General features: G+C 38.1%; 3 protein-coding genes across 9 annotated transcripts in view; all 3 read left to right on the plus strand.

The window, feature by feature from the left end:
- The first annotated feature begins 26,828 nt into the window (after positions 1–26,828).
- On the plus strand, positions 26,829–42,658 carry ttc29 (tetratricopeptide repeat domain 29). 6 transcript variants are annotated; one of them, XM_051131205.1, is made up of 11 exons: positions 26,829–26,921; positions 27,063–27,155; positions 27,240–27,323; positions 27,458–27,633; positions 30,612–30,797; positions 31,014–31,226; positions 31,921–32,006; positions 32,086–32,177; positions 40,140–40,263; positions 40,685–40,902; positions 41,015–42,658. In XM_051131205.1, exons 2-11 carry the CDS (start codon positions 27,067–27,069, stop codon positions 41,034–41,036), a joined length of 1,290 nt encoding a protein of 429 aa, XP_050987162.1. In that variant the 5' UTR covers positions 26,829–26,921; positions 27,063–27,066; the 3' UTR covers positions 41,037–42,658. The 6 variants fall into 6 exon arrangements, with proteins under 6 accessions (XP_050987162.1, XP_050987163.1, XP_050987165.1 ...); XM_051131206.1 differs by having other exon boundaries at positions 26,860–26,921; positions 27,066–27,155; XM_051131208.1 differs by having other exon boundaries at positions 26,885–26,921; positions 27,240–27,352; positions 27,464–27,633.
- Positions 42,659–43,087: 429 nt separating this feature from the next.
- On the plus strand, positions 43,088–58,350 carry LOC127178364 (cytochrome P450 4B1). The gene is made up of 12 exons (XM_051131203.1): positions 43,088–43,349; positions 43,904–44,048; positions 44,164–44,208; positions 45,616–45,743; positions 45,984–46,108; positions 46,187–46,341; positions 46,934–47,040; positions 47,168–47,358; positions 51,198–51,331; positions 51,918–51,982; positions 54,298–54,380; positions 57,483–58,350. The coding sequence occupies exons 1-12, from the start codon at positions 43,164–43,166 to the stop codon at positions 57,658–57,660; spliced, it is 1,542 nt and encodes a 513-aa protein (XP_050987160.1). The 5' UTR covers positions 43,088–43,163; the 3' UTR covers positions 57,661–58,350.
- A 3,002-nt stretch (positions 58,351–61,352) lies between these two features.
- LOC127177922 (serine/threonine-protein kinase pim-3) overlaps positions 61,353–72,089 on the plus strand; it is a 34,632-nt gene continuing 23,895 nt past the window's right edge. The window contains exons 1-7 of one of the 2 annotated variants that reach the window (XM_051130475.1): positions 61,353–61,454; positions 61,592–61,674; positions 61,794–61,844; positions 61,939–62,311; positions 62,410–62,580; positions 62,682–62,777; positions 62,885–62,981. In XM_051130475.1, the coding sequence (XP_050986432.1) occupies positions 61,612–61,674; positions 61,794–61,844; positions 61,939–62,311; positions 62,410–62,580; positions 62,682–62,777; positions 62,885–62,892 (762 nt within the window). In that variant the 5' untranslated portion in view covers positions 61,353–61,454; positions 61,592–61,611 and the 3' untranslated portion in view covers positions 62,893–62,981. Of the gene's footprint in view, positions 61,455–61,591; positions 61,675–61,793; positions 61,845–61,938; positions 62,312–62,409; positions 62,581–62,681; positions 62,778–62,884; positions 62,982–72,089 lie in introns of those variants that run through there. The other variant, XM_051130474.1, reaches the window with a different exon arrangement.

The raw sequence follows: 72,089 nt of genomic DNA on the forward strand, positions 1-72,089 counted from the left end.
AAGTTATGTAATCAGATTACTTTTTTAAGTAACTAGTAAAGTAACTCATTACTTTTCAATTTACAAGAAGATATCTGAGTTACTTTTTCAAATAAGTAACACCAGTTACTTTGTTTTCCCATTTATTGACTGACAAGTCTCCTGTCTCCATGTTGATAGAAATTGGAAATACAGAGGCATTGTGTGCATTGTGTAAACATGATGTTACTGTAGTTCTAAACTAAATGTGAAAATGCATTAGTTCAGCTCACTCAGAAAAAAACTGATTCAGTACTCAACAAAATGAATTAAAACAGTGAAATGCAAACTCAAATATGATGCAAACCTTCAACAATATGTTAAATAACACAAATTTGCTTTATGTATTTCATGCCATTTTATTAACCAATGTCTTAGCTACTGACCTTTGATGATCCAGTTAATAAGCAAAAATGACTAAATAAACCAACATTTGTGCTTTACTGTTTTTTTCAATTGATGAAGAGTGTCGAACCTTCTTCTCCTATATTCTACTGTACAGACGTGAATTTATTTTTCCTTCAGCCTGAGGCTTATTCATTTCACTTTTTGGTGTGAAAGCCAGGGCTTTTACATTTGCTAAAAATAGAATTTCTATATAAAGTAACTAAGTAATGTAATTAGTTATTTTTTTAGGGAGTAACACAATATTCTAAAGCATTACTTTTAAAAGTAACTTTCCCCAACTGTAACGCCAAGCCAGCAGAGGGAGCCCTCACCCTAGTACTGCCTGTACGCTCCCTCTGCTGCTTCTGCTGTCACTTCCTGTTTGGGACTATTTAAAGACTGACCATGTGCTCAATACTTTGCGAAGTATTGCCAGTTATCCTGCCTTACCAAGTGTTCTTGTATTCTCTGCCTGACTCCCTGTTGTCATTTTTGCTTTGTTCATTGGACTCTCGAGTTTATGGATTACCCTTTTGGATTGTTTGCTTGTTTGGACTGTCTTTACGGTATTTGACCCTCTGCCTGTTTTATTACTCTGCTGCTTGGATTACCTTTATGCTGTGTTTGCCCGTGGATTGCCAATCTGGTTATGACCCATTGCCTGCTATAGTGCTTCTGTCAATTTCTGCAAACCTTAATAAACAACCGCACATGGATTATACCTTTGCCTCAGCGTCCTCGTTACAGAATACTTCGCCTCCCAAAAATCCAGCGGCTGTTGGAACGACAATCGCAAGTATGAACCAGGCAACTTCTCGTCTCCTCCGCCTTCGTCAAGGTAACCGAACCATAGAGGAGTATGTAGAAGATTTTTGTGAACTTTGTCACCTTGTTAACTTTAATGATGTGGCTCTGAAGTATCTTTTCCGCCATGGACTAAATGAACCAGTTCACTCAGGGTTACCTGGAGGTAAGATCTACTGGACACTAGAGACTTACATTGATTTTGCACTCCGTTTGAGCGGCTCTCCTCTTACCGTTGGGATCGCGGAAGAGGGACCCTGCAGTCCCACAATAAACACCTTATCACAACCTACTCACGTCACGTCCACCATACCAAAGCCTGTTCAAGCCACATCCACCAAGCCAAGGTCTGCTAACATCATGTCTGCCAAGCTACAGCCTGCTCACTCCACATCTGCCAAACCACAACCTGCGCCCATCATGCCTGCCGCTCCAGGGCCTGCTCACGCCATGCCTGCCGCTCCAGGGCCTGCTCACACCATGCCTGCCTGTCCAGAGTCTGCACCTGTCATGGCCGCCATCCCCGAGCCAGTCCACAAGATGGCCGCCATCCCCGAGCCAGTCCACAAGATGGCCGCCATCCCCGAGCCAGTCCACAAGATGGCCGCCTTCCCAAAGCCAGCTCACAAGATGGCCGCCATCCCAGAGCCAGTTCATACGATGGCCGCCATCTCCAAGCCACTCCACAAGATGGCCACCATCCCAGAACCCGCGGCCAACTCTCAGAAGCCGCTGCCCGCAGTCAGCTCTCGGACGCCGCCTATGGTCATGATGGCCCACGTGCTGGACTCACCCCTAATAGCTGTATGGGCAGCTAAAATGGCGCTCCATCACGTCACGGCTGCTACCCCAGGGTCAAGTCAAGCCAAAGCTGCTGTTCTCCATGAGTCAAGCCAAGACACAGCTGTTCCCCATGAATTCAAGCCAAGTCACAGCTGTTTTCCACGAGCCAAGCCAAGATACAGCTGTTGTTCTCCATGGGTCAAGCCAAGATACAGCTGTTGTTCTCCATGAGTCAAGCCAAGTAACAGCTGTGCCCCACGAGTCAAGCCAAGTCACAGCTGTGCCCCACGAGTCAAGCCAAGTCACAGCTGCTCCCCACGAGGCAAGTCACGTTACAGCTGTTGTTCCTGAGTCAAGTCAAGTTACAGCCGGGTTGTCTATGTTATGTCAAACCACAGCTGATTTCCATGAACCAAGCCAAGTTACAGCAGATCTTCACGAGTCAAGTCAAATTGCTGCTGTCTTCCCTGAGCCAAGCCAAGCCACAGTTGATCCTCATGAGCCAAGTCAAGTTGCTGCTGTCTTCCCTGAGCCAAGCCAAGCCACAGCTGACCTTCATGAGCCAAGTCAAGCCACAGCTGACCTTCATGAGCCATGTCAAGCCACAGCTGACCTTCATGAGCCAAGTCAAGCCACAGCTGATCTCCCTGAGCCAAGTCAAATCACAGCTGACCTTCACGAGCCAAGTCAAATCACAGCTGGACTGCACAAGCCAGGTCAAGTCACCACTGTTCTTCATGAGTCAAGTCACGGCAGGCCTCCCTGAATCAAGTTATGGCAGATCTCCCCGAGTCAAGGCAAGCCACGGCTGTCCTACCAGAACCTCACCAGGTCCCCACTGACCTTCCTAAGTCTCATCACACATCAACTGAGCCCACGCTCCCAAGCCACATCAACTGAGCCCACGCTCCCAAGCCACAAATCCACAGCATCCACACCCTCCAGGCCAACAAACATTCCACTATCTACAGTGCTGCCTGTAATGGCCGTTGCCATTTTCAGTGTGTGGTCTGCACTCTGTGCTCCAGAGGCCTCGTCTGTCCACGAGTCTGCTCCAGAGGCCTCGCCTAACTGCGAGTCTGCCCCAGAGGCCTCATCTGACCACAAGTCTGCTCCTGAGGCTTCGTCTGTCCACGAATTCATGCCAGTACCTCCTGAGGTGTCAGCTCACACTGTAGATCCTCCAAAGGAGGTGGCACCCATTTATGAACTCACTGCCACGTCTGCCCAAGAATCTGCGCCCATGCCTCCAGAGGTGTCAGCACATGCTGTAGATCCTTCCATGGGGGCGGCGTCCTCCCATAAACTCTCTGCCCATCATACCACAGCCCAGAAGGCCAATCATAAACTCTCTGCCTGTCATGCCATGGCCAAGGAGATTGTTTGTGAACACACCGCTCTGCTGTGGATGTCACTAGTTCCACTGTGGATATCTCTGCTCCTGTCTACTCTGCCTGCCTCGCCATGGCTCCTTGCTCTGCCTGCTCTGCCTGCCTCGCCATGGCTCCTTGCTCTGCCTGCTCTGCCTACCTCGCCATGGCTTCCTGTTCTGCCCGCTCTGCCTGCCTCGCCACGGCTTCCTGTTCTGCCTGCCTCGCCATGGCTCCCTGCTCTGCCTGCCCCACCATGGCTTCCTACTCTGCTACAGCTCCATGGCCCAGGTCCTCCAAGGCTACACTGTCTGCCATTGCTCCACGTCCCAGGCCCTCCAGTGTCCCACTGTCTGCCATTGCTCCACGGCCCAGGTCCTCCAAGGTTCCACTGTCTACCACTGTACCATGGCCCAGGTCCTCCAGGGTTCCACTGTCTGCCACAGCTCCACGGCCCAGGTCCTCCAAGGTTCCACTGTCTGCCACAGATCCACGGTCCATGTCCTCCAGTGCTTCACTGTCTGCCACTGCTTCATGGTCCAGGTCCCCCAGTGCTTCACTGTCTGTCCCTGCTCCACGATCCAGGGGGATTCTGTAACGCCAAGCCAGCAGAGGGAGCCCTCACCCTAGTACTGCCTGTACGCTCCCTCTGCTGCTTCTGCTGTCACTTCCTGTTTGGGACTATTTAAAGACTGACCATGTGCTCAATACTTTGCAAAGTATTGCCAGTTATCCTGCCTTACCAAGTGTTCTTGTATTCTCTGCCTGACTCCCTGTTGCCATTTTTGCTTTGTTCATTGGACTCTCGAGTTTATGGATTACCCTTTTGGATTGTTTGCTTGTTTGGACTGTCTTTACGGTATTTGACCCTCTGCCTGTTTTATTACTCTGCTGCTTGGATTACCTTTATGCTGTGTTTGCCCGTGGATTGCCAATCTGGTTATGACCCATTGCCTGCTATAGTGTTTGTCAATTTCTGCAAACCTTAATAAACAACCGCACGTGGATTATACCTTTGCCTCAGCGTCCTTGTTACACCAACACTGCGGGCTGTGGGTTAATTTTTTTTTTTTTTTTTTTTTTTTTTTTTTTTTTTTTTTTAAATCCAGTGCAGGGTTGCCAGAATGACCCAAGAATTTGAGTGTATTAGAATTATTCACTATGTTTCTGGCAAGCCATAGACATAGTTGCACATAGATTTGAAATCATATCATAATTATTTACTAGGCACCAGAGGTGTCAAATTCAATAATGGCAGCAATCAAGCATCCGATCTCCCCGTTCTGTTCAAACCATTCATTAGTTTGACAATGACAATTATTGATTGTGAAAACCTCCTCAATGTGACTGCTGTGCTGTTCTGTCCCAGCTGGGTCACATCAGCTGTGTGTCTGCCATCAGACCAAATCAAATCTCACCTCACAGGCCATGTCATTATGGCTGTCTCTTAACTGCGCTTGCCTACAGTGCCCTGGATAAAGTCATTACGGTGGAGAGGAGAATGCTTTTTTTGTTCTTTTGTCTGGTCGTAATGCTTCTGTGACATGATGGTAGAGAACATCTAATTTCATCATGTCTGTTGTGTATCATAAGCATCTGAGGATTCCGTTTGTGTCTGTGGTGGGGGGAGAGGATGCATATGAGGACATCTGGAGAACAGGTGAAAATCATTTTGAAGACAAACCCTTACCAGAGTAATTGAAGGAACAGCATCAAAGAACTTGACCTTTTTTAAAATGCTTGGAATGACTAATAAAGAAACATGAAGAGATTTTGCCAGATGGTATCTGTGTTTATATCAGGTCAGTTGTTACTCGGCTCAGAGCTAAGGGCATTCTAGGCCATGTAGGCTTTATGCATAAATCATACAAGAAACTGTGTCTGCCCCTAGCGTAGCTGTCTTGCTGTCTATAAGCACCATCACAACACTATTACACATTACAACACACTGCAGTGAAACACATTATAGATGGCCTAGCACTCTTCATATAAGCAGCATCTCTGCAAAGACAAGGCCCACAACTGATTTCAATGGAATTCGCATATTATGCATTAACCAACCATATTTAGGAAAGGGAAAAAAAAAGGAAAGGACATGACATGTGGCCAAGTATGGTGACCCATACTTGGAATTTGTGCTCTGCATTTAACCCATCCAAGTGCACGCACACAGTAATGAGTAGTGAACAAACACGCACACACACACCCAGAGCAGTGGGCAGCCATATTGCTGGCTAGGGGGAATTGGTGCCTTGCTCAAGGGACTCATGTCAGTTGTAGTATTGATGATGGAGAGAGTGCTGGTTATTCACTCCCCCCCACCTTCAATCCCTGCCCGACCTGGGACTCGAACCCGCAACCTTTCAATTACAAGCCCAACTCCCTAACCATTAGGCCATGATATTATGATATTAGTGCTACTTAAGCGGGTTGAAATGCAGCATTATATATTGACAGTTTTCACAAATTGTTTGACATTCTGACATTGAGTATACTGTATATGAGGTACAGTACATGTTAATTTTATAAATAAAATCTCTCAACTAATGCTGTAAACTACACAGTGAACCCTGCAGTAGGTACTTTACTATAATATTAAAGTTTAAAATCAACAGAGTGTTAATTAATCCTTTTTTAAAAGATATAATAATCAATGCTTAAATAAAACTGAAATATAAACATTTAAATAAGGTTTAAATCTCAGTTTATATTTCAACCATGGTTTAGCTCCAATTCGTTGTTGAAATAAAAACGTGGATGTCTTTTCACAACAAATTACTTTAATTTAATAAGACACCACTAACAGGATAAATATATAATGAATATGTAATAGTGCACATATTTAGCAAAATGCTCCACTTTAAAGTTTTTTTCTACTGTAGCTACTTATTGATCTATAGACATGATCTATGGCTTTCCTAAGGTAAATATAAAGCTATGTGATGTTTATGGTCACTGCAGTCCCCCGGATCCAGTCCGTACCCAGTCCAGAGGGTGTATCAGCACCTAGAGACGACCTCTACAGCCCTGAATGTCAGCAGAGACCACGTCAACTAGATGAGCCCCAGAGACGGATCCCCAGTGAAGACCCTGTCACCTAGACGGCCATCGGCACAAGACTACAGGAACCTGATGAATCCTCTGCACAATCTGACTTTTTCTGCAACATGGAACAAACTGCTGGTTCATCTGGCCAGAAGAGAACTGGCCTCCCTGACTGAGCCTGGTTTCTCCCAAGGTTTTTTCTCCATTTTAGTCACCAATGGAGTTTTGGTTCCTTGCCGCTGTCGCCTCTGGCTTGCATAGTTGGGGACACTTAATTTCCAAGCAATATTGTATACTATTTGAACTGAACTGCTGGATGATGACATCACTAAATTCAATGATGAACTGAAAATTGAGTGTTACTCTTGTCCTTTTGCATTATTGACACTTTTTCCTATTTCCCTGCTTTGTCACAATCTGTATTGTTAAAAGCGCTATATAAATAAAGGTGACTTGACTTATTACAAGCGGCTTATTGACGCCTTTCCGTGACTGAAACATTGATTTACCGATTGCATGAGACATTCCAGTAAGTTGTACTGTTTCTTTCAACATACTTTCAGATGTACATTCATGTTTATTTCATGCTGCAACTAGAAGTAAAGAGGAAAAGATTATTGGTTCACAAGCTGCTTGAACTGAGGCGCTACAGCAATGTGTCACGGCACATTAAAGAGTGTCAAAACAACATTTATTGTTTGAATTTCATGATAAAATTGACAGAATTTGACCTCTGTTTCATATTAAAAGTAACAAAGCCCAAAGCGCATTGTGCTTAATGAATGGGAAGTGCACCAGAAATAATGCTCAGTGAAGTTTTGTTCATGCATCAAAAAATCGATTTTGGAATTTAAAAACTGGTATTAGTTCATCAAACTAAAGATGGATTCTATAAAGCTCAGCTGGTTCCATTTAATATAATTTAATATAGACTTAACCATATTCTTTTATTATTTCCATAATAAATGCTCTGTTTAAAAGCTTGGTAAAGTGTACTTCTTTTCTTACGGGTAGGCAGATGAATTTAAGAAGAACATATGCACTGTTCTATTCCAAAAACTAGCATATTAGCTAAAGGATGATCTAAAAAACAGCATCACATGTATCCTTCACAGAATACAAAACATGATGAGCTCAGCAAAAAACTAAATATGGCTGATGAAATTAAAAATGCTGATTATGTTCCACTCAATACTGTATTAATATTTAATGTATTGATAATACATTGTTGTCTTTAATTAGAATGGATTATTTGTCCAATATTTTTGTGTTATGCATTTTAATGCTTGTACTGTATGGGTCTCTTCATGACGTGTTGGATCTGTTCTTAATAACATTTACTCAGTAATTGGTTTAAAGTCCTAATGCAGAGGTGAAATAACAGTTACCTCTAATCATGTTTTTGTCTTCTTCCTCCCTGCAGATATGAGTTTTCCCAATGCAAATTGATATCAGTGCAGTTTCGCTACAGTTGTTAACTCGTGGCAAAATGTTCTGGATTGTATTACCACGCTACACTGCCTCTAGTTTACAGTTCATACTCAACAGAGCATAGACAGCAGTTCAAATGCCCTGGGGTTGTGTGTTTTACTCTTTTGAGTGCTTATTACAGCAAGCGTACTTGGGGAGCATTTCGAGAATAAGCAGTTTTACAGCACTGGCTCTTTCCAAATAACAGAAATAGAATGATTTAACAAACTAACGAAGATTTAATACGATTTAACCCGGATGACTGAATGCCATGAGTAATGTTGAAGTCTTTATGATGCACGTGTTATGATCATTGTTGTAATTGAGTGGCTATGATGCGAGAGACCGGTGGGCTTTGGGGCTTATTTGCATTAGAAGATTTATATGCTCCCTGACAGTACTCACCCACGACGCAAGTTGTTTTGTCTCTGCAGCCGTTTCAACTAACAGAGGGAGTCCTCTTATGGATGACACTAAAATATAAAAACAAAACAAACCAAAACATGACATTAAGATCCATTTCACTCTAGGGGTTAAACATGGAAACTGTATCTTAGACAATATGGCAAGTCTGGTGTTATTTATTAGCCTAATTTGTGTTTTAATGAAACATTTAACATTTACACTCAGCTTCAGGATCAGTGGCCCATCAATCACACTGCATCAACCTGAAATAGTGTTTTTCACATTCACATGGTGTTAACGTTATCCCTTCAGTTCATAGGCTCAAAATTTGCAAACCTACCAGTCCAGAGCCTTAACCGCTGAGTTAGTATCACCAAAGATTTTAGATATATACTTATTCTAATGGACACAATTGGTGATACAATATGGAGAGCCAATCGCTAACTGGTAATTCATTGCATCATTGCAGCTGCTGTTAGAAGCTCTAATTGCTATAGTGCTCTCAGATGCGCGCTAAGGACTGCACATGGGTCATTCAACGAAATTTGGTGCCCTAAGAAATAATCAAACACAGATGTAATATAACAAATAAATGTGCAATTTAAAAACATAACAATATTATGTATGCTTTCATCAATATTACATCAAAAGAGCCAATTAAATATTATTGTAAATCATTTAAATAGCATTTATGCTGGTAAGGGTAAGGTTTTTGGCCTGTCCCTTTCAGTGTTGGGGAAAGTTACTTTTAAAAGTAATGCATTACAATTTTGCGTTACTCCCTGAAAAAAGTAACTAATTATGTTACTTAGTTACTTTTTATGGAAAGTAATGCGTTACTTTACTTTTGCGTTAATTTTTATATCTGGGCAGGGCTTGCTTCTTTGTTTTTAATATAAAACAATTATAATGTGAAAGCCCTTTAAAAATTAAATGAATTCACCTCAGGCTGAAAGAAAAGCACATTTGTGCAGGAGATCACTCTTCAGCTATAAAAAAAAAATTAAGCACAAATATTAGTTTATCTAAAGTAATTTTTGCTTATTAGTATGGCTGAACTGCATCATCGAAGGTCAGCAGCAAAGACACTGGTTAATAAAATGGGATTAAATACATAAAGGATATTTGTTTTATTTAACATATTTAATTATTGCAGGGTTGCATCATATTCTGAGTTTGCATTTCACTGTTTTTATTAATTTTGAGGAATACTGAATCTGTTTTTTGTGAGTGAGATGAATTAATGCATGTTCACATTTAGTCTAGAATAAAGTAACATCATGTTTACTCCCAATTTCCCGACAGGAGACTTGTCAATCAATAAATGGGGAAAAAGGTAACTGCGATTACTTATTTGAAAAAGTAACTCAAATATTTTCTTAGAAATTCAAAAGTAATGCATTATTTTACTAGTTACTTGAAAAAAAGTAATATTATTACGTAACTTGCATAACACGTTACCCCCAACACTGACCCCTTTCTATGCTTTTTCTTTTTCAGCAGAACTTTTAATTTGCAAAATGAAGGCAAAATTGTATTGAAATCACATTTGCATATTGTTCTAAATATAGTCTCATTAGCTGTATTTGCATTACCCTGCAAATTGCGCAAATTGAAATTGCGAATTGAAAATATGCCTTATGGAAACACATTTAATTTCACAAAAACTCCTTTATATCGCATGAAAGTTGTTATGTTTTTTTAGGCAATTCGAAGGAATATTTTTGCAAAACTACAATGCTTTTTCACATTTACACGTCACCTTGCACACATAAAAGTCACATGATCATTCTTTACTATGTACTATAACAAAAAAAAAAAAAACAACTTAAAAAAAAAAACATATTATGACTACAAAATGCTTGAATAAGGGGCTTTCCTTGCCATTAAAGCTTGGATAACCCCTTATTTACACTGTACAATCTGCAGACCTGATCGTGGCCACTCTAGTCAATGCTTATGTTTAAACCAGGCGTGCTGCAGCTCATTTCAATTTCAGAAGCGTCCCAGAAGCAGCTCTCCACACTGCATCTGAAAAGACAGATGCTTACGTCACCTGCGATTAAAAATTAATGGCTAGTGCTGTGGCTTCGATATGTGTAAACCTACCGACATCCATCACCATGACGTTTATCACGTTTTAGTCGCATAATAAACAGCACCATTTCGCTTTTTTTATCGACATAGTCGTAATAGCAGTCCACTATATGGAGAAAAATCCTGAAATGTTTTCCTCAAAAAACATAATTTCTTTACGACTGAAGAAAGAAAGACATGAACATCTTGGATGACAAGGGGGTGAGTACATCATCTGTAAATTTTTGTTCTGGAAGTGGACTTTTCCTTTAATTTGCACACATTGTTTTGAACTATACTGTATAGCTGTCTTGCTATCAGGGCCGTCCCAAGCATGGTTGCAATGTGTTCACTGTCAAACTCCAATATTAGATTGTTTAGTTCTTAAAAAATGCCATTATTTTATTTTAAAAAGTTAATAATTTTATTTTATTGACAAAATATTTTAGTTTGCCTTGTATATTTTCATTAGATCAGGTAACATTTTAAGCTGCCATATGGTCATGTTACAACGTGCCCCTCGTATGTATAATGTATAAGGCCAATAACAAAACACGTATGCACTGTAATTAGGAAACAACATGACATATTTGTAATAGACGTGTGAAAGTAATGTGGATTTAGGACCACTAAAAAGATCACCCACTGCCCTGTAATGATTAAAGACGAGGTTGTGGAGAGAGTACACAGCTACAAGTTCTTGGGAGTTACCATCACAGAAGATCTTTCCTGGGGTGATAATACAGCATGTATAGTGGGGAAAGCACAACAACGTCTCTACATTCTGAGGAAGTTAAAAAGAGCAAATCTTCCTCAGAAGCTGATGGTCAACTTTTATAGATGTACTACAGAGAGCATATTGACTTATTGTATGACTGCTTGGTATAGTAGCTGCACCAAAGCTGCCAGGAAAGCCCTGCAGCAGATTTTCCATCACTTGAACACCTTTATAAAACTCGCTGTTTGAGAAGGGCGAATAACATTGTTAAGGACATCACTCACCTAGCCATAGCTTGTTTCAGCTCCTTCCATCTGGAAGGCGCTTCCAATCCACCCGAGTACGCACAAATAGAATCAAAAACAGTTTTGTTCCAACAGCAATAACCTTGATGAACTCTGATACTTCCCTGTTTGATCATGTAAAACGAGCTATGTCGGCAATGTGTGATTACTGCTCGATAATTATGTTGCTACAATAACAGTGTTGGCTACTTGTGTATTAACACTGTATTTTTGCAATATTTTGCATAATTTTAATATTTTGTTGATAATTTTGTTTCTTTTACATTTTATAATTAGAGTATGCTATGATAATTATTTAACTATTTATTTTATTTTACTTATTTATTTATTTATTTTTTTGTATTTGTTATCTATTGTATTTTTGTACGTGTATTGCTAACTGCACTTTGGGGTTGTCACAAGAGAAATTTCGTTGTGTTACACAATGACAATAAAGTACTTGACTACTTGATGAAAAACTGAGAAATGTGGATTTACAAACTGAGAATGTCAAAAAGTGTTGTTCCCTGTGCTCCCCTAGTCCACATGTCCACTAGTCCAATCACAGGACTAGAGCTGTAGTTCTAACCACGCACACTTGTGATGCTGTTTGCGAAACTTTGTTGGAACTATAATTTTAGGAATAGGCAAATTTCTTTAACTAGGTTTGTAATGCTGGAACTTGCGACCATGGTTGGCTAAACATGCTTTTAGGAATCATCAGTCCAATTCTTTCCATTGATAGAGCATTACTATGCTTTAAAAAGTGCAACTTTTTAAGGAAGTTGAAATAGAATCAGTTCCAGCTGTGGTTCAAAGGAAATGAGAGGCAAGCAATCAACTTGTTACTGCTCTTTACTTAATAAGCCAAACAATTTGACAAATACATTTAAACAATGTGAAATGTGCTCAACGCCATCACTGAGATTGATATACTTAGTGCAGGATTTAAGCACAATCAACTTAGCCAAAATATTTAACCAGCAAACACGCAAAGGAAAAAGGTCAAGGAACTGTGAGTACTGTGGGCGCAGATTCTGTGTGGGCCGGCTTGATTAGCTGATAAACACTAACACTGGTTAACAGCATGCGTAATCCAGATTTTTTTAAATTATGCAATTTTTTCACCTTCACAAAAAAAAAAAAAAAAAAGAACATGAAACAATCTAAAGTAGCCTTTGGAAAATCACCTGAGCAGATAGCTCCACTATAAGGCTTCAGTGTCTCCTGCACTGGTAAGATGTGTCAAGCTGATTTCCAAAGTGCCTGCATGCTTTCCAAGGTTTGTTTGATCCTTTCTAATGTCAGCATCTTTCCTCTAAATAGAGCTTAATTTTGTTTTCATTTTCTTTGTTCACATTGCTTAAACAATTCATTAGTGCAGCCCCAGGAGGGAAACGTCTTTTCATGCAAACCCACCCAATGGCTCACGGTTCACATAGCGTCTTCTTGATGTGTATTGATTCTACACGCGAGTAGCAACAAACACCAGCACGTCCCACAGTGTCTTCTAATACATCATCGAACGTAGAGCGGGCGGGATGACAGCACATATCTGTCTGATGATAGAAATGTGTCACCTGGTGAATTCTGCTACATTGTTCAACCCAAGGTATATCAGTGATGCTGAACAGAAAAAAGGCAACGCTGCATATTGTGTTGCATATGAATAAATGTAATAGTTTTGCATTACAACATGCCACTTCAGTCTGGTGTTTGCAGATCACAAGCAACTTTCACATAGAGGTGAACAAATGTATAGGCTTTGAAACTTTAGACAAGGTATATGATGCATAATTAGACCTTTGGCTTTTAACTCGAGCATTACGAAATGTAACATTGCTGTTTTTGCACAAATGTCAAATTTTGCATTTGATACAACTCATTTTATCTCTTAGTTTACATCTGTCAACAATCAAAGAGAGAAAACAATGAAATGAGACGATATCTTTCAATTCATGAGTGTGAATTTTAGGGCCCTATGAAATCCGTTTTATTTTTTCCCAAATCCTTTTTAATGGCTAAATTAAACTTTATTAATCAAAGAGCATGTCTAATTAATTAAAATCATAAAACTTATACAATTTCACATCAATGTAATAAAGGTTTAACAAAAATGACATGTTTAGGGCCCTATGAAATGTTTTATTTTTTCTTACCATATGTTTTATTTTTATCAAATTCTGTGTTTAAGCATGTCTAATTATTTGAATGCATACTTAATTTATTCTTAAAATAGCCTCATGAAAGTTTTTTTTTACCCTCAGAAATTCTGTGTTGTGTATTTAAAATGTTCTGGTTATCAAATGAAGGCATAAAACATTAAGTTCATTTATCTTTTAATTATTGAAAATTAAGCAAACTTTTTTTTTGGCAAACAAAGGGGAATTTACCATTAAAACATCGAAGAAATGTTGTGTACTTATACCCTATCTCAGCAGATATTGTTCATGTATTTATGTCCTTGTTTAGTGAGACGACAGTGTGTGTAGTAAACAAAACCGCTTGTCTGCTCCATTCATTAAAACAGCGACACGCAAAACATGCAGGATTCACATTTAAATGGTATTTTGCGGTGTAATATTTACAGACACTAGTCCATACTGCGGTTTAATTTTGATTAAGTCATTCAAACTTTGACAAATTTCATGACATTCTACGTTACTCAGTAAATTCAGTTTTTAAGACTGGATTCCGCAATTCCGTCGACGTTTTCCGCATCGCGGAAATTATAGGGCCCTAGAATTTGATTGTAGTTGAATTTGAATTTAAACTGTAATGACGGGAAAAAAATTCAACACATGCAATTTTTGTGTGGGACATTAAGTTTGTTTGTTTTGTTTTTTTTTTCATTAAGGTACACAAGGGGTAATTAAATATGATATTTAAAATACACATTTTTAAAGTTGGCGTTTTAAACATCTATCCGTCCAAAAGGTCATAAACATTCAAATGTCAAGGCTTTTTTTTAAACATTTTTCAAAATTTTCACACAACATTTGGCCTGCAAACGTACAATCTTTTCTAGTTAAAATTTTACAGTACTTATTTTTAATTCCAATTCTACTTTGTGCATTCATATTTAAATTGCAGCTTTGCAATTTAATTTTTGAATTTGAATTAGACTTTAAAAGTAATTTTCAATTCAAGTCTGTATGGTGCGGAACACTGGTAAGCAGGATTTTCTCTCAGCATCCTTATGGACGTGTATCTGCTCTGTCTACAGAAGCAGTATGTCTGTTGCTGTCTCCTCTGGAGAGGGTAGGGAGAGGTTGCGGGCTGTTTTTCCTCTCAGCAGTCTGATAGCAGGGCTTTGAACCTTATCTTCCCCGCATGAGTGATGCGGGCCGACAGTATCCTTCACCAGACAGTATCCTTCTTGCTTCACACTCAGCTTGCATAACTGTTTCTTCGCCCATCTCGGTAGCCTCTTCACCGAGATCAGCCTTTTCAGATTCTGCAACATTCTCTGCACTTCTAGCTGTCACAACTTGTTGAGCAAAGTCCCTTGAGAGCTGTTGGTTTACTGAGGTCTTGGCATCTTGAGACTGCTTTTCAATGTCGGGTTCTGCAGCAGCTGCCAAATTCGCAGTAGGGATGCATAAAAAACCCATACAAAAGTACAACTTTTGTGAAGCATCTTAGGGCTGCCTTATAAGCTTTGCTTCAATGACTTAATGTCTGATTTTTGTCTTAAATCCTGGCTGTTCACTGAAATGCACTGTACGTGGGCATGAGCAAAATTAAATGTTTTTTATGTTTTCAAAATCTAAAAGCTTACTGTTAATGCTTGAAATTAGACTTGTAGAGAAATCTATAATACACAATATGTTTATTTTTGTTAAAAATATTATTTAACAAGAGCTAATAGTGAAGGGAAAGCACCCAATCATCCAGGATTGACCTCCATCAAAACTCATCAAAAATCATCCCAGAATGCAACTCATTAAGTTAAAGGAGAACTCCACTTCCAGAACAACAATTTACAAATAATTTACTTTATTTTTCTTCATATAATTGACTTTGTGCCCCCGATTTTGAACTTCCAAAATGTACTTTAAATGCACCTTCAAAGGGCTCTAAATGATCCCAACCGAGGAAGAAGAGTCTTATCTCAGTCATTTTTTTCGAAGAATAAAAATTTGTATACTTTTTAAGCCCAAAAAACTTGTGTAGCACAGGCTCTGGAATGCGTGTTCTTGAATGATTTGTTCATTTTGAACAGATCTTTAATGTGACTCGGGAAGAACGAGTCGTCTCAGGGAGTGATTTGTTTGGTCGCGCATGCGCAACATCCTATTAGGTTCTGTACTGGAATTAGTTCACCTGTTTTGAGTTTTCGGGTTTTTCGAGTCGTTCCCGAAAACTTGTCAGATAAGAGGTGAGGTGAGCTAATCATAGACTAAAGACCCAGGTAAACAATGAATTAATCTTTTCTGTTTCTTATTGCATTACAGTTTTGTCTTGTTTGTAGTGTGATCAACGTTTGTGTAAGCAGTAGATGTGTTAGGGAAGTAACACATAACATTTTAATTATATTTTGCTAAAATGAACAAAATGACTCTCAAAAAGATTCGCTCATTTTGCTGAATGAGACTCAAAGGTCCGAGTCGGTAGAATGATCCAAACTTCCTATCACTACCTATCACTAATACTGAATTACGTCTAAGTTCATCGTCTGTGTACGTAGTGTCGTGAATGTGCATCTCAGAGCCTGTGCTACACGAGCTTTTGTGCTTAAAAAGTATACAAATTTTTATTTTTCGAAAAAAATGACAGACCGTTTCGCTAGACAAGACCCTTCTTCCTTGGTTGGGATCGTTTAGAGCCTTTGAAGCTGCATTTAAACTGCATTTTGGAAGTTCAAAATCGGGGGCACAATTGTAGTCCATTATATGAAGAAAAAACCTGAAATGTTTTCCTCAAAAACCATAATTTCTTTACGACTGAAGACAGAAAGACATGAACATCTTGGATGACAAGGGGGTGAGTACATTATATGTGAATTGTTGTTCTGGAAGTGGACTTCTCCTTTAAGGTAACACTTTATTTTAAGCATCACTTCTCACTATTAACTAGTTACTAGTTGCATATTACTAGCATATTGGCTGTTTATTAGTATTTATAAAGCACACATTAATGCCTTATTCTGCAAGACCACAATTTAGAGCCCTTAATTCAACCGTGTACTTAAGTTACCACAAACCGAAGTTAAATGTCTAAAATCATCTGGAAATCTAGCTGTAATTCTGACAAAAGTTGCTATATGCTGTAAAAAAAATGTAAATAAAACCAAAAAATATTGGACTACATTTTACAAGAAAACGCTGTTTCATTCTTTCTACTTAAAAATGTAATGTTTAATTCAAGGTCTTGCTTCCCATTTCTTTGTAATTATTTGTGAAATTCACTTGCAATTTCTGGGTGAAAATGGTTTCAAAGTAACTCCTTCACCATTTTTTTAAAATATACTTCAAGGAAGCTAAAAATACGTTTATTGTATATTTGCAATTAATTATAAAAATGTTCCTACTTGAGAATTCTGAGATATTAAAGCTTGAAGTACCACCTATATTTACAACTTATCCTTCTTCTTATATTTTGGAAAAGTAATAACCAAATGCCCTGTAAATAAATAAATAAATAAATAAATAAATAAATAAATTTAACTCAGAAATTGGTAATACATTTTATAATTAATTACAAAGAAATGGCAAGTAATACACTGAACTGAAAAATGATTCATAGATTTAGGTTGAATTTAGTGTAATGGTAAATATGTCTAGCAGCTGAGCATTCATGGTTGAAGTACCAGGACATGTTTTCAATTTCAAAAGCAGCTGGACAGACAGAAACAGAACGGAACAGAACACACAAGTCTAAGAGATGTTTTTACAAAGCTCACACATCAACAAATGGCATCTGTACAGTGCAAAATTTTGTGGTATATCCGCTGCTTCAGATGTGACTTTTGCACTGCCTTTATAGTGTAAAGGTGAAAACATAAACTTGACACTTTCAGAGCGCAGCCAAGGATTGGTTGCACAGACACGGGACAAGAAAACCGTGAGGTGTTCCTGGAGCGCTGCCCGAGCTCGAGCTGTCTCCTCCCCAGGACAGAACATCACATCTGCTTCCAAGAAGAACAAGCTGACCCCATCTTCGTGTGAGCTCCGTGCGGAGAGCGGATAGGTGCGGACACGCACCGCAGGGACTAATCATTTACACACAGTCATTCTTATCGGCTCTGTTGATGAAGGTGGGGGGAGCGGTATATCGCTGATGTCATTGATTTGTAGTGCACCGAGGTATACTTCACCATGTAAATGAAGATATGTACACCAGGGCAATAAGCACTGGTTTTGTAAACCACTTGTCTTTGTACAATACAGCTGTGCGAATAACAAATGCAGATGTTCTTCTGTGTGCACATGGTCAAATCATATACAGTCAAGTTGCATTTGCTTCCTTTTGCCTTACCTGCCAATGACCATTAATATTTTTAACCAAGTGTACAATAGTGTGCATGCACATTTAGAATCTATTACAATGCAGTTAAAATGCCCCAAAAGTCAAGATACGGAAATACAATAAATGCCCATTGTCTTTTATAGTTGTATCATATAATATAGTTAAAGGGTGCCTATTTTCCACGTTGATATGATTTTTTAGGTTCTATAACACACTTTCTCAATGGTGGTGTAAAACAACAAAAGTGTAATGTGTAAAAACATAGCTCTGTTCACACTGAGCCATTTCGGTGCATGTCTCTTTAAATGCTAATGAACCCTGCTCACCCCGCCCGCTCTCTGACGTGGGGTGATGAGCTGTTCTCTCTGATACTGTAAACTTTAGCCACATTTAGCTGCGGAACTTGCTATATAGGCGATTTGCAAATATTCATTAAAAAATCCCTTATACTCACTTCTTCTGTAGGTGAAGCTGTGGAGAGTGTAGGTGAAGAGTAGGTAGATCGAAAAAAACATAAGCAATCCTCAGCGGCTCAGATATCAGGAGTAAATGACGACTGCTATGTTCATTACATCCAACAACAAAACACCTTCAGTCGCTTTGGAGACATTCTTGTCTACTCCTGCTCCGGCGTCAAAACAACGGTGGACAGTTTACAGCTCACTCAGGGTGGGTCAAAAGTAAGACGGCCGTGTCAATGAATAATCGTGGGAGCAGCCTTGGTCTGTGTGATGTCACACAGCCAACAATCTGAGAATGGCTCAGATTTATATTACTTATAGGGATTTTTAAAAAAAGAAAACACTGCGTGTATTTTTATCATTATAGGGTGGATGTGTACACACACTGCCAACACACATTTACGTTCAAACAACATGTAAAAGTGAATTTTGCATCTGATGACCCCTTTAAGCAAAATCACATTTTCCTGAATATCAGCATGACTGCAAATGTGAAAACAGTTCAAGGAATAAGACGTTAATATTAAATGGGTCATGACATGAGAAATCAAATTTGTACTATTAAAACATCCTGCAAGTTTTATAGCTTAAAACGTCCTCCTCATTATAAACAAAGCATTTATTTAATCAAGTTTCAAAAAAGGCTCATTTGGATCTGAGGTGCACGATGACGTCACCCGGGCACAAACATTTGCATAAACACCGCCTCCAGAGCAAGACATCGACGACGCGTTACACCATAGGCTCCGCCCACTGGCGGATTCAGTTGCTTAACGGCTGACACTTGAGGTGCAGAATGTGAGTGTCGCATCGCGTCAAAAGCAAATAGCAATTTCAATCACTGCCTCTATCTTGTCTACACAGGATACAGTATACAGATGCATAGGGCCTAAAATGCGAGTCTTGAAAAAATCGGCCTTGGCGAATATATGTAACCATGTCTAAAACTTTTATGAATTACAACAATGCAATGTAGTGAGAACAACAGCCAGTTTTTAAAGAGATTCGCTGTTTCTGACGTAAGCAAATAAAATAATATTTTCCAAAGACAAAAACATTGTGACTGGTTAGCTGTTTTGTCATAAGCCACAAGAGTGAATCAAATAGGATACAAACAGGCTGATAAGATCAGAGCAGTGTGGTGGCTAACTTGTCCCTAGCCAAGGGTCTAATAACTTTTACCTCAGAAGATATTGCTGCTTTATTTTGGAAGAGTAACTTTTCCCTTCTTTATTCTTCATAACCTGAAATTGTGGCATCACATACCTGGGGTTACGCCAGAACGGAAACAGAAACATGATGAGCAAACATCAGAAAGTGGGAAAAAAAGAGAGACTGGCTTGTATTTGATACTGTACGCCTGTGCATATGTTTTCTGCACTCATGTAAACAAATTTGAGCATTTACACTGCACGCGGCTGCAGTGTGTTCTAGGAGCGGTATGTGCATTTGACAGCTCATTGTTTGTGCTAAATATGGATCGACACGAAAATGTGGTAATTACACCATAAATGCATATAATTAAAGTAACTAGCTGTTTTTGCAAAAATAGTGTTATGGCTGGTAAAAAAAAATTTTGGCTGGTAAATTTTCTCACGTCACCGTCCATTGGCAGATGTGGCAAAAAGTTAGTTTTAGGCCCTGCAGATACACGTTCACTTTCTGAAACAGTCCACGCGCTTGAGTCTGTTGTCGTCAGTAGGACAAATGAAGTGAAAGAACGTTCACTTTGACGCATTTGGTTTAAACAGCTTGTTTATGTCTTTGTACAGATATCAGAAGGATCCCAGTGTAAGGAACAAGTGGATGGTTCAGAGCATGTTGTTTTGCAATCGATGCACAGTGTCATGGAGAGTTCACAAAGAAAAATTTGTTGAAAGATGAAGCGGTACTAGATCTGACTGCAGCTGCACATGCAGTAGCGAGGGGGTGTTGATACTGTTTCCTATGCAATGACGTTAGCCAATCATAACAGTGGCTGATTACTGAGAAGCCTTAAAGGACCCGCCCCTTAAAACAGGTTGTTTCAGACAAAGGGTCAGAATGAGGGTTGAAAATAGTAAATTTTATATATTTTTTTTATTAACATTATAAGTAATCTAGCCACAGAATTGTCTGTTTTTGCTCTATTTCAATAACTAAAAGAGCCACAACAGAACTGTTATACGTCTTTAAGTTAAACAGCAGTGTTTTGTTACTGAATGAACCTTAATTTCTGAATGAATAGATTGAGTGAATAATTCAGTGACCCATTTACAGAGTCACTTGCATTGTTCCTGAAAGAATAAGCTGTTTGAATGAATTTGCTGAATTAATGATTCACTCACTGAGAGAGTGACTGGCTGCCACTTAAGCTTTTCTAGTTTCATATTTGAAGTATTGTTTCATTTTTAATTTTAAAATAAGCTTTATTATATGCTTATTTAACTGCATTCATTTCACATCAATAACTGTGTAATACGTCAAAATGCTACTTCAGATGCTGCTTCTGTAGTTCAAAGATGGACTTTGTTGATACTTATTTCACGTGATGGGTAACAGCCCTATAGTTTTTTTCTTATTTGCATTTTATTAATCTCAATAAATTCATGGATTAACTAATTAAGAATTTCACATAAAAGAAGATGCATACATTTAATAAGGTTATTAAATCAACTTTAGAGGGCAAATATTGTAAAATAACCTAATTTCTGTGACTGCTGTAAACTGAGCACTCCACCGAATATAAAGAATATGAAAAGCTTTGTGAGTCACAAACCACAGCAAAATCCTGTCTAATTATCGCTATGTACTAAATCACAGAAAATATCAGGAAATATGGGCCACTCACTGGCAAATAAAAACCAATCCAAATTTTTTTCTGATATTTGACAAAACTGCTATTCTCTGGGTTCAAACAGATATTATCCGACAGTGTACAATATGAGCCTCTGTTAAAAGGCAGCTTTTTAAAGTTCACATGAGAGCCGTGCAACAGAACGTCAAGCTCCTCAGTACATCACAGGAACAAACAATTAATTACCCCACTGCGAGCAATCATCCAGAGATCGGCCTGTTATCTGTATTGCCTTCAAAACATCATAGTGATGACAGAGTCTTGGACTGACCAGAGATGATGAGTCAACTCTGCAGAGGGTGCAGGGGGCATCCCAGAGGAGCTAAAGGCTGTACGATGGACAGAGTTTCATGAGAACACAGCCTACTGCGCAGTTGCTCAACCTTTATTACATGTGTTTATTGTTTCAGGCCAAAGCCCATTGTGCAAGCAAACCCCTGTCTACTCGAATCTGTCTGTCACAAAAGAAAGTCCAATCACCAGTCTTATGCAGCTCACACCCCTGACAAACACTCATAATTTGCTCAATGAGTTATCTGTGCAACTCTGGCAAGTCTTGCTTTCTTTCTAAATGGCCAGTGCTCTGCTTTTATTTTACTTTTCTAACCAGGTCACTGGGCTGCACTGTAAAGCCTTGTTACTATATGCTTTACTTTTTGCCAAATGAAAACAAAGCAAAACACCTAGTACATAGCCATATCTGCATTTTAAGGTGGGTTCTTCTTAATACTTTGTCCTACAACACAGTAACAGGAACTGTCAACTATAGGTAAGCTTTTTGTACACTGCATGACCCAAAATAATGAGTGTTATTCTGCTGACCAACAACACAGAATACATCACAGAAAGAAAAGTTCATATTAGCAATGCACGAAAAGGGATGCAATTGTAAGCAAATTTCTGAAAAAGCAATTCTATCCCTAAAAATCTCTTATTTTTGAATGTAAACATATATTTTGACTTCATTTCATTAAAAATGTTTTTAGGTTTTGAATGTAAAAACGATGGATATACTATTCAAACTGAAAGGAAACTTAACCGAATCTATTGTATATATTTTGAAACCTAATAAACCTAACAAAAATCTTTTTGGGAAATGTTTTGCTTGACAATTGTTGCTTGTGTTACCTCCTTTTAAGAGATATTTCACCTAAAAATGAAAATTCTGTCATCATTTGTTAACAGAATTTTAATTTCAGTTGTTCTGCCTCATGTTGTTTCAAACCAGTGTTAGTTTTTCTTTTCCTGAACACAACAGAAGATATTTTGAGGAATGTTTTTCCCCATAGAAGTAAATGGAGACCAACTACTGTTCGGTTACCGACATTCTTTAAGATATCTTCTTTTGTGTTCAGCAAAAGAAACACATACAGGTTTGCAGCAACCTGACGGTGAGTAAATACAGAATTTTCATTTTTAGGTGAACTATCCCTGTAAGTCGATTGCCATATACTTTGATATTTTGTATCTAATTCAAAGACATTCACAGTTGATTTTCATACACATGTGGATTAAATGGTCAGATCCTTTTTGGGGAACTGAATAAATAAAGATTATGTGACATTATCGGATCTGTTACTAGAAGCCCTGGGCATTTTGAGGGCTATGCTGGGAAGGGTCAGAGAAGCAGGATTGAGAAACACTAAATCATATTATTCCTTTGTCACGGTCCAGAACAGAGAAAATTTCATTTATGTCAAAGAGATACAAATAACCAATCTAATTAGCCAAAAAGTCCATACAGTTTGTTTTAAGAGTCAACTGTAAGCTCAAAAATGTTGTTATGTCATGCTGACTCAAATAAAACAGAGGGTAAAAGCATATTATACAAATGGGGCACTTTGTAGTAAAATCTGACACACATGTGGAAGAGGATGATGCCAGCATTTGTGTTGTGCTAGTTAAAATGGTACAGCTGTAATGAATCCAGCTCAGCTGGGTGCGAAGCCCCAGCAAAAGCTAGGGAAAAAGTACAAGCTCTATTCAGTGTTGATATAAGAACATGACGACAAGTTGTATTTCGCGCATGTAATTAAATTTAGACCTCTTTAATGCCTTGTAAACTTTTAGTGGGATCCACTGTAAACTGCAATTTTAAAAATAACATTCAATAATCACTGTACACATTATATCCTTACATTTAAAATATATGCAATTATTGTACAAAGTACAGTAATAAGTTTGGATTAAAAGCATAAACTGACTAGATTTCTAACAAGCTAACGTCTCCCCCTAATGGCCCACAATGTCAATAAAGGCACAGCACCTCCAGAGTTCAACGTCCTGAAAATAAAAGTGGCATTGAAGTTAAACTCTTAATTCTCTATGTGCTTGTTTATTTAAGAATGTACTGGAACTAGTTCACTGTTGCACAAATATGGACTTAACGTTATAGAGGTAAAGTTACCAGCACATACTACTAGGTTGGTACATCAAATAGCTATATGCAATTTACATAACTACAATTACCATGCACTTTAAATTTCACACATAATCCGCCATCCATATTTTAAGTGCATTAGTGGAAATAACAAAAAGTCCAAATTTTGCAGTTCTGCATCCAAACAGACTTGACAATCCAATTTACAAAAAGTAATTTTGCTTTTTTCCAAAAAATACAATTTATAAATTAAACTTAATCAAGCCTGATTTTATTTATTTTGAATAATCTGTAAGTGAACTGTTGGTCTGGAGTTTGCTCTGTCCCTTCTCCTCTCTACGGCCTCATAAATCCTGCTTTGTATTGGGCCCCATGCTCACGGGTCAGCTGCCTATGGAAAACTACCCAGTCTTCTTGGCACACACTGGAACCCCTGAACAAAAGGGGCACCCAGAATCACTCAATGAATGCAACCTGGACTCTGAAACAAAGAGGAGGTCAGCCCAAAACATTTGACTAATATATATGCCTTTGTACATGTTGCTATACATGAGCAATGAAGCTCTGAGATCTAGTGGGAAATGAAGACATTAATAAATACTGTGAATGTGCATGCAGGGCTGAAAAATAAGGATGGCTCAATGGCCCAGGTCTGTCACTCACCCTATCGGTTTACTTCATGTTACATTACATTTTTTTGCAATTGTGAAATTTACTTGCAATTTCTGAGTGCAGATTGTTGCACTTATTTATTAATCAATTTATTCATTTATTACTTTGGTGTATAATGCCCTAAAATATAAAGTGTTTTAATAAACTTGAACTTGACTTGCTTGTTCTGTACTGAACAAAATTTGGTGTAAGTAAAGTTAAATGAGAAATAACACATTGATTAATTAAACGTGAAATTTTTAAGTAGAAAGACAAAAATTTTTTTTTTCTTTACAATAGTTACCCTTTGCCTTAACACGGAGACCTTTAGCTTGCATTGAATGTAGTCAGGGATGCTCATCTCTGCAAGCATGTCTTTACATTTTACAACCAAAACGGTGCGCATTCAGCAACGATAATCCTTTTTTTCACCACATTATTCAGCCGTCAGACCACTGAATGGCTGCTGAGCTCATGCACTGAAAGACCTTCTAGGGTGGCATGATGGGCGGAGCTTCTAAAAGTGGTCACATAGTGGGTTTACCACTGCACAGCCAATCCACGGCTAGTCTTTATTTTCTCACCCTGGGGCTTCTCCACAGGTGATTAAAGGGGTGAAATCGTGGCCCTCTTTCGTGCCTTCGCCTTCAACCCACCCTCACACTCGAACACACACACCAAATGGCATAAATCACACAGTCTGTTACAGTCTTGAGAGGGTTCTTTGAATCTGTAATGGTTCACAGCTCACGGAAGTAGAGCAATGAGACTGAACTCAAGTTACCACTCTTTTAACCAGGACTGATCTGGTAAAGACAATGGAATTAAACCTGAACGACAAAAAAGGGAAGTGATGCTTTCTAGTTGCTGATTTTCTCCCAGAATCACAAGGGTGGAGAGGCAGCTGTTTAAATTATCCACTAATTGACTTCAAAGTGAAAGTTCAGCTTGAACCACCATCCCATAAAAATTAGGCCACTAACAGAAACTGACTTGACTAAATTGGGATTAAATATTCTTTTCATTTGGGGTAGTCATTTTTATGCCGCCTAGTTCTCAATAATAATAATAAGCAGTGAAAGTCTAGAGTTTGAGTGTTGTTGCATAACTCTGTGACATAGGTTAATGACAAGTGAATTGATATTACTCCAGTGTACTCAAAAAATAAATAAATAAATAAATAAATAATAATAATAATACATACATACATACATATATGTATGTATGTATGTATTATTATTATTATTATTATTTATTTTATTTTATTTTTTTTGAGTACACTGGAGTAAAATCAATTCACTTGTCATTAGCATATATATACACTACCGTTCAAAAGTTTGGGGTCAGTAAGACTTGTAATAGTCTTTAAAGAAGTCTCTGCAAAACTTTCTTGAACATTTTCACTGATGATTCATAGAAAAGGATGTTTCGTCTGACTCATATAATGAATCAAAATGACTTAGCTACTGTTTAAATCACGAATGCTAAAACATTTTGCTGTCCTGTCCACTTTCAAGACAAGAAAGGCCTGCAAAACAAGTGTAACGACTTTTGGAAATAAATAAAAATGTGTAAAATCATTGCTACATACTTGTTGCTTAACCTTTCCAAAAAATAAATAAATAAAAGAACATTGCTAATATGTTTAATATGTGCCCAGCCCTTGGTGGTAACAGCATTCCACCGAAAGAGCAAGAATCCTTAGCTTTGTTGACTAAAAGGTAACAATTAAGCCAATTAAATTGGCCTGTCCGCGTCATTATAAAAACGTATATCTAGGCTAATCATTAAATCATATGGTTAGTCATATATATTCATATGTGTGTGTTTGTGTACTTTCCCTACCTGAATAAGCAAAGGTGAACAGAAGAATCGACATCTTTCTGAAGTAAATTTCAGTCAGTTCCCGCGCGCGCCAAAAACTACATCCGGAGAGAGTGAAACAGCAGACAAGCTAACATGTAATAGCTCATATTTAGACGTGTATTTTAGTACAAAACGAAATTTTACTTGTGCCAGTGATCTAAGCAGACAAAAGTGATCACATACTAATCAATGAGTCAGTCGATGATGAACGTGGCCGCAACTAAACAGCACCAAAAAGAAAAATGTAACGTTAACAGCATCAGTTGAATAGATCACACGCATAACGCAGTATACAGCGACCCCGTGTGGTCACCAGGAGAACACCCAATGTGGATTCACTGCTGTAGTATCATGATGGGCACAAAAGAAGTTGATATGATACGCGGTTAATATGATTGTAAATTAATCTGTTTGCTTACATTTCACGGCCATAAATTGTTTTATCATTTGTAGTCATTTATGTTGTGCATTTATGGGTATTTTATAATGTTTAATATTATAAATATGTTTTTAACTTTAGTAATAAGAAGAAACATTTCATTATATGCAGGATTCTCATGGTCATGAAAACCTGGAAATGTGAAGGAATTCTGAAATAAGTTGTGGTTTCTTGACCTAAAAAAGCACGCCAACGTATCTCAGTTCTTTTATGTCAGACTCAACAAAACTGCTCTTGGCGATAACTTGTGCGATAACTTGGCGATAACTTGATATAATATGAAAATAATAGATAGATAGATAGATAGATAGATAGATAGATAGATAGATAGATAGATGAAGGTGTGGAAACCCAGCACGTGTATCTACCAGCTCAAACAGTTGAGCGGAAGTGAGCAGTTTGGTCGCTGTGGCAACGGAACTCCGTTCTGTTAACAAGTTACAAATCTGACAACCAGGTAAATCGCAGCTAGCTTTTCATGTACTGCCTGCTAAACGTCCTCGCGTCTGTTTGAAACAATTCATTTTCTCACATTTGTTTTAACTCACTTTAGCGAAATGTAACTTATTGTAACTTTTTAAAAACGTTTGATAATCAGCAGCATGTCTTCAGCAGCGGTGAGTGGTTCTCGGACTCCTCTCCTGCCAGACATTCACAATCCCGATAAACAGAGGAAAACACCAACGTCTAAGTAAGCTCTGGTTATTATTGCTAAAACTTAAGTGATGCGTTTTGCCTTCCAACAGCATGTAAGACTGTTTTTGATTAAGTTTAGGTCCTTCCCGGAATGGATCAAGGAGAATCCCGTCCATCCTGCTGCAGAGAAAACACAAATCCCCACCGAGCACGAAATAGCGCAGTAAGAAACCATCTGTGGATCTGTAGAGGGTCAGAACACATCACTCTTTTAGTTTGTTACATGATAGTTTAAAATGATGACCAGCTGTATGCTGTCAGTCCCATTCATTCTCCACTTTTTCCGTGTCTCTTGAGATTCAGGAAGCCTCTTCGTCACAGTGTTTGCGTGGAGCTGCTGCGCGAGGGCTTTCATCGCTCGTATGAGCAGATGTTTGCGCTGCTGCAGCGCTGGGACGGAGCGGAGGAGCATCCACACAAACTTCACACGCTCCAGCAACACCTCACCCGCGCCGAGTCCGCCGAGAGAGACGGTAGCGGCACATAACCTCATCTGAGTCAAACATTACATTTGTGACGCTGTACCACAAAAAAAAAAAAAAAATATATATATATATATATATATATATATATGCATCATCTGAAAGCTGAAAAAAATAAGCTTTCCATTGATGTGTGTTAGGATAGGACAATATTTGATCGAGATACAACTAATTGAAAATCTGGAAACTGAGGGTAAAAAAAAAAAATCTAAATATTGAGAAAATCGCCTTTAAAATTGTTTAAATGAAGTTCTTAGCAATGCATATTACTAATCAAAAATTACGTTTTGATATACACTACCGTTCAAAAGTTTGGGGTCAGTAAGACTTGTAATAGTCTTTAAAGAAGTCTCTTATGCTCATCAAGGCTGCATTTATTTGATTAAAAATATTGAAAAAAAAAACAGTAATATTGCAAAATGTTTTTACAATATAAAATAATGTTTTTTTTATTTCAACATACTTTAAAATAGAATTTATTCCTGTGATGAAAAGCTGAATTTTTATCAGCTGTTACTCCAGTCTTAAGTGTCACATGATCCTTCAGAAATCATTCTAATATGCGGATTTATTATTAGAATGATCCATGTTGGATAATATCAACAGTTGTGCTGCCAAATATTTTTCGGAACCTGTATTTTTTTTTTCAGGATTCTTTCATGAATAACAAGTTAAAAAAGTACAGTGTTTATTCAAAATATAAATATTTTATAACAATGTAAATTGTTTATTATTAACTTTTAATAAACTTTTAATTATTAACTTAATACATCCTTGGTGAATAAAAGTATTAATTTCTTAAAAAAAAAGAAAAGAAAAGAAAAGAAACAATAAAAATGTACTGACCCCAAACTTTTGAACGGTAGTGTATTTATGTTAGAAAATTTACAAAATATCTTCATGGAACATGATCTTTACTTAATATCCTAATAATTTGTGGCATAAAAGAAGAATCGATGATTTTGACCCATACAATGGTTTTTTTTTTTTTGGCTATTGCTACTAATATACCAGTGCTACTTATGACTGTTTTTTTGGTCCAGGGTAATACTTGGGATTTGTGGCCACAGAAATTCACTCTAAAAATACACTCTAAAAAGTCTACAATGTACTGTATTAATTTTAAAGAATTTTCATTATTATTGTTATTATTATTATTAATTAATGTGTATAAGATGTAGTGTTGTCACCCTACCAAAATTTTGACTTTGATACAATACCTGACTAAAATATCATGATACTACTACTGATCCGATACTATGACAAAAAATGGTGAGATTTTTGCTGTGTTGGTAAGTTAGCTAAAAGGATAAAGTCAAATCTTATTTTATGATAAAGTAATTTTATTTTACAGTAATATATCACGATATAAATTTTTTCTTTTATCTTTGTTATTAATAACAAGAACCTAGATGCAAGTAAGAAAACTAAATTACAACTACAATAAAACAAAGACAATAAACAAAAAAATATTTATATTCCATCCCATTTATATTCCTGTTTTATAAATTCCATAATAAATTTTATTTTTATAGACACTATTTTAAGGGTTACATTAAAGAATATTTACCAGAAAGCATGTCTAATTAATTGAAATCATGAAACTTGCACAGTTTATTAGTAATTTATTAAAAGTTTAACAAAAATTACACGTTTTTAAGGCCCTATAAAATACGTTTTATTATTTTTGGATTACATTTTAATCATTTCATTACATATTAATAATCAAAAGCATATCTAATGAATTTATAAAGGATAATTAGATTTGATTTATTATAGGCTATTTATTTCTCCTTTTTTTCAGAAATGTGTCGTGTATTTACAATTTTCTGGTAAATAAATTCTGGTACATTAAGTAATATATTTCTGACTGTCAAGTTAAACCGATCTTTTATTTTGACGGGTTGCTGTGAAGACCTTTCTGTTTCTGTTTGTATATGATGTGACGATAGTTTTCCGCAATAGAAAGTGTAAAATGCCAATGAATTGAATCTCAGAGCAGTTCTAAAAATTATTTTCATGTTTATGTGCTCATATATTGAGGCGGCAGAGGCTGAAAACACAGCAAGCATCATGCGCTCTTCACTGTAGTAAACAAAACTGCGCCTCTGCACCATTCACTGAAACAGAGACAGGCAGAACATGCAGGATTCATGTAGCTTAAGTATTTAATGTTCATAAACACCAGTCCATCGTGTTTTGATTTAAGTGCACTAACCTAGACTACTTTTAATCTATTCATCCCAGTGTTTTACTCAGGAAATATGGCATTAAAATGCATTATTAACGTTCCGGTACAAGTAAAAAGCAGGGTTTTTTTAGCAAAAAGCAAAAGTTTTTAAAAGCAGGGTATTGCGATACTTTTTTAGGGTGCTTTACTTTTTAGGGTGCAAGATTTAAAAGATTATTTCATCATATCAGATGTACTTGATCCAACTTTTTTTTTCTTCTTTTTTAATGTATTTTCATTTATCGGGTTTGGCCATTTATAACTTGAATGTGGAAAGCTGTATAAAACCTGTATAAAACCAGTCCACTTCTTTGCAACTGGTATTTATTATCATGTTATGTTAATTTATTTTCAGAACCATAAACACTAGTTTGTTGCGCAATTAGTTTTACCATTTACTGTCCTTTATTGTTCTTCTAGTTATTTAACAGCTAATTAAAGTCCCGCACATTCACAGCAAGCAGCTTACTTCATCGCTGCATTTTAAACATATGCTGTTCTTGCCTCAGATTGGGGGTCATATCTTCCATTTGCCTAATTTCCTTTTACCCCTTTAACAGCTTTTACAACAATTAAACAATATGTAACAGTTGTTACTTTTGCCAGAGTAATATATTCTTCATTTTTCATTCATCTAAATATATTACAGTTAATCAGCAAATGTTCACTAGCTCTCTTCCTCTAAACCTTGAGAGTGTTATTACAATAATCCTCTGCATCCCTGTGTTTCCTGCTGTAGGACAGTATGGAGAGGCGTATGACAGCCACATGTTGTTGGCCAGGTTTTTCACAGAGCCGGAGGACGAATGGTTGAAGCATCATTTCCTTCAGCTGGCCCTCGATTCAGCTCGCAAATTCAAAATGGACTCTGGCAAAAGAGAGGCTGAGGCCAACTTATACATGGGCCAAGTTTATTTGCAGAAGGGTAACATGCACACTCCCTCAATATAAGACAGACATTGAATCTGTTTCTTTACATTAAGATTCAAACTGCAGTGTTGCATCCTGTTTGCTACTGCCATTTAAATTCAAATCATTTAGACTTAACTGAACTGGAATTTAAGAGGCATTTTAAAACAGAGGAAAAAGAGAGAAAAATGACTTGTTAAATGTAGAGATGGTGTGCATGTGTGCGTTGCAGGTCAGCTGGAGCGAGCACGAGAGCATTATGAGGTGTTTTATCATCTGACCTTGGGCCGTACGTGGCAGGACCCCAGCGGCCGCATGCAGCACTCACGCTCATGTGAGGAGCTCCAGAAGGTGTTCACGCTGCTAGGACAGAGATTGCTTCAGGAACAAGACCACGCGTACGCCATTAAGATGTTCACTAAGGCCTACGAGATGGCTAAAGAGTGTATGTATGCGACACCCCTTTCTCTTTGACATTGATTTGATCTGACATAAGCAGAGATACACAATTTGCCACACAACTATGTGACAATGTTTAGAAAAATGTACTTTTAAAGTTTAAGCAAAGTCTAGTCAAGAGTAGGCAAAATGGAGAAAAAATAAGCCTGTTCAGTATAACTCAGGTATACACTGCCATTCAAAAGTTCGGGATTGGCATTTATTTGATCAAAAATACAGAAATAGAAATCTTTTGTAACAATATGCACTACTGTTCAAAGGTTTGGGGGTTAGTTTTTTTTTTTTTTTTTTTTTTTTTAAGAAATTAATACTTTCATGCAGCAAGGATGTGATAAACTGAGAAGTGACTTCAACAAGATCACAGAAATAAATTACATTTTACAATATATTCACACAGAAAGCATTTATTTGTATTGATAACAATATTTCACATTATTACTGTTTCACTGTATTTTTGTTCAAATAAATGCAGCCTTGGTGAAAGAAAAGACCCAAATTCAATTTAGCGATACATTGTCAAATTATGATGTCTTATTGTGCTATCCATCAATAATGTTGGACAGCAGAAAGAACTTCCACTTCAGATCTCCAGCAATAAAACCACACATCCCTTAAAGCACATTTAATGGCTCACATCGTTTTTTGCTCTTACTGTTGTTGATTTTTGACCTGTCATCCAGCGGGAGATGGAGGGTCAGAAAGAGAAGCAGCATATAGGCTGGGCCTGGCGTATCAGAGCACTGGAAACCAGAAGACCGCTAAACAGGTCCGATCAGAGCACTCACAACCTCTGCTTGTTAAATCTTTAATTGTTTGTTGTTTGAGGTTTTTGTTGCTTGTGTCAGTTTTTCAGTGTGTGTATGGAGATCTCCACAACACTTGAAAATGCAGACAGCCTGGGAAGAGCTTATGAAGCCATTGCCAAATCTCTGGAGAGGTACAGTAGAAGCACACACACATTCACACACAGAGAGACAAACATGTACATCATAACACATTTAAAGCTGAGATTTAAAGCTGTCATTAGTACATTTACAGTAGTAAACATGGTTCTAGATATCCAAAATGGATCTAAAGTTAATTGATGCATTAATGGATGTATAAACAACAAGTGGAACAAGTATCTAGATTTACTGGTTTATGCCCTAGATATCTATCATATCCACATTCATTTCCATTGTATTAGATTTAAAGAGAAAAACTGTAAATAGTAGTAAATAATCATCAACATAATAATCATCAACCTAATGTTGAATTTCAAGAGAAATACGCCTACTCCTGGCCATTTAATTATTCTGGTACCTTTTTATTTATTTTAATCTAGTATATACACTACTACTATCAGTTTTTGTTGTTGTTGTTGTTGTTTTCTAGTTTACATTACTTTCTCAGCAGTGATGTAATGAAACATTCCTTTAATGTCTAGAATAAGCAAGGTTGGAATATAGGCAAAGCATAAGTTTTTACTTGTGTTTTTTGGTCTCCCCATGATTCACATACTTTCATTCCATTACATTAAACAATTTTTTTGTTTTTAAATTGAGAAAATGAGAATATACTTTTGACTGCTGTATGTAATGCTTGGACTTGAGCCAGAAGGTGGCAGTACAACATGAGAAACAGGAATAAGAGTCTAACTACACTGTGAATTTAAATAAGTTGGTTTTAATAGAATGACCAGTGTTGCCAACTTAGCAATTTTGTTGCTAGATTTAGCAACTTTTCAGACTACCTAGTAACCTCTTTTTTTTTTTCAAAAAGCAACAAATGTAGCTATTTTTAAAATGTATCTGGCAACTTTTAGCAACTTTTGAAAATTGACTCAAATGATAAAAAAGGCATGCAATTTTTCCTCTTAACCAAGCAGTTACTAAGCCGTACACACATCACATGTAAATCAAGTTGCTAGTTGTTAAATAATAATTGTTCATTTATGAAACACCTTAGTTGTTAGTTGTATCTATTTATCTGTCTGTCTGTCTGTCTGTCTAAATGCATTGTCATTTAAAATATGCTGGTGAAAAATTAATACAGAAAATTCCTTCATATTAACATACAGTATGAAGTACACTGTGCCCTATTTTATGGACTTTTCTTAGAGTGTAGCATTTAACTTTCTACCAATTGCTTAAAACTATAATTGTTAATCATGTAGTTTTACTAGTTATTTGGAAAACATAAAATGTAATTGTTCAAAATTTGTGTAACTTTTCAATAATCCAATGTTGTTTAAAAATAAAAATATAATAAAAAATGCTTTTACAAATAATATACATTAAAGGGGTCCTATTATTCTCTTTTTCATAGAGTTGTTTTTTTGTTTTGGGGGTGTACTAGAACATGCTCTCATGCTTGGTGGTTCGAAAACCCCCTTTTTCACATAATTTACATTATTACCTTTCTCCCCAGCCTGGCACAAATAGCTCGATTAGATCCGGGTTTAATGAAGGCCAGCCTTTGAAAAAAGGAAATGTGTTATGATTGGTTAGCTGTCCCAGTGCATTGTGATTGGCGAACATTTTAGATGGTGTTTCAGTACTGCCACAACCCTTGTCAAAGCAGTTAGTGCAAGCTAGACTAAAAAAAGTGAATCTTACGTTTTAAGTATAGATTTTTTTCTTACAAACACGCATCGATTCGCTACAGGAGACCCCTGGAAGCCGTGTGAGGCACTTTTTATTATGGATGCACTATATCAGACTTTATTAGACTCTGATTGCACTCGTCTGAAAGAAGGAAGTCATATACACCTAGGATGTTTGGAGGGTGAGTAAATAATATGCTACAGTAGTGTTGAGTCCCATCCTTAGCCTGCGAGATCGCAGGTACATGATATTATTGTGCTAATTTATTTAATTATTTTACATACTTAGTTTCATTGCCCGAAACCAGCTCCAGCATAAGGCTAAAATCAGCCTAACATTATCAAAGAACATCATCACTGATTAGCCTAGACTATTCTAGTGCAAGTTTATGCATTTTAAAAAACACTCGCGTTATAAGTAAAGCTATCTACACTGTATGATGAATAAATCTCTTAGCACACACTGCACACGTCTGCGGCGCGTTACTGCTCTGAAGCGGCCACTCTAGTCAATGCTTGTGTTTATACCCGCCCACGCTGTGGCTCGTTGAAGCTGTTCTCCACGCTGCATTGCTAAAGTTTGACTAATCCCCCACCTCATCCCTACCCTCCCTCCCAACAATTAGAATTTCCGTAGGTGGAATTTAATTTAATCATATTCTAATGGACAGCATTGTGACATCACTGTATGCGGAAAACAAATGTTGTAGTCCCGTTCGTTGTAGATGAAATCTCCCTTTGGAGTGGACTTTGAGATTTGTAACTTTGTAGATCTTTTTTTATGCCCAAACATACACACCACACACTGACTAAAGTTCAAAAAGTGAAAAAGCATAATAGCAGCCCTTTAAATGTTTATTTTTACAAATACATCTAAATTAATATATTTCAAATAATATTCTTTGCTGAGATTTGAATAATTTTAGTGTCTATTCTACGCAATCATCCAGTTTTGCGGCATGCTTACATAATGGCATCATCAACCAATGATGTCACAACGTTGTTTAGCAACTTTTAGCAACAAATCGACCTTCCTTTACCTACTTTTTTCTGAAAATTAGTTGGCAACAACGAGAATGACTTGTTATTCAGTAAATTACAGTGAGATTATGTTACTTAAATCTTGAAAACTGATAAACTGTGACTTATCAGCAACCATTTCTTTCTTAAAGGGGTCATCGGATGCCCATTTTCCACAAGCTGATATGATTCTTTAGGGTCTTAATGAAAAGTCTATAATATACTTTGATTAAAAATTCTCAATGGTTTTGTAAAACAACACCCTTTTTACCTTGCCAAAATGAGCTCTGCAAAAATCATCTCATTCTAAGGGGTTGTTCCTTTAAATGCAAATGAGCTCTGCTCACCCCGCCCCTCTCTTCTCGCTGTGGAATAACGCGCTTGTTTACTTTAGCCGCGTTTAGCCACTAAACTTCCTAACTGCCACATTATGAGGAAAGGCGATCGCAAAGATTCATTAAAAAAAACGTTTATACTCACTTCTGCTGTAAGTGAAGTTGGATCACGAATGATTCACGCGAACATAGACGGATATATGTAGTTCCCCTTCAGGAACTCGAGCTGCGTCCGAAAAACGCATTGGGAACGCCTTTGGCGGAACCACGCTCTGAATGATGTGTAAACTAGCCAATCAAACGACGATACGTCACGGGCGGATGACGTCATCGACCAGGAAGCATAAAAGCACGTGCGACGCTGCCAGCGTCAGCTTCTGTCTTTCAGCGGAGCTCTCTGTGTGTTTGTGTCTTTGTTATCCTCCGTTTTTGTGCAAGTTAGCACAGCTTTCTTTTTGAGGATAATGTCGCAAAAGCAATCAGTTAAGAGTGGATCATCAAGAGTATATCACAAGCGGGGATTCACACAGCATGTGCGTGGTCTGCTTGGGAGAGGAGCACGCTATGTCAGCCCTTGAGGGGGCTGACTGCCCGCATTGCGAATCACTTCCTTTGCGGGTGCTCCGCTCCCGGAAGGCTCTCTTCGAGGAGGGAGCCTTCACCAGCGTTCCCCAGGGTGCTGGCCCCGCTTCCGCCGAGGCGGAGCAGGCGCTACACTCTTGGGGTTCGCAGATTGACCTGTTGGAGGGAATGGAGACGGGTGATCCCCTATCTCCTTCCTTACCCGACAGGTCCGCAGCCCGCTCCGAGGGTTCGGAAGCCCGCTCTGCGGCTACTTGCTCCCAAGGGGCGGGCTCATCTCTCCATCTGTCGTCCTCCGAGGAGGTCGACCTCGAAAGCACCGCTGAGGAAGTAAGCCCTCGGTCGGTGCAGTATGAGGAGCTTTTGGAGGTGGTGACTCGTGCTGTGGCCAAGTTAAACATCGACTGGCCCGCCGAGGAAAAAGTCGCTCCGCAGAAAAGCAAGCTGGATGAACGCTTTCTACGGAGCAAACCATCATCTCCAAGACCTGCCTCGCCGTTCTCTAACCTCTGTGGCTGCTGGGCGTGAGCAGCCGCAACCGAGTACCAGCTCCTCATACAGAGAGGTACAAAAGCTGAGTGTCGCGACTCGTGCTCCCCCATCCCGGGACCGAGACCCGCGGCACTCTAGGCCGGGGTCCTCCAGGGCGAGGCCCGACCTGCGGGTGGTGCTTCAGTCCCGGAAGCCCCCCGCCACAAAGCGGTCCTGACGCCATGCCAGGACCGCCGAGGGCAGCCCCTACCAAGGAACAGCGGGTAGCACCGCATTACACGGTGTCCGTCTCTCCTCGGTGCCCTCGGGAGGTCAGTCTGCTGTCTCTGCCAGTGATACAGGGCACAACGGCCTCCAGCAAGCTCATGTCCCGGATTTCTCCGCCCGAGAACGTAGCGGAACCGGGGCACTTGCCACCCCCTCGGGGGTCTTTAGAACAGTTAGCTCGGCAGTCTTCTGCCGGTCCGCCGTTACAGGTCTCCGAGCCAGTAGTTCAGTTAACACCAGAGGCCAGCCTCAAGCGGCTGGTTCCCTTAGTAGACTATTTAGCAGCGTGTAAGCTACTGCCAAACGTGTCTGCATGGGTCCTGCGCACTGTAGAAAAAGGCTATGGTATTCAGTTCGGCGCCCCGCCGCCGCCTTTCGACGGGGTTTTTCCCACTCTGGTGGGCCCCGAGCAGGCTCTGGTCATGGAGCAGGAAGTAGAGACCCTTCTGAGGAAGGAGGCCATCGAGGTGGTCCCTCCTCACGCCAGGGAATCCGGGTTCTACAGCCGGTACTTCATTGTTCCAAAGAAGGATGGAGGGCTGCGGCCCATCATAGATCTCCGCCGCCTCAATCGATCAGTTATGAAACTGAAGTTCAAGATGCTTACAGTCAAGCAAGTAGTGTCACAAATCAGGTCCGAGGACTGGTTTGTGACGATAGATCTGAAAGACGCTTACTTTCATCTCTCCATCCTTCCTCAACACAGGAAGTTCCTGAGGTTCGCTTTCAGGGGCGAAGCTTACCAGTATCGAGTTCTTCCCTTCGGCTTAGCACTCTCACCCCGAAAGTTTACGAAATGCGTAGATGCTGCCCTGGTTCCTCTTCGACTCCAGGGCATTCGAATACTGAATTACATCGACGACTGGCTGATCCTAGCAGAATCAGAGAGTTTAGTGGTTCAACATCGAGATGTCGTTCTCGCACACATGAAAACGTTGGGGTTAAGACTAAACGCCAAGAAAAGTGTGCTTTCTCCATCACAGAGGACCACTTATCTGGGCGTGGTGTGGGATTCGACCATGATGCAGGCACGTCTGTCCCCTGCTCGGATCGAGTCGATCCTCGCCGCAGTCAAGAGAGTCAAAGAAGGCCGGTCACTCACTGTCAAGCAGTTTCAACAACTGCTGGGTCTGATGGCAGCTGCGTCCAACGTGATACCTTTTGGCCTGCTGTACATGAGACCCCTACAGTGGTGGCTCAAAACCAAAGGGTTCTCCCCGAGGGGAAACCCGCTCCGCATGATCAAGGTCACGCGCCGAGGGCTGTGTGGAGGAAGCCGTGGTTCCTAAATCAGGGTCCGGTATTGGGAGCTCCTTGCCACCGCGTCACGCTAGCGACAGATGCATCCCTCACCGGATGGGGGGCGGTCATGAGTGGCCGCTCCACCCAAGGTCTGTGGACGGGTCGCCATCTCAGTTGGCACATCAACTGCCTCGAGATGCTGGCCGTATTTCGAGCTCTGAAGTACTTTCTCCCAGACCTCAGAGATCGCCATGTGTTGGTGCGCACCGACAGCACAGCGGTGGTCTATTACATCAACCACCAGGGAGGTCTGCGGTCGCGCCCCTTATACAAGCTGGCGCACCAGATCCTTGTGTGGTCCCAGGACAAACTCCTCTCTCTGCGAGCAGTTCACATTCCTGGGCATCTGAATGTGGGAGCAGACATCCTGTCGAGGCAGGGGCCGAGGCCCGGGGAATGGATGCTTCACCCAGAGGTGGTGAAGCAGATATGGGGAATCTTTGGTCAAGCCCAAGTAGATCTCTTTGCCACGAGGGAGAATACACAATGTCCGCTGTGGTTCTCTCTAGTTCATCCAGCTCCCCTGGGGCTGGATGCTATGGTACAGACGTGGCCGAGGCTTCGTCTGTACGCCTTTCCCCCGATCGCTCTGCTCCCGGGAGTTCTGGAGAGAGTACGCCGGGACGGGGTCAGCCTACTACTAGTAGCCCCGTACTGGCAGGGCCGAGTATGGTTCTCGGACCTGATATCTCTCCTCGACGGCTCTCCATGGGAGATTTCCGTCAGGAGGGATCTCCTCTCACAGGTGGGGGGCACCATCCTTCACCCCCGCCCGGAGCTGTGGAAGCTGTGCTGAAGCTCATAGCTTCCGGTCTCTCAACTGAGGTTGTTGAGACCATCCTCCAATCCAGAGCTCCCTCTACGAGGAAACTGTACGCCCTGAAGTGGAAGCTGTTCACTTCATGGTGTGGAGAACGCCAGCAAGACCCAGCTAACTGCCCAGTCGGTACAATACTGGAGTTTTTGCAGGCCCGTTTCTCCACAGGGTTAGCCCACTCCACCCTGAAGGTCTACGTGGCGGCAATCTTGGCCTACCACGCCCCTCTTGGTGGCATGCCAGTGGGTAAAAACCCCTTTCGGGAGCCCGACCAGCAGAAGCTAAATTGTATGTGTCCCGTACGTGCCTTGGATGCCTATGTCCACAGAGCTGCCCTGTGGCGTAAATCAGAACAGTTGTTCGTCTGCTATGGCCCCGCTAAGAAGGGGTTTCCTGCTTCGAAAGAAACTCTGAGTAGATGGATTGTAGATGCCATATCTACTGCTTATGAGTCCTCTGACCTCCACTCTCCTCCTCTCACTCAACACGCGCTATGGGTGCTTCTAAGGCCTTTACGGCAGGTGTCCCAATTCAGGACATCTGCAATGCTGCGGGATGGTCCACGCCCCTCACCTTTGTAAGGTTTTACAACCTAGATGTCCGGGCCACTCCCGGCTCTTCTGTTCTCTTGCCCTAGCTCTTCCACTGGGCAGGGACTTGGAAGTCTGGTGGCGTGGGCATCTCGTTCCCCATGCGTTTTTCGGACGCAGCTTGAGTTCCTGAAGGGGAACGTCCCAGGTTACGCATGTAACCATGGTTCCCCGAGGGAACGAGACGCTGCGTCTCGATCCATCCTTCTGGCATCCCTGCCGAGCACTCGCTTCATCCCCAGAAGCTGACGCCGGCAGCGTCGCACGTGCTTTTATGCTTCCTGGTCGATGACGTCATCCGCCCGTGACGTATCGTCGTTTGATTGGCTAATTTACACATCATTCAGAGCGTGGTTCCGCCAAAGACGTTCCCAATGCCTTTCTTCGGACGCAGCGTCTCGTTCACCCGGGGAACCATGGTTACATACGTAACCTGGGACGATCGGGAGCCGCATTCCCTTCACAAACAAATGTAATCTACTGCATCTTCAGCGGCTCAGATGTCGGGAGTAAATGACGACCACTATGTTCATTATTACATCCAGCAACACAACACCTCAATCGCTCAATCAGAGATATTCTTGTCTAACTTAATCCCTGCTTCGGCATCAAAACAAGGAAAGTTACTGGACTGTGACAGCTGGTATAAGGTAAGAGCTCATGTCAATCAACTATTGTGGGAGCGGCCTCTGTCATGTGACGGCACACTGACAGGCATCTGAGAACGGCTTGATTTGAAAAAGGGGATATTATTTTTACAGATTAATTAGAAACCACTGCATGGATTTTTATCATTATAGGGTAGATTTGTACATACACTGCCAACAAACATTAATGTTCAAACAACATGAAAAAGTGAACTTAGCATCCGATGACCCCTTTAAGGTTTCTGCATGTTTGTGTGTTACAGTGAAGGCAAACTAACAGAAGCAACTGAATACCTGGAGAAATTTGTGGAGATTTCTCTAAACAGCAGACAGGACAGAAACCTCGAGAAAGCCTACATGTGCCTCGGAAATATCCTCAGCTTGAGAGTAAGAGACAAAGATCTTAGATTTAAATCTGCATGAGAGTTTACAAACTAAAAAAGGAAAACCTGCCAGATGTTTAGGAACTGCATAAAGACAAAAAAGGTTACTGTCTCAGGGCCTGGGCTGCCTGCTCTTAGACTGTCACAATATACATAACTTTTTCAGTTCATGTTGTTATATTGGAACCTATAACAAATATGCATAGGATCAGCATATTTTAAACAGATTCTTAAATTTGTAATCCCACACTATGTTCCAAACCCTAGTGAGCTGCCTATCTAGAGAGCATTTTAATGCATCATTAGCATGTGTTGCATGAGATCTTTGTGCATTTTAGGAGTGTTTGTGTTGTGGTATTCCTGTAATAAGTGTGTGTGTGTGTGTGTGTGTGTGTGTGTGTTTGCATGTTTATTTCTGTCTGTAGAAGCAATATGATGGAGCTCATGAACATTTTGGACGCGCGTATGAGATTGCATGTAATCTGGCGTCGTTGGTCAGGCTGCAGAAGGCTCAGGTGTGTGCAGGTAGCGCTCGTGCACTCAGCATGATGCAGGCCTATCACAGGCTCATAGAAACGCCAGGACGCCAGGAAATAAAGAGGATCATCAGCTGGAAGGAGAGAAGAAATAACAGTGCACCATTGTGAGTTGACAAACAACTGAACAACTGAATTCTTTGTCATATTAGAGGTTTAGTGTGGATTGCTGTAGTGTGTCAAATAACACACATACGTACACTATCCTTTTCTTCACAGAGAGGAAGAAATGAAGAGATGAACAGTGGAAGGCAGATGTTTGCCTGAAGGCTGAATAAAGTATTATTATATCTACTTCAAATCTGTCTTTTAGAGAGTGCTTCTCATGGAAATAATTTACTTGTGTGAACTAAATGTAATGTTTTCAGACAATGAATTGGATGTTATTCATTTAGAAATCAAATTAAAATGTATTTTACATTTTTATTAAATGCAAATAGCTGAACTTTTTTGAGCCACTTAATCAGTACAAGTACATCTTTATATGTTATTTATTATTGTAATTTATAATTCTCTTGTCTATTGATAAATGGTGAAACATACTGATAAGTGATAAGTATTAATGGAAAATGAAAATATACTTTAATGTCACTTCTATTGAAACTCCACATTTAATGTATATTAACTTCAAATGTAATATTGAATAACACTACAGTACAATTCTAATCAAGTAATCAAGGACTGTTAATCAAAATAAGTGCATCTCTTTAAAAGCACTACAATAGATTGTTAAAACATAATGATTTAAAATGTACTTGAATGTAAAACTTTCACAAAGTGCACTTTTTACAATCGTACTTAACAGTCAAGAAAATGTTTCTACATTTAAAAGGGCCTTTTATTTCATTAATATATTATCTGCAAGTACAGTTTTTTATATATATTGTATTTTATAAGGGATAGTTGACATGTCAAACCTGTGTGACTGTATGCCTTTTGGATTTTGAATCAACTGAAACCACACAAAAACCACACACTACTTTTGGCATTAGAAACAGAATTATGTGAACCAAAATGTTTAATAGAATTTTACTCCTTGCACTGTTGTTACGCTCTTGATCTTTATCTTCTGTCTACCGGGTGAATGAACGAGTGTATAAAAAAGCTGTTAGTTCATTCTGATAACACTTTACAATTTAAATGAATAACAAATAACAAACAAAACACTGTACACAATGTGTAATATCAAGATAAAAATATAATGAAATTTGATTATATAATATCTGAATGAGGTACACTGCTCTCAGAGGTGTTATATAATGGCTTAATGATTAATTTTTATTATTATTGCAAAATGTATGGCAGTTTTATTTGCCCTGAGATAAAAGTTTATGTGCAGAATAAACACAACTACATACAGTGCCGGGAGTGCCATGTGAAAAGAAGTGCACTTAATGTGCACTTGTATTGTGCTTCAAATCTTAAGTATATTTTTAAAAAACTGTACTTGCATTTAATATATTAATGAAATGAAAGGTCGTTAAAAAGTGCACTTTGTAGTAATGTCAAATTAAGTTTTAATTAAAGTACATTTTAAATCACTATGGCCCGATTTTATAGACAGAGATTAGACTAAGCCAGGATTAGGCCATTTAAGTAATTTTTATAATCGTGTCTTAGAAAAAAAAAAAAAAACATTACTGGTGTGCATCTAAAAACAAAACAAAGGAACTGATGTATTTTAAGATCAGTCAGTGCATTTCTTTCAGCTCAGACTTACATTTTAGTCTAGGACTAGGTTTAAGCCTTGTTTGTGAAACGAGGTGTTTTAATAATCACTGTTGTGCTTTTAAGAGCTACACCCTTTTTGATGTGCTGACTAACATACTAAAGCACATGTATGGCACTTGTAATTTGTGTTACTATGCGTGCATTATTATTTTAAATATAATAAATTGCATTTTCTTCATTACAAATGAGTAATTACAAATACATTTAAAAATACATGACTACACGTTTCAAAAATTGACACGTTTAGTTTATCCTTAAAAAATACTTTTGTTAGTCTAACCTACTTAAGTAGATTCAGTGATATTGCACAACGACGTAAATAAAACTTCATTTAGCTGTTACATTTTTGACGTTTCCTAAAAAACTAATAATAATAATAATAAAATAAAAAATAAAGATATTTTAACAGTATACATACATCGACTAGCTCTTAGTAAATGTTTATTTAATTCTGAAATTCTTTAATTCTTGTATAAGAGGTTGTTTGTTTTGTCCAGTGGAAAGTCCGTCCCTCTCTCTCTCTCTCTCTGTCTCTCTGTGTCTCTCTCCCTCTCTCCTGTCACTTCCTCTTTCCCACATCGAGATCATTGTCAACAGAATTGGAGCGAACACGACAGACAAACAGACTCCTCACGTCATGCAGCTTTTCACGAGTTTCCCGTTGAGTTCGGAGTCGCTCTCCGTGAATCATGTCTTTGCACTCGCGTTGCTTGTGTGTTTGGCGATACTGGTTAAATTATTGGTTAAGAGGAGGAGGGGGATGCGAATTATGGAGCCTTTTCCAGGACCACCTGCGCACTGGCTCATCGGACACGTCAAGGAGGTAAACACAACCACAGCTATAGATGATCAATAACAACCTGTAACTGTTATATAGTTTCGGAGCCACAAGTCCAGTCATGTTTCTTTTTTTTTTTTTTGTTTGTTTTTTTTATTAGTTTTGTCCTACTATAAATTAAAATATCATCATAATATATATAATAATATTTTTCGTGTGTCACGTAAAACGCATTGATGCACGTAGGCCTAAATATTAGGTTATATAGCCTATTCATGAGTACACTGAAAACAAAATAGTAGAAACAATTTTCACTTAGAAATAGTGATTTTCAGTTAATTGCATAGTATTACAGTAGCTACACTGCAAAAAGTATGAATACCCCCGCCCTCCTTATGTGCAACCTCATGGCTGAGCCATTGTCTATTCACTACAACTAAACAATTACATAATTATATTGTGCTGCAGTAAACACAACAGCCATGCATTGCATTCATTCTCAAGCATTCACGTGAAGTTAATTACTTCAATTTGCAATTTGTTCTTAAAAACATGTTTCATTGTCTATAACAGTTGCACAAATCTTTTCGTATGTGTAGTTTCACCAGGATGGACATGATTTGGAAAAGGTCTTGAAGTGGAGTGCACAGTATCCCTTTGCCTTTCCGCTGTGGTTTGGCCCATCACTGTCTATTTTGAACATCCACCACCCATCATATGTGAAGACCATTCTCACCACTACAGGTGCTCACCTGTTTGATCGGTTGACATTTTTCAGATTTGTATTATAGGCGAATTCGTTCTCAAATATTAACAACCAAAACCAGCATTTTAAAATGACTTTTTGCTTTATTGACAGAACCCAAAGATGACTATGCATATAAGTTTTTCATTCCATGGTTGGGTAAGATCACATATAAAATTGAAAATGATTTCTGTATTAATCTTTATTATTGGGTGTTTTTTCAACTTCGGGCAATTATGTCCTTGTGGATTTTAAGTTTAATTAATTTATTGACTAATAACCTCCAGTGTATAAACAGACACCATGGGAGAATTTAGTCTTTTTATTTTAAATTTAGTAAACAAATGTCATTTCAACCATGTCAGGTCATCATTCATTCTGTGGTGGAAATGACATTTTGATTACAGAATAAAAATGGTAGTCTCATTAAAAATTGTCATCACAATTGTATTTTAAAGGGGCATCGGATGCCAATTTTCCACAAGTTGATATGATTCTTAAGGGTCTTAATGAAATGTCTATAACATACTTTGGTTTAAAATTCTCAATGGTATTGTAAAACAACACCATTTTTACCTTGACGAAACGAGCTCTGCAAAAAATCAACCCATTCTGATGGATTGTGTCTTTAAATGCAAATGAGCTCTGTTCACCCCGCCCCTCTTTTCTCTTTGTGGAGTGACAAGCTGTGCTCTGAGAGTTGTTTACTTTAGCCGCATTTAGCGCATTTAGCCGCGAAACTTGCTAACTAGAATGTTAATAGGAAAGGTGATTGCAGAGATTCACAAAAAAACCTTTATACTCACTTCTGCTGTAAGTGAAGCTGGATCACGAATGATTTGCGCGAACATAGACGCATTTATGTAGATTGGGAGGTGCATTTCCTTCACAAACAAATGTAATCCACTGCGTCTTTAGCGGCTCACATGTTGGGAGTAACGACCACTATGACGACCACTATGTTCATTATTACATCCAGCAACACAACACCTCAATCGCTCAATCTTGTCTAACGTACATTCCTGCTCTGGCATCGAAACAATGGAGGTCGGACTGTTACAGCTGATTTAGGGCGGGTCTGAAGTAAGACGCTCATGTCAGCCAGGGGAGAGGCCTGTCACACCGACAGGCATCTGAGAGTGGCTCGATTTGAAAAAGGGGATATTATTTTTACAGATTAATTAAAAACCACTGCATGGATTTTTATCATTACAGGGCAGATGTGTACATACACTGCCAACACACATTAATGTTCAAACAACATGTAAAAGTGAATTTTGCATCCAATGACCCCTTTAAGAATTTCTTACACATCATGTTTTTCATATCAAGTTCTTCACTGACATGGTTGTAATTCAAGTAAAAAATGGATTCATTTTAATATTTTAAGAATGAAAATATGGGTTTGGGACAAGGGTAAAATTATATAAAAAGCATTTAAAGCATTAAAAAAAGCTGTATTGACCTTCAACAAAAATTGCTTAGTTCTAATAAAAAAAAATCTACTTACGGTCATAAAAAAGTTGAAACTATTATCACTACAGTAACTCTTGACTGTCTCCTCAGGCGATGGCTTACTTGTGTCTGCTGGACAGAAATGGTTTCGGCACAGACGGCTCCTCACTCCTGGTTTCCATTATGATGTTTTGAAACCTTATGTGAAACTTGTTTCTGATTCAACCAAAGTCATGCTTGTACGTTAAAGAAATAGTTCATATTTCTATGATAAAACATTTTTTGCTGCCTTATTGTAATGTACGTAACTCTAAGTAAGCCATTAGTAAGACTGGATTTTTTTACAGTGTTGCTGGGTGATGCTGGTGACATATTGATGCTTCAATTCATTTAAAAGTTGAACTTAAAATTATTAAACTTATCTTTTTATCACCATATATCAGTTTTAGATTTCAGTAATTTATTTTTCTGCCTTTCAGGATAAGTGGGAAGTTTATGCCAAATCAGAGGAGTCATTTGAACTGTTTAAGCATGTAAGTCTGATGACGCTAGACAGTATCATGAAATGTGCATTCAGCTGTAACAGCAACTGTCAGACAGACAGGTCAGTTCATAATCCTTTACCTCACCCATTCGTACACATCCGTCTCCTTTCAGCATAACCTCTCTGATCTCATTGCAGTGGAACCAACCCGTACATCCAGGCGGTGTATGATCTCTGCCACCTGGTGAACCTCAGGTTCAGAGTGTTTCCATACCACAGCAAGGCCATATTTCATCTCAGTCCACATGGATACAAATTCAGGAAGGCGTCCAGCATAGCACACAATCATACAGGTGTGTGATTATATCTTGGTTAAACCAGAATATACACTACCGTTCAACAGTTTGGGGTTAGTAAAATTTTGTCTTCATTAAATTGATCAAAAATGAGAATAAAGACATTTATAGTGTTAAAGATTTCTATTTCAAATAAATGCTGTTCTTTTGAGCTTTCTATTTGTCAAAGAATCCTGAAATATAAAACGTATCATGGTTTACCACAAAAATATTCAGCAGCACAACTGTTTTTAACATTGATAATAATCAGAAATGTTTTTTCAGTGGCAAATCAGCATATTAGAATGATTTCTGAAAGATCATGTGACCCTGAAGACTGAAGTAATGATGCTGAATATTCAGCTTTGATCACAGGCATAAATTACATTTTAACATATGTTCACATAGTAAACAGTTATTTTATATTGTAATAATATTTCACAGTTTTACTGTATTTTTAACCAAATAAATGCAGCCTTGGTGAGCAGAATAAACTTCTTTCAAAGACAAATTACAAAATGTTACCCCAAATTTTTGACCAGAAGTGTAAATCTGTAACAAGTGAAGCTATCAAGATATCATGTCATTTCAATTTCTTAATATTTTTTAGAGGAAGTTATCAGAAGGAGAAAGGAAGTCTTGAAGATTGAGAAGGAACAGGGCATTGTTAAAAACAAACGATATTTGGACTTTTTGGATATTCTTCTGTCTGCCCGAGTATGATATTCTCAAACACGATTCTTATATTTAAAGAAAGTCAATGAAATAGCAGATATTTTGTTACATAATGCATTTGCTATTATGTGTCATTATTGATGTTAGAGATTGTGTGTGTCACTTCCAGGACGAGCATCAGCAGGGTTTGTCGGATGAGGATATCAGGGCTGAAGTGGACACATTCATGTTTGAAGGGCATGACACCACGGCCAGTGGAATATCCTGGATCTTCTACAATCTGGCATGTAACCCTGAGCACCAGGAGAAATGCAGGGAGGAGATCCTGCAGGTGCTGGATGGAAAAGACACAGTGGACTGGTACTGTCATTAGTCTAATAATTCATGTGACATTGTGTTGGACAGGCTCCTGGTTTGGTAATAGTAGTATAATCTTATTGTATGGGAAAAGTAGTTTTATGTCACAGTGACATATAGGGCTCCTCAATTATGGCAGAATTATTCAGGAGGTTTTTGTGGAAATAAAAAGAACTCATGTAAGGTTCTGGTTATTTTGCCCACTCCTACTGTAATGGTGTTAAAAAAATCAAGATTATTAATACTGAACTTAATCGTGATTGTAATTTTTATGGCTGTTGAGCATTTTTTAACTGATTGGTATTGACTATCCTAAGCCTGATCCTTTACTTTATACCTTTAAGTGGGTTTGCCAAGCTCAAAATATGCATGCATGACCCGCGAAAACCACTGAGCTCTGTTCTTCAGTGTTTAATGTTTTTTTGTTTGTTATTTGATGCACACTTCGTAACGATCACTCACTGATTAATCGTTTACTCTCTGCACACTTTCTGGCTTGAATTTAATAACTTTAATGTACTTGAAGTGTGCATGAAACACTAAGAAAAGGTAGGAACACTAGGACTCGGCATATACTCACGTATTTAATGACCAGCTGTTTCTGAAATACTCATACTACCAACAATGATGTCACATTACAGTCACTTACAGTGCCTTGCAAAAGTATTCATACCCCTTCATTTTTTCCACATTTTGTGATGTTGCAGCCTTATGTTAAACTGCTTTAAAGTACATCAATTTACCCTCCATACACCATAATGGCAAATTATTTGACAGATTTGTGACATCTTTATAAATTTATTAAAAATAAATAGCTGAAATAAGTACATTGCATAAGTATTTATACCCTTACCTCAGTACTTAGTTGAAGCACCTTTACAGCCTCAAGTCTTTTTGGGTATGATGCGACAAGCTTTGCACGTCAGCATTTGGCAATTATCTGCCTTTCTTCTCCTCATCTCTCAAGCTCTGTTAGCTTGGATGGGGGCTGACAGACATTTTCAGGTTTCCCCAGAAATATTTGATTGCGTTCATGCCAAGAATCTGGCTGGGCCACTCAAGGACATTCACAGAGTTGTCTATAAGCCACTCTTGCTGTGTGCTGAGGGTCATTGTCCTATTGGAAGGTGAACCTTCTGCCCAATCTGAGGTTCTGAATACTCTGATGAGTCCCTGAAAAACAGCCCCACAGCATGAGGCTGCTACCACCACACTTAACTGTTGGGATGGTACTCTGCAGGTAATGAGCAGTGCTTGGTTTCCTTCAAACATGACACTTGGAATTGAGGTTCACCAGACCAGAGAATCCTGTTTCTCACAGTCTGAAAGTTCTTTAGGTGCTTTGTTGCAAATTTTCATGTGTCTTCATTGAGAGTATTGAGTTTGGCCACACTGCCATAAAGACTGGATTTGTAGTGTTGCAGTGATGTTTGTCCTTCTGTAAGTTTCTCCCATCTGCATATATGATCATGGAGTTCAACTAGAGTGCACATCAGCTTCTTGTTCACCAGTGTAGCCAAGGCTCTTCTCCATCAGTTGCTCAGTTTCACCAGGAGGCCAGCTCTAGGAAGAGTCCTTGTTGTTCCAAACTTCCATTATGGATAATGGAGGCTACATGCTTCTGTGAACCTTCAATGCAGCAAAACTCTTTTCTGAACTCTTTTACAGATCTGTGCCTTGACACAAGCCTGTTTCTGAGCTCTACAGGCAGTTATTTTGACCTCAGAGCTTGGTTTATGCTCTGATATGCATTTTCAGCTGTTAGACCTTTTACTAAGATGTGTGTGCCTCATCATACTCATTCGAATGAATTGCCACAGTTTAACTCCACTCAAAGTGTAGTAACATCTACAAGAGATATGAATTCTCCTGAGCTGAACTTGAAGTGTCCCAGAAAAGGGTATGAATACTTATCCAGTGGATTGATTTCAGTTTTTTATTTTAAATAAATTTGCAAAGTTGTTACAAACCTATTTTGTGCTTTGTAATTATGGTGTATGGAGTATAGATTTATGTGGGAAAAAAGTAATTTAAAGCAGTTTAACATAAGGCTGCAACATAACAAAATGTAAAAAATGACGGGGTATGAATACTTTCGCAAGACACTGTAAATCATCTTTCTACCCCATTCTGATGCTCATTTTGACCTTGATCAGATTATCTTGACTATGTCTGCATGCCTAAATGCACTGAATTGCTGCCATGTAATTGGCTGAACAGATATTTGCATTAACAAGCAGTTGAACATGTGTACCTAAAGTGGCCGGTGAGTGTATATCAGGTATATTTTGCTGGAAATTAGTTTGCCATGACATCAAAATTTTAAATACTACCAACATTTTGCAATTCTTAATAACAATTTGGATACCACAGCAAAAGATACTACTAGGCTAATTAAAGTAAAAAGTCCTAAAACAATTAACAAAAACAAGTAAACAGTAATGAAAAGATGATTACAAACAAAAGGACAAATACAATAGAAAAGAGATAAAAAAAGAAATAACGCTTTAACTTTTTCATGTCATTTATCTAACAGTATAGTATTCAGCTAATATTTGACTATAGAACTTGAATAAAATAATCAAGTTTAAAAATAAAGCACTACGTAGTCGTCACTGTGTGTCCAATAATCATTTTATCTCAATTATCTATTCTCATAATTGTTGTAATCAAAATTAAATGCACAGCTCTAAAACATGTCAAAATATAGTTTTTTTTTTCTGCCCAGAAAATTCACTGAAAATAAATCTTGAAAATAATGCATTGAATTAAAAATTTGACAATTGGCAGGTATTGTATCTCATTTGATTTTAAAAGGGTCATCGGATGCCCATTTTCAAGTTGATATGATTCTTTAGGGTCTTAATGAAAAGTCTATAACACTTTGGTTAAAATTTCTCAATGGTAGTGAAAAACAACACCTTTTTTACCTTGTCAAAAACAGCTCTGTTCACAGGGAGCCATTTCGGTGCATGTCTCTTTAAATGCTAATGAGCTCTGCTCACCACTCCCATCTTTTCCTTGGAGTGACGAGCAGTTCTGTGAGACTGTTAACTTCAGCCGCATTTAGCTGCGGAAACTGCTAACTGGCACGTTATTAGGAAAGGCGATTTGCAAAAAATAAAAAATAAAACTTACACTCACTACTTATGTAGGTGAAGCTGGATTCACACAAACATAGACACATTTAGATAGATCGGGGGATGTTGGGAGATGTTGGGAGTAAATGATGACTGGTATGTTCATTATTACATCCGATAACTGCTTAGGAGCCATTCTGGTCTACTCCTGCTCTGGCATCGAAACAGTGGCGGACTGTTTACAGCTCACTCAGGGCGGGTCTATGCTAAAACGGCAGTGTCACTCAAAAATTGTGGGAGGGGCCTGTGCAGAACTACATAATTCTGCCAAGACTCTGTGAATGGCTTGATCTGAGAAAGGGGTTGTGATTTATGGGAATTTAAAAAATTCATTATAGGGTGGTTGTGTACACACACTGCCAACACACATTTCAGTTCAAACAATATGTAAATGAATTTTGCATTTGATGACCCCTTTTATTTCACAGCAAAAAAACACTTACATAATCATTATTTTTGTCTTGTTTAATCTATATACAATGTACAGTGCAAAAGCAAAATTACGCAACTATGCTCAGACTTTAAAAAAATGCACTGTGATCATTCGTAGCAAATCCCTCTCATTGCACCTTGATTTCTTTGCTCTCATGAGCATATAACAAAAATCCTGCACACTAATGTCACAGTTACAATATCAGACATCGGTAATGCCTTATTCACTGTTCATTTCTCTGAAACTGTTCCTCTCTAATTATGTTTCAGGGAAGACATCAATAAAATTCCTTATACCACAATGTGCATTAAAGAATCCCTGCGGCTTTGCCCACCTGTCCCGGGAATATCACGAAAGTTGACTAAACCTTTAACTTTCTTTGATGGAAGAACTGTACCTGAAGGTAGGCCGAAATTTCAGTTTATTACTCACACAAAGCTATCGTAAGACTGAAAAAGACAAAAGCCATATATTACTTTTGTAGTATTTTTATTGTATTTTATGACACTTTTTGTCTATTTGGAGCACAGTAAACACTGTTCACCATCCAATTTCATTACAAGAAGACATTTTTAGAGCAACATCAAAATTAGTCAGTGACAGTATTTACACATTTGGTTGATCAATTCAATTAATGGTCCAAATGCATCAGACATACAAACCATTTTGTGAGAGGCAATAGAATATGCCAACATGGACACACTTCAAAGGCTGCCCTTGATATAATATTCCACTTAATGTTTTCATTGTCTTGGTCACCAGTTAGTATGAAGTTTGACAGACTGCTGCCTACTGCTTTATAGTCTGTTCACCTATAAACAGTCATGATGACCTCTATCTCAGAGAACATCTGATCAAATATTAACCTGGCTGCTTGTTGTTCAGTTACATGACATATGACACAGAATATTATCAGGTCATCACAAAACAGTGAATGAAGACTGAATCCAAAACTGCATGTCTTAAAACGCTGTTTTACTTTGCCATAGGTTGTACCATTGGAATTAGCATTTATGGGATCCACATGAATGCCTCAGTGTGGGAGAATCCATATGTATGAGTGCTTTCTTTATATCTTTATATTCTTTATATCTTAAACTCATTCCTAACACAGCTCAGTTGCAACAGAATGATGACTTAACAATAACTAACAACAAAAAAAAAGCATACAGTAGGGTCCAAAATTGTTGAAGTGCTCTATGTGTGTCTTATTTTTTAATAACAATAAATTTTCAGTTACAAAATATTTTAGAGTGCAAATGAGCAAGAATTTAATGGATATCTTAGTATCTAGTGTGTCTTCATTTTATTTTAATGACAACAGCACTGGAACTACATGAAAAAATCCCAGATGATCATGTTTTTCTGCATGACTTGTCATGACCGTCTGCACAAAGGGTCACATGATCAATGACAATCATTTACTCACATTTAATAAGTTCTTTAGAAATTGTGAAATCATAACCAGTTCTATAAACATAACCGTTAATCTAAAAAACTATCTAAAGTATAAAATATTTCCAAACTTAAATTAGATTTATATCTTAGATTTTGTTCTCATATTTTTGGACCCCACTGTAATATAATGAAAATACACATCACGAAAACAACTGAAGGATAAGTTTGTGCTGTTCATGAACAAAACCATAGTTTGATCATAAACCTTGCATTTTAGGTTTGTAATATTAACCTCATCAGAAAATTTACTTCTAGGACTTAATAACATTATGAAATATTAAAATGTTCATATATATAAAAATATTTAAAACGTCTTTAATGTACACTGAAATAATATCTAAATTAACTGGTTTTATTTAATTCAGAAATATGATTTAATATTGCTGGATTAACCCAAACACATTACTTTAAACTAACAAAATCAATTTTTACGGCTTAAAGGAATAGTTCACAAGAAAATTCTGTCATTAAAGGAGAAGTCCACTTCCAGAACAACAATTTACAAATAATTTACTCACCCCCTTGTCATCCAAGATGTTCATGTCTTTCTTTCTACAGTCATAAAGAAATTATGTTTTTTTAGGAAACGTTTCAGCATTTTTTCTCCATATAATGGACTGATATGGTGCCCTGATTTTGAACTTCCAAAATGCAGTTTAAATGCGGCTTCAAACGATCCCAGATGCAGTTGTAAACGATCCCAGCTGAGGAAGAAGGGTCTTATCTAGCAAAACGATACGTTATTTTCATAAAAATAATGCGATTTGTAAACTTTTTAATGTCAAACGCTAGTCTTGTCTTGATCTACCTGGACTGTTTTTGTTATGTTCATGACAGTTAGGGTATGTCAAAAAACTCCCATCTCATGTTCTCCCTCAACTTCGAAATCGTCTTATATGGCGGTTTTACCTTTTTTGTTGAGGGTGTTTGATCTTCTTTGCATGTTCACATTGCAAAGACTAGATAAGTACTTCTGCAGTGATGTAGGATGATTTTGAAATGATTTTTAAAGTTGAGGGAGAAAATACGATTGGAGTTTTTCGACATACCCGTACTGTCTTGAGCCAGAATACACAGAGTTCATGGAGAGAAAGGCAAGACGAGCGTTTGAAATTAAAAAGTATTTAAATTAAGTATTTAAATCGTTTCACTAGATAAGACCCTTCTTCCTCGGCTGGGATCGTTTACAACCGCATTTGGGATCGTTTGAAGCACCATATCAGTCCATTATATGGAGAAAAATGCAGAAATGTTTTCCTCAAAAAACATAATTTCTTTACGACTGAAGACAGAAAGACATGAACATCTTGGATGACAAGGGGGTGAGTACATTATATGTGAATATTTGTTTTGGAAGTGGACTTCTCCTTTAATTATTTACCCTCATGTCATTCCAAACCCGCAAGACCTTCGTTCATCTTCTGAACACATATTAAGATATTTTTTATGAAATCTGTTTTCTGACCCTGCATAGACAGCAATGCAGCTACCATGTTCAAGGCTCAGAAAGGTAGTAAGGACATCGATAAAATAGTCCATGTGACATCAGTGGTTCAACCTGAATTTTATGGAACTATAAGAATACTTTTTGTGCGTGAAGAAAACAAAAAATAATGACTCTATTCGACAATTTCTTATCTTCCACGTCAAAAAGCTCTTGAATTTCATCAAAAATATCTTCATTTGTGTTCTGAAGACAAAACAAAAGGTCGTACGTAATTAATGACAGTATTTTCCTTTTTGGGTGAACTATCGCTTGAAATCAAGTAGAAATAGGTCTTAACGGTAACAATTGCCGGTTACCAATTTTTAGAGTTTATTTAACAATTTCTTGAATGTTTTAATTTCTTTTAAAGTAATAATTTGATTTCTTTGTATTTCTTTTAAATGTATTTAATGTGTTATCCACAGGTGTTTGATCCGTTAAGGTTTCTGCCGGAAAACGTTGCTAAGAGGTCGCCGCATGCTTTCGTGCCGTTCTCTGCTGGACCCAGGTTTGTTGAAGAGACATGAGCGGTTTAGCAAGTGGGTCATTCACTCACATTTCAGCCACACAGAACAGTGCTGTTCTTTGGTTTGGTGTTTGGAGCGTCTGTGTCTCCGACCTCATTTCAACCCTCATGAGGGCAAACTGCAACAAGATGACTGCCAGTGCTGATTCTTTTAAAAAAAAAATGCATTCTGCTCAAAAATTAAAATGTACGTTCAAAACGTGCATGGTGTTTTTAATGGAAGCCCATTTAATAAAAAAATAAAAAGGTCATTGAGGCCTTTTATCTTACAATTCAGGTTTTTTTTAGAGCTTATATCTCACAAGTTGGACTTTTCTTCTCGGCATTACAAGTTTAGATCTCAGAATTCTCAGAAAAAAACTCAGAATTGTGAGAAAAAATCCCAATTATCTTTTTATTTTATTTTTTTAAACAAGCTTCCATGTTTTTTTTCTATTAAACAGAAAAGAAAGATTTTTCAAGTAGCTCTTTTTGTACAATGGCAGTTCATAGTAGCCACTTTGTCAAGCTTCAGAAAACATCAAACATGAAAGTAGCCCAAATTACTGTATTCTAAGTTCTCTGTACTCATATAGTATAGTGTATAGTAGTAAACAAACTAAAATTTGAATCATTCAAAAAAAAAAAAAATTCTTCCCCTCTGATGCAGCTCTCAAATGTCATTCTCCGTTCTGCATATTTAAACAACTGCAAGATGCAATAGTACTCCATACTGCACTTGTGGTCGATATGATTTTACCTTTTCATTCACTGCTACGAACTGATGACAGTCAAATAAGTATGATTTGAACCATGCCAATGCACTTCTACTAATGCCAACATAAATTTCTGGTCTATTCAAAAGAATATTGTAGTCGATAGTCGAATGCAGCGCTATGATCCAGTAGCACTAATAGAGAGATACAACCACGATTGGATGATAAGAGCAGGTCATTTGTAACTCTGATGAGAGCAGTCTCAGTACCATGATACAGTCTAAATCCCAACTGGAAATCTTTACAGATAAAATTTTTCTTTAAGAAGGAACATGGTTGTGAGGATACTACCTTTTCTAGTATCTTTGACAGAAAAGGGAGATTTGAGATCTTTTTTTTAAAGTAGAGGCTTAATAACAGCTGGTTTGAAGGTTTTTGGGGACATATCCTAATGACAGTGATGAATTTATAATATTCATAAGAGGATCTATAACTTCTGGAAGCACCTCTTTTAGTAGCTTAGATGATATAGGGTCTAACAAACATGTTGCTGGTTTAGATGAATTAACAAGTTTATACAATTCTTTCTCACTTATAGCAGAGAATGAGTGGATCTATAGATGGTGTGATACTGTAGCTGATGGCTGCATGGTTATGATTTTATCTCTAATAGTATCAATCTTGGATCATCACATTAAGCTATTACTGCTGTGCTGTTGGGAAATGTCAATGCCTGTTGATCCTTTATTTTTGTTAATTTAGCCACTGTACTGAATAAATACCTGGGGTTGTGTTGTAAAAGAGATGAAAAGTAATCAGATCTAGCAGTTTTTAAGGCTTTTCTGTAGGAGGAAGTACTTTCCCTCCATGCAATATGAAATACCTAGTTTTTTTCGTTCAGCTGTGCTCCGTTTTCCAGGCTGCTCTGTTTAGGCCGTGAGTGTGCTCATTATACCACGGTGTTGGACTGCTAGAAAAGAGAGGGTCCATAGTTTCTGTTAAATCATCAACAGGGGAAGTCGTGACCTAATGGTTAGAGAATCGGACGTGTAACCCAAAGGTTGCGGGTTCAAATCTCAGGTCCGGCAGGGATTGTAGGTGGGGGGAGTGAATGACCACGACTGAGGGCACCGAACCCCCAACTGCCGCAGCAATGTGGCTGCCCACTGCTCTGGGTGTGTGTTCACTACTGTGTGTGTGTGTGTGCACTTGGTTAAATGCAGAGCACAAATTCTGAGTCACCATACTTGGCCACACATCACTTTTCCTTTCTGAGCTATTGGATATGCTGAGGAATTGTGACAAATCAGAAAGTTTACAAAGTAGTCTTTTGTGGTAGAAGTGAGTTCTACCATACTTGTAACAAAGAATTGAATACACAAGACTAGATAATAATCTTAAATATCATCGCTCTGCTGCAGAATTTCAATGCCATTAACATCAATTCCATGTGACAGTATTAAATCTAGAGTAAGATATCCTGACATGTGTTGTCTAACACCAGTAGAGTTCAGAATGTCTATAAATGCTGATCCTAATGCATGTTTTTCATGATCTACACAGATATTAAAATCACCAACAATTAAGACTTTATCTGCAGCCAGCACTAACTCAGATGAAAAATCAGCAAATTCTTTGATAAAGTCTGTATGGTGCCCTGGTGAACTATATGTAGTAGCCAGTACAAATGTCACAGGGTGTTTATCATTAACACAAATCACTTATATGATAATGTTATATGAAGGAACTTTACTTTAAACAAATTATACATGAAACTCAAGCTCTGAGGAATACAAAAAAGTATTTACTATAAATTGTAGCAGCACCTCCCCCTTTCAGATGCGATTCATGTTTATAACAGTATTCTTGGGAGGCAGACTAATTTTGTATTGCAAGACTTGTAATGTAGCACACTGCTCATGTGGACTACATTCAAATAAATGCATGGGGTCTTGTCTTTCCAGCAGTTGACACACATTATGAGCTGCTGTTTTTAATGAAAAACAGAACTTTTCTTATGTGAGCTTCTCCATTGCATGCCTGCAGCTTGTGCACTTGTAGTTGACTTCAAAGTATATTTTTTAAATAACTACTTGTAGATAATATCATATTAATGAAATGAAACTTCTGTGCACTTGACTGTAAAAATGTCAAATTAAAAAATATTTTTCAAGTACATTTTAAATCATTGTTTTAATAATCTTTTATCATGCTTTAAAGTAAAGCTAAAGTATGGACAATAATTGTATTTTATTTCTTCATTTCTTCAAGTGTTTTTATAAATGATACCTATCTGTGACTGTGATTAAATCAACTACTATAAAACAGAAATGATGTAACAGTTGTAGATAAACAGCTAATGAAGCTTCTAATGTGTATTTGATTACAGGAACTGCATCGGACAGAACTTTGCCATGAATGAGATGAAAGTTGCAGTGGCGCTGACACTGAAGAAATATCGCCTGATTAAAGACCCCCAGCACACCCCGAAGATGCTCCCTCAAGTCGTGCTCAGATCAGTCAATGGGATTCACATCAAGATCAAACCAGTAGAAAATGATTCTTGATAAGCTAGCGGGTACACTGAGCCTGTCTGACATGCTAGGAGGTGTGTTTGCCTTGAGAATAATGATAATGACTTAATTTAAATATTTAACTCCTGGAAACTGGATGGTTAGTGAACAAGACACTGATTTTTGAAATACCACACACTAAGTCGCCCACCTGTGTCGAGAATTCGGTCCTTCAGCCCCGTTCACACACACAATTTGTGTCGCTGGTCGCTATGTACTGCTTGGTTGCTTTTACTCATGGCACCAGAAGTCACCAGCTTTTGAAAGTTCCAGTAGTGTAAACAGGGCTTGATTGTCTGTTATACTGTATTTACAACGCGGGTAAGGAATAATGTCCAAGCAATACAAATTAATTTGATGTACTGAATGAATCTTTTGCCTCAGCTACATTGCTGCATTCCTTCTAAAGCTAAACGTCTCTAATGTGGAATGAATGTGGATGAAATCTTGTAACCTTTAATTAGTCTTAATGAAGATTAAAACAGGTTTGTTAATTAGCTTGTTTTTGTTTTTTGAAAAGTGCATTGCATTTTTAATGTATAAATGTTAGTGTTTTTGGTGAATAGTTTACTCCCGTCAGCACTACACATTTTAAATATAAATTCAATTTTACATCATTTGAACTAAACTGTGAGGAGATCCTTAGAAGAATAGTTTACCCAAGAATAAAAATTCTGTAATTTACTCACCCTTTTGTTATTTCATAACTGTATGACTTTTTCTTTTTTCTGCTTTCTGCTGTGGAGAAAATGCTACATTTTGAAAACTGTATATTTTGAAAATGATTTTTTGTCCATACAACCAAAGTTAACAGGGACCAATGTAGTTTTGGAATACAGTGTATGAACTCCCTCTGCTGGGCCCTTCAGGCATCGACACCATCAACACAGGAACTGTTACTGAAGGATATAAGAACTTACTGGTCATGTGTTTGACATCAGAACTACATTATTAAGTGTGACTTGAGTGCAAAAATGGATGACACAATTCCTGGACAAGAAAACGTAACATCTGAGCATTTTAGCAAATGAGAGGATGCAGTGAATCTGAATGAAATATGCTCTCTATGCAGACTAAGGAAAGATGAATGGGGTAGAGACTGAGCTACACACATCTTAAAAACTGTGGAATTGACCATATATTCAGCTCAGATCAGATTTAGGATGTGATTAAGGGGACACGTGATGTATGCGTACATCTGTGTACATGTGTACATCTGTCATATGAACACGTGTGTGAAATATAATGGTAAGTCCCTCATCTCATGAAATATGAGATGAACTCCCAGAATGTTGAAAATGGCTATGATTCTCTCCTTGAACAGCAGGTGTGTCATATTGACAATTTATGGAAAAAAAAAAAACTAAATGCAGTCAAAAGACCACTTTGAACAAAGAAATTAAAATTGATGTATGATTATATGAATTCTGTCAGCAGAATTCTTGGAAAGTTAAATCATATGCTGCATTTAGGCCATTAGTTCAAAATGTGTTTTACCATTCTACCAACAATGTCCAGAAAACAATAAGGGAGAAACACGCACAAAATTTGTTTTGGCTCCAAAATGTGATCCAAAATAAATATATTTTTTGCTCCTAACAACTGCATTGCATTTTAAGACTCATTGCATTTTTAATTACAGTGTTTTTCGTTAAGACGTCTAATCTGCTAAAATATTACAGTGATTTGCCACCACCTACTGGCGCTTTTGGTTTTATATGAGATTTTTTTTTTTTTAATTATTTCATATTTCAGTATGTATTTGCATTTTATTTTCAAAAAATATATATTTCTAAAGCTACTTTTTTGTAATGTCTATTCAGTGCTTTCTAATTTAACACAAAGAATTTAAATTTTCTTTAATAATAACTAATTAATCAGCACATTATGTGTTCATTACTAATCAATTTGGGATTAATTCGATAAATTACTCAGCACATTATGCAATTAATTAGACAAAATTCATTGCTCGATAGCCCTACTTAAAATATAAAAAATACACAATACACTCAACCACATTTTAAAATTTTAGGTTTTTTTTTTTTTTTTAAAGTATAGAAATCAAAAGTATGAATATGAATATTTTTTTTAATTGTAGTGTTTGCGTTAATACATCTAATCAATTCAAGCCATAATCGATTCTAACGTCCATTTGGGTTCTTTCTTGTTCAGGTCTCCATATGTTAAAACGACTGAATTTAAACTTTTTTAATATAAGTAAATATTAAAATGTGAGCAGGTTTAACGTTACATTATTCGGCTTGAAAATAAGTTAATTTGACTAGAAACAAACACCAGAGACCGGAAATATAAAGCACTGTTCCAGTCAGGCAAGACTTCCGCGTTCAGAAAAAATAAAATAAAATAATAATAATAATAATAAAATAATAATGGACATACGGAAATTAATATTACGTTTTAATTCATTATCTCGGTAAAAATACATTTTATTCCAGCTCTAAAAACAAAAAATTATGGAGGTTTTATTTTACAGATATCTCACGTACATGACGTCATCACGCTACATTCTGCAGCGCAAGCTTGAATGTGCGTGAATCGAATTTGAGTTGCTATAGCAACAGATATAAAAGCTGAAACCCGTCGTTTTCTGATTGTTGGGTTGTTTGAAGGCGAGACTTTGCATACAAACTTTTATGTGCGACAGACTTTGTGCTGAGAAAGTGATTTTTGAAGGAGTTCGGAGCATTTCTGTGGAGTTCGGAGGATATTTTCTTTGAGTTGACTTTTTGAAGGACTTTGGATTATTTCTGAGGAGAGTTTTATTTCATTGTTTTTATTCGGTTGTAATAGTTTCTTTTAAGTTACTTGTCTTTTTCTTTGCTTTCTTTTGTTTTCATCTTTTCTTTTTTATCTCTCTCTCTCTCTCTCACACACTGATTCTTGAGGATATTTTCGATGGCTCACATGGGTGAAAAACGAGGTGAGAGTTTTAATTTTTCATGTTTTTTGTTGTTATGTTATGGTATGATGTTGCATATTGTTGGACTACCCTAACATTAATAAATGTGTAAAGTTTAACAAAATTATCTCGAATAACTCAACAACCAAACTTTACAGTTTCGCAACCATTTTAACGAAAAAGTCGATCGCTGAACCGCACTAACAACATGTACGTTATGTTTCCGTGTGTTTGCGAGAAAGAGCGGGAGAAAGAAAACCTGCTGTAGATTTTAAAAAATGGTGACTTAGTGCAGAAAACGTGGAAATTGTTTGTCAGTTTTAGTCTTATTTGTAATATTTGTTTGTTTGGTCAGACTTTTGTGGGTTTTGGTTCAGTTGCTGCTGTAAGAAAATAACTGAAATATTTTGGCAAGTGATATGAAACTGTAATGCAGTCGACAGACCTGGAACTACTTCATAACTGTGTGTTTACTTCAACATAATTACACACCATACAAAGTTCATCAACCAGAATCAAACATCAACAGCCCTGTGATATACAGTGTTATAATAATGATGTTAACAACAAGCACAATGTCAAATTGTGTGAAATAGATTGTAAACTGCTGCTGCTCTTTCAGCCTTGGGCCGCTCCAGATCCGCTGCTGCTTTCACCCGGATGGCTGCTGGTCAGGAAGTTGGAGGACAGTGTGGTGACTACATCCAGAAAACACTGTCAAACCCAACCCAGCCATGGAGTCCAGAGCTGCCCGGCTATATCGCTCCTCTGCCTTCTGAGTCGACTCAAAGGAAGAGGAAGCGGCAGAGCTTGGAGGATGAAGATCCCTCCACCTCATACGAGAGACCCGCCAAACGCTCTCGTGAAGGTCAGGCTTATTCTCAAGACATTGCTGAATTACTACATGATTTGCCATTGAACTAATTGATTTGAAAACATTTGTACAGTTTTAGATACTGTCACCTGTTTTCTCTTGAAGACATTTCTTGTGATCGTATGTTGCAGATTCATATATAAAGGGCCCAATGCTGGGTCAAGGTGGATTCGGCTCTGTGTTTGCTGGGACCCGCAGCTCTGATGGATTGCCAGTAAGACATTTTCTCTTTACTCATGACACTTGTGACATAAACCATATTTCACACGTACAGAGCATGAGGTTATTGTCATAGTTAGTAGGTGTAATTTACTGTGGTTCATCTGTCTGCAGGTCGCCATCAAGTACGTCACTAAAGACGAGGAGCACGAGGACACTGAAGTTGTAAGTTGAGTCTTATTGGTTAATTACACACATACATCCACATTCAGTCCTCTAGCGATGATGAAAGGATCTCATGTCTCCTCTGCCGCTGCAGGAAGGTCAGGGTCTGCTGCCGCTGGAGGTCGCGTTGATGACCCGGGTCAATTCGGCTCCTGCGTGTCCCAATGTCCTGAAGCTGCTGGAGTGGTTTGAACATCCCGGCCGCTACGTCATGATCCTGGAACGCCCGGATCCTTGCCAGGATCTCCACAGTTTCTGTGAGGAGAACGGCTGTCTGGATGAGAGTCAGGCCAAGAAGGTGCTCATGCAGCTCATCAACGCTCTCAAACACTGCGAGAGCTGCGGCGTCTTCCACCGGGACGTCAAGCCACAGAACCTGCTCATTTGCACCGATACCAACGAGATCAAGCTGCTGGACTTTGGCTGTGGACACCTCCTGAAGGACTCGGAGTATAAAGAGTTTGCAGGTTGGTTAGGAAAAGATCTCACTATGATATTCTGTGGAATTTGATGAATTTTGAATGTGGATATTCAGCTGATCTCTTCTTCCTCTCGGGTCTCTCAGGCACTCTTTCATTCGCCCCTCCAGAGTGGTTTCGTTCCCACAGCTATCGTGCAGGACCAGCTACTGCTTGGTCGCTGGGTGTGACGCTGTACCAGCTCCTGTGCGGTTCTCTACCTTTCAGAAGCGCACGGAGGGTTCGCAGACTGCGCTTCCCTAGACACCTGTCTGCAGGTAAGAGATGGCAAACATTCAGCTGTTCACAGACAGAAATCATAGACAGAGCGACAAGTAGTTGATGTTGTGTTACTGAAGTACTGTGTTGTGTGTCACAGATTGCCGTCAGTTGATCAGATGGTGTCTTAAAGCAGCAGCGGACGACCGTCCCAGCTTACAGGACATTGAGCAGCATCCCTGGTTACAGTCAACAGGTGACCAATCACATCACACTCATCTCAGTGACTTCTTGTTCATTGGACAGTTGGATTGTACTGTCAGGATAAATGTAGGTAACTGGTTGTAATTCTGTACAAACCAGAGTCCTGATGCTACAGAGATCCGGTCCAGACTGAGCCTAAACCAGCATGTAGCTGTTTTCTTCAGGAAAGGAAAAGGAAGACAAAAAAACATAAAAACATTAGGCATTATTTAACTAGGGTTATAATTTATATTTTTAAATGCTAAATGCTATATAAAAATATTTATTACTTGAAATAAAATAAACTGTATATACAAACTGTATATAAAAATCAAAATGTTAATAAAATGTTAATTAAAACTATAAAAGCATCTCATTGTCACAGCTTGTTAAAAATAAAGATGAAAGAATAGGATCTAAATGCAGCAGCTAGACTTTATTTACACAAAAACCACTAGACATGAACAGAATCATCTACGCTAAACGTGATGACAACAGACAAATATCTGTAAATAAAAACAAATTGCTTAGAACAATATAAAATGTTATAACAAAATGCATAGGATGCAGTGGTTTAACTTTACCGGTAACATTTTGTATAGTGATTTTATGAGTCTATAAAAATAAAATGGTAAAAAAATTTTTTAAAAAAAAGTAAAAATTATTCAGTCTTTATGTTTTTATAGTGCATCACACTGTTTATCAGCCCACTGTGTCAGACGAAAGTATTGCGTATCGACGACAGGCAGAGATATCACTGAGGCCTTTGGCGATTTCAAGACAATATTTAGCTTGTTTCCCATGAATGTATTAAATATATTATTTTTATAACTTAAAAATAATAATTATAATTATTATTATTATTATTATTAAATGACTTACAATTAATTTGCCCAGCTATAACCTATATTGTTTATGTCAACATCACCGCATAGCCCAACCAACACTTGCAACAGCACACGCATTCGGCTACTCACTGAACATGATCATGAACATGTGAACAGTGATCTTGAACATTTACTGATACTAATAGCTAATAATACAATAACAAATTGCTATTACTGTTATTATATGTGACCCTGGATCACAAAACCAGTCATAAGGGTCATTTTTTCAAAATTGAGATTTATACATCATATGAAAGCTGAATAAATAAGCCTTTTATTTATGTATAGTTTGTTATGATAGGACAATATTTGGCCGAGATACAACTATTTAAAAATCAGGAATCTGAGGGTGCAAAAAAATCAAAATAGTGAGAAAACTGCCTTTAAAGTTCTTCAAATAATGTTCTTAACAATGTATATGACTAATCAAAAATTAAGTTTTCATACATTTACAGTAGGAATTTTACAAAATATCTTCATGGAACATGATCTTTACTTAATTTCCTAATGATTTTTGCCATAAAAGAAATATCAATAATTTTGACCCATACAATGTATTTTTGGCTATTGCTACAAATAAACCTCAGTGACTTAAGACTGGTTTTGTGGTCCAGGGTCACATATAATTAAAATTTTTAACTATACCAACAGTGTAATAGGTCCAAACACACAACAATCAGTCAACAATTTAAATTAAAAGCAGCTTTATTTCAGACAACATAACAACTTCTTAAAGGAGAAGTCCACTTCCAGAACAAAAATTGACAGATAATGTACTCACCCCCTTGTCATCCAAGATGTTCATGTCTTTCTTTCTTAAGTCGTAAAGAAATTGTTTTTTGAGGAAAACATTTCAGTATTTTTCTCCATATAATGGACTGATATGGTGCCCCGATTTTTAACTTCCAAAATGCAGTTTAAATGTGGCGACAAATGATCCCAAATGCGGTTGTAAACGATCCCAGCCAAGGAAGAAGGGTCTTATCTAGTGAAGCGATTGGTTATTTTAATAAAAATAATACAATTTATATACTTTTTAATGTCAAACACTTGTCTTGTCTTACTCTGCCTGAACTGTTTTTTTCCGGTTCATGTCAGTTAGTGTATGTTGAAATACTCCCATCTCATGTTCTCCCTTAACTTCAAAATCGTCCTATATCGCTGTTTTACCTTTTTTTGTTAAGGGTGTTTGATCTTCTTTGCATGTTCACTTTGCAAAAACTGGGTCGGTACTTCTGCAGCGATGTAGGATGATTTTGAAATGATTTTTGAAGTTGAGGGGGAGTTTTTCAACCCTAACTGTCTTGAGTCAGAATATACAGAGTTCAGGGAGAGCAAGACAAGACGAACGTTTGAGATTAAAATGTATTTAAATTGTATTTTTTTTAATGAAAACAACCGATCCTTTTGCTAGATAAGACCCTTCTTCTCAGCTGGTATCAGTTACAACCGCATTTGGGATCGTTTGAAGCTGCATTTAAACTGCATTTTGGAAGTTCAAAATCGGGGCACCATATCAGTCCATTATATGGAGAAAAATGCTGAAATGTTTTCCTCAAAAAACACAATTTCTTTATGACCGATAAAAGCAAGACATGAACATCTTGGATGATAAGGGGGTGAGTAAATTATCTGTTTGTTTGTTTTTTTTCTGGTAGTGGACTTGTGCTTTAAGAAGAACAATGAGTTAGCACAAAATATTGCACATAGTAGGTCATTCAGTTTAGACTTCTTGTTAAAGTGCAGTGAAATAGTTTAATTACAGCAGACAATGTAGCCTATAAATATTGTAATACTGTCTTAGCCCCAGCCCGCTGTAAGGCAACAATAATAATTTCTTTCATCATCTTTACATCAGCCTCCTTCTTCTTCAGGATATCCATCATAAGATGCAGCATCAGCAGCAGAGATGACACTGTCACGTAATTTTCAGCAGATAAAATATCAGTAAATTCTGCAACCGGCTTTAGCCCATCTTTGACAGCCTCTTGTACAGCAATGTCCTGCCAAGTTCAGTTTGGGAGTGTGCGGCGGCTCTTGTCATCCACAAAAATCTGTTTGATTACAGGGAGTTTTTTTATGACCATGCCATAGGTTGATCCCCAACAAGTTGGACAATCCTACAATGATAATAATATTCTAATTAATTCATTAACAACAACAACAACAATAATGTGAATAAATATTTGCTTATTATGGAACCTTGACTGTCAGACCTTTCCAACGATATGTGTTTTGTCAAGATTACAAAAAAATCTTGAGTCTATATATATATATATATATATATATATATATTTATATCTTGATTTATACCCCTAAAAGCGCAAAGTTTCCCCTGAGATACAAACGTTTAGAGACAGATTTCAAAAAAATGTAAGCATTTAATTCATAGAATTTCAATGTAACCCTAATAAGCTAATGCTGAACAACAGCTTTTTAAACAAGTAAGTCCCCTCCAACATCTGTAAATGTGTGAACTAGATCAACTTTTATTGGAGGGTGAGTAGATTTCCCACTACAGGTTGCCATGTAGCTTTAAATGCTGCCCGTGAGCTAAACAAAGAATGTATGTGCATAGATATAATGTATGACTCATTATATCTAAATATTCACAACAAACAGCCTTTCAGCATGAAACCAAGAACTGAGACCAACACTTTCCCTGCCTCTCTCCACAGCCTTTCAAATGTTTCTGTCCCCCAGGATACGTCACCCCTTTTAGGGTTAAGGTGGAACAGAGAGGTTTCTGCACCAAACTACATGTGATGAGCTGTGAAGCATGAATGAAAGTGCTGGTGGAGGTATGGTCTAGCAGGAATTTTATATTTTTATAAAGAAGACTCTCCATTTAACTTTTATAGCCATTAGTGGAGGGGAAACACAGTTACATCAGTATGTGGAGACAATGCTGTGATTTAGCTATGATGTAGTTTATGTGTAACCCTCGTCTACTTTGATCAAACTTTGCATTTTTCTTCTCTGAGACGCGTGAGATTCGTAACAGAATTCTGTGCTGAATTAAAATGCTTCTGGTCCTGATTCTCCTTCACAGCACCACTATGTAACCTTACAAACAGCACTTACTCTGGACTCAGATTCATTTGCAAAAATAGATAATTCAAAATAGAAAAAAATTCAAAATTTGAAAATCAAAGATTTCTGTAGTGTTGTTGATCCATTAATAAAAAGAAAAGGAAGAAAGAAAGAATTGCATAGATAATTTGTTGTTGGTTGTTTGTTTCGAGGATTTGTTCCAACGACGGACGTTCCAAGACGTTCCAAGTCATAGAGGACCTGAAAAGAAGATGATCTAGCTGACTTTCTGGAACCATTAGAAGCCAGAAAACAAACGGACTAACTCACAGTGAGTTTTTGGAGGCACTTTGTACACATCTTTGACACATACAAGTTTATTTAAATTCTGTAGGGTTGTGCAAAAACAACAAAAAAAGTTTCAAGAGATATGGCAAGTAGTAATACTTCCAATCTTGTTATCATATTTATGTAATTTAGCTGTTGCTTCCACTCAGCTGAACCTCTACACCTCTGACACATCAGTTTCATCTGCTCCTGGATGCTCCATTTCATCAACCAGCAAGTGGAAGATGTGAGTAAAAGGCTTTGACTCTCTGGTGTTTTGCACAGTGGAAAAAAAGAGCAGAAGCAGCCATAAGATGACTTGATATTGTTATGTACTGTACACTGTGCTACGGAAGCTAGTTTGTATGTATGTTGCTCTGCTCTGTGTGTGTCTGTTTGTACACTTGTCTGTTTCAGATGTGCGGTTCATTAGAAGATTTGCTGACATTTGTGATCGTGCCACCAATGGCCTGTTAAATTGCCTTTAATTCCCCTAACTTCAATGGTGATAGTCTGGGCTGGGAGTGGGTAAAAGTCATAGTAAAAGTTGTGCAGTTCAATTGGAGCAGTTGTGAGTAAGGTAAGCATGTGGCAACAAACACTTACATCATGTAGGTTTTACTTATTGTACCAGATCCACTAGGCTTAGGAGAAAGGGGTTGTCATGTATGTTTTTGTTTGATTAGTTGTGGCTTCTTGTACGGTGGAGAGGTTTTTTTCTACATCTACATTTAGTTTGGTTAATATTAGTTAGGGTTTTGGTTTTATTCAGTTTTTTGATTTGGGTATCTCTCTCACTCCTTCCTCTCCACCAGATTGTTTTGTTGACTTGCCCGTTCATGTTTACTACAGAGAAAATAAAATAAATAAGATAAAATAAGATTAAGATTCAACATTTTCTCTATGGAATATCAACATGACACTAAACTTTTAACTAAAGGCCTTAAGGTTTTCCAGGATCATATATGTTGATCCTAACTAGTGTGGAGTTAGTTCATTCTTTTTTTTTATAGTGCTGTACTTGAGTGCACTGAAGAAATACTGCATGAAGACAATGAACATACTGCTAAAAAAATTCAAAACGAGCTTTAGTCCTGATTGTAGTTAAAAATATTAATCAGTACCATCAGAAGGTCCATAAAGAAACTTATGGCAAAGCCCGGTAAGCATTTATAATTATAGCTATACTGTACATGAGCTCCACTGGAGGGCACTCCACCCCATACCTTTGCCACCCACCGCAGACTCCATTTCCCATAATCCTCTGCTTGAACTTATCAGATCTCATCATCAGTTCTCAGCTGTCTCATATTAGTAGGACTATAAGAATTGCTCACACACACACTTTGCTGTAGGACTGCACGATTTGGAGAAAAAATCTAATTGCGATTTTTCTCAAATCGTGCAATCGAGATTTTCTCACTGTAAGCCAGGTAACCTGTAGCCAGCTAACTTGCTATAGTGTCTGTTATTACGACACCTCTCCTGATAGTGGCAGCTGATGTCTGCAAACTGTCAAACACGGTGCATCCTTTTGCTTTATTTATTATAGTTTATTCGATGTACCACCAAATGTTTCATTAGATTTGACGTGTTTCCCCCTTTACACGCAACTTTTGTAAAACATTTCCTGCACGTCGCGGTGTCTGAATAATTTCTTGTGAAATACAGCAACACTTCAGAACGTTTAGTTTTTGGCATTTTAAGTTAGACGCGTTTAACGTAGCTTGCTAAGCTAACGGCAAACCACCTGCTACAGTCAAAGCAAGTGTAACGATATTTGCTGCGTTCACGTGCTTCTCGGATGGTCTCATTTCCTGACGATTTGTGCTTTTAATTCGGAATGTGAAAATGGACAGTAACTACAAAGATGTCTTGGATTTGTATCATCAAAGCTTTCCGACATTCACGTGAGTTTTCTCATTCAGGAAATAAATTTTCAGATCATTCTGACACCCATGAATGCAGTATTTAAATTTAACTAGCGATCATGCATGTTGATGAATCAAAGCTTCTGACGACCGTGTCATAGCACCAGAAGAAAAATTATGTCAATCGACAGTTTAGGCATTTAAGTGACACCGAAATGAGGCACCGAAATTAACGTTCTGATTCGGTCCGGTACATACTGGTAATATTGGCACCGGGTTCGGTACCCAACCCTAGTGCTGATACAGGTTGTGTTGCCTTGCGAGGTCGACACAGACGTTTGACATGTTTTACAAAGTATTTGCCTTTGAAGTACATCAGAACGTCGAAATCCAAAATAATTCCAAACATATGCGGTGCTTTTTCATTTAGGTACCAAGTCGTCTGCAGGACTTTGCTCTTCTGCAGACACACTTTGTTTGGAAGTTGAGCCGCAGCTCTCGCTCATCTTTTCCAAATGGCGTTAACATTATTTGCGCGTTCAGTCAGTTCATGCAGTGTTAAAATGCCCCCTACTGGTTATAGTCTTCATCAAACGTAATATACGCATGAAGTCGTAATATGCACATGAAGCGAACTGTCAAAAATTACGTATATGCTTGTTACCATATTTGATAGTCCATTGAAATAATCACAGCTCTGGCGATTTGAAAATCGCACCTTTTCAAATCGCGATTTCGGTTTAAAAACGATTAATCGTGCAGGCCTACTTTGCTGGTGATTATTTAGCCCTTCCATGTTTCCTAGTTCTCCTGTTTTCTAGTTCTTTGCCTTTCTCATGTTTTGATCCTTGGTCCTTCTCATGTTACCTTGTTTTTTTAAATGATGACTACATAACCTGCCCATAAATAAACAATACACAAATCTGAACACACATTTTAACATCCGAACTAATTAGATTCAGGATTTTTAGAAATACAAATACCTTAACGTCATTTAGGTGACGTACATTGTGTCCCTACATGTTGCATTGCCTGTAGTAAAAAGATTTACAGCACGGTAATGATTTTATAGATCAAATAAAACATACACAAACCTGTATTTCATCAAATAAATGCACCAGTTTGGTGGCATTGAGAACTGCCTTCTCCTGAAGAAGGTGAAAAAGCCTGCACACTCGATTGGGTTAAAAATGACCCAGCATTTTTAGAGTGTACTTAAACAAACAAACAAAAAAACAAGGACATAACCTACATTAAGGACATAACATTTATTATGTCCTTACCGAAGAAGGGCAATTTGGACCAGCATTTCAAGACTGTGAACAAAAGCTACGATGCAGATTTACCGGCTAAATCAGCTCTACGCACCTGAAAAGTCCAGGAATTGAAGAGGCAGTTAGCAGCACAGCAGTCCATTTTTACCAGGTCAAACACTAAGGGTAGGGCTGCAACTATAGCATCTTGTCGCATGAGTCACGTTCTTGCAAAACACAAGAAATCTTTAAAGGATGGCAAAGTTGTCAAAGAACCATTTGTCGAGGCTGCAGACGCACTATTTGGTGACTTTAAGAATGAAAGTGATATCACAGCTGCCATTAAGGACGTGCAATTATCCCGTGGCACTTATACACAGCAATGTGAGAGAATCGCAGAGGATGTTGAGGCGCAGTTAAGGAAGGATATTAAAGAGTGTGAATGTTTTTTTCTTCAATTTGATGAGTCGATTGATGCTGTGGATGTGGCACAGCTATGTGTTTTCATTAGAATGGTTTTTGGAGACATAGGTGCAAAAGAAGAGCTGGTCACCACTTTGCCATTGAAAGGACACACTAGAGGTGAAGATATTTTCCAAGCTTTCATGGAATTTGTCAACAAGATCCAATTGCCCCTCTTTAAACTCATCATAACGGATGGTGCTCCAGCAATGGTGGACCGTACTAACGGGTTCATTACCTTGTGCATACAGAGGGAATATTTCCCAGACTTCCTTAATTACCACTGTATAATCCACCAGCAGGCATTGTGTGGTAAGATTTTAAACATGAAAGAAGTGGTGGATGTTGCAATGAAGATTGTGTGTTCCGTTTGGGCCAGGAGTCTACCGAGAAGGTTTTTCCATGCTCATTTGGAGGAGACCGGTGCATGAGGAGATGCCTGAGTAAAGGTAAATTTTTAGCATGATTCTCGGAGCTGCTGCCTGAAATCAAAGATTTCCTGAAACTTTCAAAACATGCAGAATATGCCCAGCTAGAGGACCACCAGTGGCTATTGGATTTAGCATATCTCACTAACCTGCTGAATGATTTTAATTTAGAGCTGCAGGGTAAAGACAAACATGTGATCAACATGATCAGTTCAGTGAACACATTTAAAAGCAAGCTACAACTACTTTCAAGTAGGCTGCAACACTGTGATCTGCGGAACTTTCCTCACATGCAGGCAAGAACTTCGGAGTCAGGGCAAAGACTTTGCGCAGTTTGACAGTGCACGTTATGATGAGCAAGTTCAGAGCATCTTGTTAGAATTTGGGGCGCTTTACAGATTTTGCATCCATTGAGCCTGTTGCCAGCTATCTGTGTTTGGTTCAAGTGGATAGTATTGCTTCTAAAATTGTATTACTGTTCCACTTAGATAACTCTGCTGTTGGGAATGAGATTCTCACACTGCAAAATGACATTGAGATCAAATCCATGGCAACACCTGGCATGACTGGAGAGTTCTGGAACTTACTGCCTGAACAAAAGTATCACAACCTCAGAACATGTGCTTTCAACTTGACAGCACTTTTTTGGATCAACCTATCTGTGTGAGTGTGCTTTCTCTCTCATGAAAATCATCAAGTCAAAGTACAGATCTACAATGACTGATGACCACCTTGTGGCCTGCTTAAAGGGGTCATTGGATGCTAAGTTCACTTTTACATGTTGTTTGAACATTAATGTGTGTTGGCAGTGTATGTACAAATCTACCCTATAATGATAAAAATCCATGCAGTGGTTTTTAATTAATCTGTAAAAATAATATTCCCTTTTTCAAATCGAGCCGTTCTCAGATGTCTGTCGGTGTGGCGTCACACCCACAGAGGCCGCTCCCACAATAGTTGATTGACATGAGCATTTTAACTCAGATTAGCTGTAACAGACTGCCCTCTTTGTTTCGATGCCGGAGCAGGGATGTAAGTTAGACAAGAATATCTCCGATTGAGCG

Source organism: Labeo rohita, chromosome 16 (genome assembly GCF_022985175.1).
Source record: "Labeo rohita strain BAU-BD-2019 chromosome 16, IGBB_LRoh.1.0, whole genome shotgun sequence".
Classification (NCBI taxonomy): Eukaryota; Metazoa; Chordata; class Actinopteri; order Cypriniformes; family Cyprinidae; genus Labeo; species Labeo rohita.

Bases quoted from the DNA above. Each gene is read 5' to 3' on its own strand.
- ttc29 (XM_051131205.1), top strand. From the start codon at position 27,067: ATGTCTTCAGCAGCGGTGAGTGGTTCTCGGACTCCTCTCCTGCCAGAC. The intron at 27,324-27,457 runs GTAAGAAACCAT...GTGTCTCTTGAG, and splicing joins ACCGAGCACGAAATAGCGCA to ATTCAGGAAGCCTCTTCGTC. The intron at 32,007-32,085 runs GTCCGATCAGAG...TGCTTGTGTCAG, and splicing joins ACCAGAAGACCGCTAAACAG to TTTTTCAGTGTGTGTATGGA.
- LOC127178364 (XM_051131203.1), top strand. From the start codon at position 43,164: ATGCAGCTTTTCACGAGTTTCCCGTTGAGTTCGGAGTCGCTCTCCGTG. The intron at 46,109-46,186 runs GTCAGTTCATAA...ATCTCATTGCAG, and splicing joins AGCAACTGTCAGACAGACAG to TGGAACCAACCCGTACATCC. The intron at 47,359-51,197 runs GTACTGTCATTA...ATTATGTTTCAG, and splicing joins GGAAAAGACACAGTGGACTG to GGAAGACATCAATAAAATTC.